General features: G+C 46.6%; 1 protein-coding gene across 1 annotated transcript; it reads left to right on the top strand.

Moving 5' to 3' along the window:
* Positions 1-23,127: 23,127 nt before the first annotated feature.
* On the top strand, positions 23,128-55,137 carry LOC125946127 (uncharacterized). Its single transcript, XM_049668618.1, has 4 exons — positions 23,128-23,182; positions 31,249-31,294; positions 38,995-39,369; positions 54,730-55,137. The coding sequence occupies exons 1-4, from the start codon at positions 23,177-23,179 to the stop codon at positions 54,849-54,851; spliced, it is 549 nt and encodes a 182-aa protein (XP_049524575.1). The 5' UTR covers positions 23,128-23,176; the 3' UTR covers positions 54,852-55,137.
* The last annotated feature ends 16,952 nt before the right edge of the window (positions 55,138-72,089 follow it).

Genomic DNA, 72,089 nt, shown 5'->3' with positions numbered 1-72,089 from the left:
AGCGGTACATAGCTATATCTGGAGAAATGAACACATAACCTATGGAGAGAGAGAGAGATAGAAGCGAGGAGAGGCAGGAACGTTAACCAGACGCACGTCCGGTTTGCTTGGTGGCAAGGGGATAAAAAGATGAACAGGGATAAAAGAAGGGAAAGAAAATAGGATTAGTTGCGCACTCATTTAAATGTGCACATCAAGTCTATAAGTGTCACAGAGACCCCTTGATTTCGAGTACTGTAGCTATACAACACATCCTACAAGAGCGCCCTCACAAACTGGTCATATTTTGCCTCTTTGAAGCAGCACTTCAGACTTTACAGTTTGCCCTGTGCGACAGGACTCGCGATCAATTGGTACAGGAGATCAAAATATTGTCGGGCATCGCCATAGTGCGTTTGAGAAAGGACACGAAATAGTATTAACAGCGGAGCTGTTTAAGCCGACCGTCAGTCCGTGGAGCGTGCAGAAACACCTCGCTGAACGATGACGTCACCGCGCGTTGCCAAGCAACCACCTCGCGGAGCGGCGTGTGCTTCGCCTCCTCTCCGTGCCGTGCACATGTTGCCTTGACATGGGAGGTTAAGGAGAGGAGAGCATGCGCGCGGAGCGTGCTATGCTAGGGAGAGAGAAAGAGAAAATGAGAGCGAGAGAGAGAGAAACAAATTGTAGCAGCACCAACGAGGCAACGCGCAGAGCTGCTGCCGACGCTGTTCCCGTTTCCGTGTTTCCCGGCGTTCGCACCGAACACGCGCGGTGTCCGTGACTGCAGCAGCCGCCTCTGCCGGTGGCTCGGCAGGTTTCTACCAGCCACGCCCCGGCAAGTGTGGAGGCGCAGCTTGGCCCTGACGTCACCGGGGTGATAAAGCTCGGAGCCGCCGCGACGGCGGCAGAACTTTCGTGGATTCTTTGGTGAGTACATGTAGCCTTGACATGGGACGACCAAAGAAGACCCGGACACCCGATCAAGAAGCCGCTCATCTTGAAGTGCGAGAATCTGCTATTCGGCGGCGAGCCGATTCGGAATACCGTGCCTAGCAGCGCTTAGCATTTCCTAGCAAAACTTAGCCAAGCCTAGTAAAACCTGGAAGAAGCTAGGTCAATCCCCACCTAAGCTGTTTACTCCAGCCTTGCCCCACTAGTGCAAGCTGCCCGCGTTTTTTAAACAGCGGAGCTGTTTAAGCCGGCCGTTATTCCGTTAGTCGTCCGCAAGAAATGTGGGCCAATCCTGGCGGTAGTGCAGAAAGGGTCGAAGCGCAATGGCACATACCCCTGTAATCTAGCGAAGCTGAGCCTGGCTAAGTCTAGCTAAGCATGGTTGGGACTATACTTCAGCTAGCCAGTCATCAATGCCAATCAATAGCTAATCGACAATCAATCAATAAATTCCGGAAAATGCTGGGGATGACTTGGTAGTACTTAGCCTAGCCAAAATGCGTAGCCAATACCTTGCCATAGCCAATCAATAGCTAATAGAAAATCAATCAATAATTTCCGGAAAATTCTGGGGATAGCTTGGTAGTGCTTTGCCTAGCCCAATACGTGGCCAATACCTTGCAATAGCCAATCAATAGCCAATCAACAGCTAATCAATAATCAACCAATAATCAATAAGTTCCGGAAAATGCTGGGGATAACTTGGTAGTGCTTAGCCTAGCCCAAATACGGTGCCAATACCGTGCGATAGCCAATCGAAAGCCACTCAACAGCTACTCGATAATCGATCAATAATCAATAAATTCCGGAAAATGCTGATGATGACTTGGTAGTGCTTCGCCTATCCCAAAAGCCAGGACTAGTTAGGTGCCCATCAGCTTCGCTGTGTCTATCATTGCGCCTCCAGTGCAAGCTACGATAGTTTTTTTTTTTTAATTTTTAGAAGCGTCCCGGCGTTACTGGTAATGATGTTGCCGACAAGGCTAAGGCTGCTCGATACGCCCATGAAGGAACATAAGCGGTTCCGATTCCACTATCGCTGCAAGGAAACAGTCTTTTCCTGGCTTGGATTATACCACAGACTAGTTCCTTGAAGAGCCGCATACGTAAACTTGATCCTTTTTTAAAGTCGCAAATGCCGTCATTAATTTCCCGCTCCAACGCAACGCAGACTCTGGATCGGATGCAGACTCTGGATCGGGGTGGCATTCACGAAAGCTTACGTGTGACCTCTGCGGAACTGAATAAACTGCTGAACACGTCCTGTGCTTTTGTTCCCGCTATGGCGCCCAGCACCGCCCTCTTCGTAGAGCATTAAACCGACTGGAGTCGAATACCGTTTTCAGAAGCCAAGATCCATGGACCATGTCCGTGTGCACCGCTGGGGCACAAATAAGCCTAGCTATGGAGACTGGGCATATTCCTGTGGCACACAATTAAAGGTACAATAATGACATGCCATGATTTATTATATTATTACGCAGAAGAAAAGTGAGTTCCCTGGTTCTCAGTATTGTAGGTCAGAATTAAACCATACTACCCGGCCCACCGTACTCGAATTGTGGATATATCCGAATCATGAACCGCAATTAAGGAGGGGAGAGCCTCGCTAAACATGTGCAATTATGATTTTCCTATAATTATAACTCCTTATGAGTCCATAAAAAGCGCGTCACGAGAAAAAGTCACGTACCTGAACGGCACACCCGGCACAGCCAGAGTGTAAGCTGGAGGAGCGGCTCCACAGGAGCTCCATTTTCGGCAGCAGGCACTAGGGGGTCTTCGCGGCGAAGTCTCTTTGCTTCGTTTTCACGAGAACCATCTGAACTGTCCGCCCGGAGGCGACGGGCGAGCTACGATTTGTGCTGCTCTCGGCACAGCGGTGTTCTTAGTCCGACGTTGCCTGGTTGTAGCCGCGCGCGTAGCTACACGATTCGATTCCCGAGGAGCAACGCGCCTACAAAGAGCGCCGGCAGGATCAAGAACGAGAATGTAATCGTCGCCGGTGGGCGGCAATCACCTTCGATGGAGATCGTGCACTTAACGCCTAGTGCATACGGGATGTTGCTCTTCTTACGGGCGTTGCTCTTCTTACGGGCGTTGCTCCTCGGAATTTTGGACTATACGCGGCCTCTAAATTTCGAAGACAGAAGAGATGTGAAATTCAAAATGGAGAACGGCAACTTGTCTTTATTGTTTGTAAAGCGAAACTTTGTATGTCTAGGCGAAATCGTATATGACTAGGCGAAATCCTGTGTGTAGAGTAAACTATCATCATCAGCATTGGCTCGAGCGTCGTCGTCTTCTTCTGCAGCTGGCTGGTTGGCGCCCCTCGTGTGGCGCTCGTGCTCGTGCTCGGGACGGGCTCGTGCCACTGCTCCCGCGTTCATCTTTTTCCACAGCTGGCTGCGTTGCGGCTCATCATTCCAGCGTAGAATTTCACTTCTCTTATTTCGTCGTAATGGGGAGGCCGCGTTTACGGGGGTATGAGCCATTGCTTGAGGGGGTAGGAGCCATTCATTGTCTTGCGCAACGGACAGATTTAATTTTGAAGCAATTTAATTTCGAAAAATGGCAAACTGCAATGGGCGGTCGAATGCTGCTTACCACGCCCCCGAACAAACTCGAGACATCGAACGCAAACGACAACGGCGAACTGCGGGCATACCGTCAGTGACGTCTTTCTCTCCGTCACAGCCGAACGTGTGTGTAACTTCATAATTGAGAAATACTTTAATGAACTCTCGGGATTAACCCAGTGATAAACATCGGGGCCGCACGTTTCAGCTTCGCTGGTTACCATCTTCACGGAGTGGAAGGGACGACGAATTGTTTTTATATACATTCGCGTGGACGACGGGACCACCGTCTGTTTGCGGAGGTCTTTCTGCGGCGACTGCTGTGAATCACGCCCACGCGTCAGGCACGCGCTCCTTCTCGCAATCTCCCGATTAGCTAGGCGCTCGCGCCACACTGTTTGCAACGTGCAGGACGAGACAGATTGTTCGCGTCAGTCAATTTATCGCGAAATGAATGCACGTATAGAGCTGCGCTCAAGGTTCGTATTAGGGAGTATGATAATCATCGGTGAATATTTTCTTACTCAACACAATCCATCCATTTCTTGGCCAATCCCCCATAGTCCATGGGTATGAGCCTGGCGATAGTGCGACGGACACCGACGGCGGCGGCCGAAAACCTCGCCAAACGAAACGGCTATTTGAATATAAGAGCTTACGCTGTAATAATAAGTCTATCGAACCCTTGGTTCGTGATTATTCTCGTTCATAACGTTGCTTTAATACAAACCTATACTGGGCCGTGTGCAGACACACCGCACTTTCGTGAAGACGACTGCAAAGCGAGAACGCTCTTTAGCAATTGACTATTTCTTCGGTGTTGTGGCAGTCACGCCGGGTAAATTGTGCTGAAATTAACAGACAGTTCTCAGCGCTGTTGGTGGCGTGGGGATGTATAAACAGGCTCGGTAGAGAGAGTATAAAAATATAATGTAATTCACTAAAGCAATACGACCCTATCACAAGTCCCAGATGCGACATACTTTCAAGGTCTGAGCATACCTTATCAGCCCTTCAGGTGCAACGATGTGCGCATTAAGGTACCGCAAGGTCCCTGCGATTTATATTGGAATCATTCAATAAAATCACATTCGTAAAGGTATGAGCCAATTGAGAACAAGGTGAAAGCAGGAGCCAACGTTTCGACAAGTGGACTTGTCTTTTTGAGGGCGACATATGCTCTTCTCGGCACAGTATGTATATAGGTACGATTCTTCTAAAGGGGAGACAGGGTAAGGCAGGTAGGCGAGGTAGCGACTGAGGCTGTGTTAACGGCCAGGGGGTACAATTGAAAAGAACGTTGTGCTACTTAATGTCGGTGGAGGAATGTCAGGTATAGCGAGGTGTAGCAGCCGCGATACCTAGCAATCTATTCGCTATATGCTAAATTTCAAGCAAGGTATAGACAACAGCACTTAGTTATTTTTCATTGGGTGGCGTTGCTTCCTTTCTTAGTATTGTTTTTTTTTCTTATTTTGGGCTGTCAATAATAGTGGCACCTCCCCACCTCCCTTTTCTTTCTTTCATTCCTTTCGTTCGTTTATTTATGTACACATGTATATATTTTGTACACGAGCACCATTTTCTGCCGCTACTTTTATTGTCTCGTTCAAAGAGACATTAGTTCATGGACCTCCAGCGGAGAGCAGACAACTCCCCCCTTCCCCTCCCCCCGCGTTGTCCAGGCCCCTTCCACAAAAAGAGGAACCTACAGGGACACGTCGACCAGCTGACACATCGCGCTATCTCACAATCCTCCATCGACGTTGAGTAGCACAGCTTTCTTTTGAATTCTACACCCTCGCCGCTAACACAACCTCGGTCGTTACCTCGCCCACCTGCCTTGCCCTCTTTCCCCTTTAGAAAAACCAAATATATATAAATGGTGCCGAGGAGAGCATATATCGCCTTGAAAAAGACAAGTCCACTTGTCGAAACGCTGGCTCCTGCTCTCGTCTTGTGCTCATGTTTTTTTTTGTTGTTGTTGTTGCCTCAAAACATGGCTCGTACCCACGAGGGCGATTGGCCACACTGGATAAAAAAAAACATACACCCAACATCGTACAAAAGCGATAAAGGCGCATTTTGCTCATTGTCTTGATTTTCCCTCCCTCGCCTTCCCTGCGTGTTTGCCATGGATTCGAAAAGGTATGTAACATATGGTCGCTATTTTATGTATTAAACTCAAGACAAATTCATAACAGAAGAAATACTTATTCCAGGCGTGAACTCATAATTAGGCACTGAAAAAACGCCTGAACTGTAGTGTTCAAGAAAGCGCGAATGCATTGCACTCTTATATACGTACTCTGTGTTTCGGCGACTACTTCTAATAATCCTTTGCAACACTGCTTGAAAAACAGACAGCCTATTCTTCCGCTGAATCATTACGTGCGCCTGCGGATGTCAGAAGCTGCGTCATGTACACTGTTTGACACATTAAATAACTAAATGCTACAAATCAGGACAGCGCACGTTGCGCGTAATTTTCTGATGGCTCTGACGTCAGTCGACAGCCTCCAATGAACGCCGTATTTTCGGGACCTTAAATAAAGGTTCCGTGCATTTGGGAGATTTATAAGCAAACGTACGTTCGGTTGATGTTGCAATTCTGCCTGACTGAAAGGTTGTATATCCAGAAATATAAAACACTTCTTGTTCACTCGAACATTTACGAGCTGACGCTAGAAGCCGGCGTGGGATCCTGGCTTATATTACAATAGGTAGAACGGTCAGAGAATCTATGGTGACATCCGAACCCCTGCCGTAGGTGCTGTGTCCCTGGATATAAGGTTTAATTTTGCGACAATTCTTCAATCCTTATCTGGTTTGTTTATCTTATATTGCTCTGTATGGCAAAAAAAATAGATGCAAGCTAAAGATCAGCACCTGATAACGCCTGTGCAAAATTCGTAAGCGAGCATCTCAAAATTTTATATACAACACCTTTTTGAAGCCATATTGAATACAATCAGCCTGTCAGCTGATTATATTTGCATAAGCGTATTTACAATTACTGTTCATTTTGCTTACTTTTTGTTTTACCGTTTGCGTAAACATCATTGAAACTTTCGCTTTACGTTGATTTCCATCTATCCCTGGGATCCGCCATTTTTTAAAATTAAATAAATGTGCTTCGTGCATACAGACAGCATAACTCAGCGTGCTCCTTCAAATGCAAAAAAAAAAAAAAAAATGAATTCAAATCGGTTCAGCGGTCGACTAACGAGCGCACCTGTGCACTTTACATGTATCTGAATAGCAAGATGAGAATTGGCGTTTAGGTAAACCTTCCTTTTAAAGCCGCTAAGAAGAAAGCCGTTTGTCCGAACATTGCCTCATTAAAGGGCACGCGAACAACATGACCGGGGAGGGGTGGATGCTAGGATACAATACACAGTAATCTCACGCAGAAACTCTAACATTAAAATTGCTGGCCCTCCCGTAATCGAGGGTAGAGGTGAGCATGAAATGGCTGCCGGCAAAGCAGATTGGTTGGAGATGATACTAGCGACAATCTTAAAGTGGGTGTGGTGCGCGTTCGCAACGGAACACCGCACCACACCGCAGCACGCCATTCTGTGCAGGGTCATTCCACGCGAAACGTCCCAGCCCAAAAACCGACCATCGTTGATTTTCTTGAAAAGAATTGGGCTAGATAGCTATTGTGTGAATAAGGTTTCACCAAAGTATTTTGGTCGACAAAAATTTTTTGATCACGTGAGCGCTATTTGAAGTTTCCGCAAAGAAGCAATAGTTGGTTGGAGGTAATTTTTTTATTCAAGTCTGAAATTAGGTGTAATAACAAAGTTTATTTTAGAGCATTCTAGGGGCATTCTTCTTTCATATAATGTGATAACTGAATGCATTTTATAATTTACCGCGTTTATTTGGCTCAGTAAAAAAGCAATAAATGTTGCGTTTTCAGAATTTTTTTTCGCATAAGCTTCGCAAAATTTTCAACTACAATATTCTTTCTTCCTTTTTGCATGTTATTATAGTGTATGCTAAAAATAATTGGAAACTGTTAAGGCATATATTTTTTCAGAAAAACACCTCCAAAGTTGGCAAAAAGTGGATTTTTTTGCGAGATTCATGCCACATTTATGCCTTAAGGCCCTCCAGATAAAAATATTTCAGATAGCTCAATGTGCGCACCGGCGTCTTAGCTTGTGATTTAGAAATTTTTATTCGAGTAAATTTTGTTTGAAGCGAGAAAAAAGTTTTGGAAATCAACAACCAATATCACCAGTAGTCATTGCGTACGTGCCGCCGCTCCCCTCGTCGTCTGCTCGTTGTCTGCTGGGCGGCAGACGGCGACGCGCTAGCATATGAGGGATCATTTTTAAGATTTACGGAATTTTTTAAAATCGCCTGTAGCAGATATAATTCTAGTCATTGAGGTGCATTGTTCAGAGGCGGACAGTACTTGCACGAGAAATCGAAACACATATTGAACTAATTAACAAACAACTGCTAATTAACTTCCTAATTAATTACTTTATGGCGCATATTGCAATTTACGAATTGTAGCCGCCGAGTTTGAAAAAGGCGTCCACTTCAAATTAATTTCCAGGATGACAACAATTTTGAGATATTATTTCCTAAAGTGTGGGACGAAATAGGTGCGCGGTTACTTTTGTGCTTCAGTGCATAGATGAGCTTTTTGTTAAATAAATCGCATTTTCGCTTGGTGTGGTTCGTCAGCTCTTGCAGAATGCTAGCGAACCACACCAAGATCGCCTAAGCACAATAAAGATATTTATACTGGGAACTTATTGATAGCACTTGGTAATACTTAAATTTCTGAAATATACACTTTTTGAGGCATAACCTGTTCATATTACACTTTCCTGAACATTGAAAATTATATAGGCCATTTCTAAACACAATGGAAAAGCCGAAGCGCACGCTACGGTTCATGTATGCTAGTGACATTAATCACGCGATGCAAACAAAATCTGCTGGGTCACACATACTCCACTGCTGCAAAAATCAAACTTCCTTAAAGGGATACGTACAGAAAAGTTGGTGGGTGGTTTTTTGCGTCAGAACAAAAATTGAACTGCTGCAAATAACGAATACAACAAGCTGCTTTAAAAAAAGAACGAGAAACATCCTTTTCTTTTGCGATTTTCTGTTGCACCGTGCCTCCGAGCGGCCGCCGGCGGATACTGAAACTTGGCGTCATAACACCCACCCTAGAACACTGCATGGGCTCGGGCTTACCCGAAAGCCCGGGCCCGGCCCGGGTAGTGCAGTTTACTCACGGGCTCGGACCGGGCTCGGACCGGGCTTGGACACGGCATGTGCTTTTTGACCCGGGCCCGGGCCGGGCTCGGGTATTTTGACGCGGGCCCGGGCCGGGCTCGGGCTTTCTGGAGGTGTGCATGTAACGTGCAGCGGGTTATCCTCGCGCGTCTCGACTCTGAAAAACCTGTTGCCCCGGCGCATCTCGAAGCTAGCAGTGCTACTCCTGTGTACTTCGCTTTTCTTCTTCCGTCGTATTTTGCGCTGTTTGAACAGAATGCAAAAGTCCAGAAAGACCGAAGTGGCCTCAACCCAAAGGATGCCATTGTATTACATACCTAAATCAATATAATTAATGCTTTCAGCGCGGTGCAAGCGAGTTCGCAACTTGCTGATTCTTCAAAGGCGAATTGGTAAAACGATGACTGATAAGATAAGATAATTCGTCTCGCGGCTGAAATATGGCACTACGTCCATCCATGATTGCATGCATGTTCTTAACCGGGCGCCTAGCAGCAGCGCATTACGCTGCACCATCGAGGAACGACAAGCTTTCTTTCTCCATTTACTCCATTCACGCGCTGCGCTCATGACCAGTCGTGGCTGCGCTTCGGCTATAGTTTACTAGAATACGGTTGAGTGGGACGAGCGGCTGGGGCGGCGCATGCTTTGCAGTTAGGCGCCCGATGTGTAAATATACTGTGGCGGCGCTGCGATAGAAGTGGATTGGGCCGCATCAAGGTCGCGCCGTTGGGAACTGCTGGCTATACTGCTTGGCAGACCTTGCCGAGCAGTACAGCCAGCACTACTTCGCGCGCTGGTGTTTGCGTTCAGACCATTCAAATGGTGTTCATAATTGCATATGACATGTACTTATGCCTTAAGAATAAATTCCTTTCATTTTCTTCTTTATTTAATTTTTTTAATGCCACTCGGTGATCTTTTTCGGTCTCGGGCCGGGTTCCGGCCGGTTTCGAGCCGGGCTCGGGCCGGGTTCGGGCCGGTTTCGAGCCGGGCTCGGGCCGGGCTCGGGCCTAAGGTAAAGGGGTGGCGGGATGGGCAGGGCCGGTAACGTAGATTACTTCCGGGCCCGCGCCGGGCCCGGGTCTAGCCACAAAACTTTTGGTGGGGCTCGGGCGGGCAGCCCAACGTAAAAACGGGCCCGGACCGGGCCTGGGCAGAAAAAATCGGCCCGTGCAGTGCTCTAACCTACCCGCGTGCTAAAGGTCGGCCACAGCCGTCGCAGTGTTTCCGGGGGTGACGGTCCTTTGCAGAGTTTGTTCGGGAGTGTTTTAGGAACCATCTACTTTAGCAGCTTTCAACTTTCTGCCTGACACATGCTCATTTTTTGTGCGTCCTAAAGAAAGCCCGCTAAATATAAAAAAAGCAATGCGTAATTGTGAATTGACCCATTGAGCGAAACGCAGCTCCACTAACGTGAAATCTGGAGATGTGCGAATCATGCAGTGATGCACCGCTAAGGGGGCCAACTGCCTTAAGCAATGGCTCATAACCCCGTAAACGCGGCCTCGCCATTACGACGACAGAAGAGAAGTGAAATTCTACGCTGGAATGATGGGCGGCAACGCAGCCAGCTGTGGAAGACGATAACGAACGCGAGAGCAGTGGCAGGAGCGAGCGCGAGCACGAATCGCTTGCTTACCGTAGTTACGACGACGACGACGATTACAACAGGAGAGGCCGACAGCCCGAGCGCATAAGGTGCTTCGTGCCTAATATAAAAAAATGTCGCAGTTTCACCCGAAAGGCGAAGCATCGATTGCGATAGCAAATTAGTAGACATCTATTCGGAGTAGGGATAGTGGTTTTATCGGCTGCATAAACTTGGACACATTTGCTTACTAATTGAATTAACAATCGTGGTGTCAGCGTGCACAAGCAAACATGAATAGATCACACTGAATGACCGCAGACAACGACTGTGAAAACGCCGCAGCGGGCGAAGGCTCGTGCGGTCTATCGCTTCAACGGAAACTGAGTGGCGAATGCACAGCGCATACAAAGGTCAGAGCCCTGTGGACATACGAGACGGTGCGGGCGACCGCTAACGTCGGGGAAAGTGCAAAGGAGTTGTGCAGAGGAGAAGTTGTTGACAGAGGAGAAGCTGCCCCTCCTCCTACCCGGGCTGCCTTCCCGCTTTCTTACTTTCGCGTGGGAGATTGAGTGGTAAGATACGCCTTTGGTGCCGGAGCACAGAGCGGCCCCGCCTCCCCCCCTCTTATACCCTCACGGCCTTTCGCGCGACGGTCGCGTTTGCTTTCCGCCTTGCGTTCGCTCTCCGTGATAGCGCCCGGAGGAGTTCACCCTCCGTGATAGCGCACGTTCCCCGCGCACTTTCGCTCGCGCATACGGCACGCGGCGATTTTATCGCCCTTGGAATCTATAATCTATGCGGAATCTATACGGAACCTCACGGCGACGCCGACGGCAGAAATCCGGTTGAAGTGTCCATATAATTGCTATCGCAATAGAAAATCAGGTGGCATACCCACTTGAGCGCCGCTATTGCAGAGGTCTCGACGTGCCACGTACCAACGAGCAGCACATTCAGCCTCGTGTGCCTTCTGGTGTGCTTATCCCTATCGTAAACCTAGCTGACGTAAATCGCGCAGCCAATGCCTGCGTCGCTTCCCTGTAACATATTAAGCTGCAGCACACCAGCTTAAATGCGCTATTCGTTCACACGTTCATCGTTTGACAGCACTGCAATCAGGGTGTGCGTACGAGCACGGCACGTGTGTCTTCTTTTTTTTATACTTCGTGGGCTTTCTTTAGCACGCCAAAAAATTGATTATGTAACAAGTATTAAGTTAAAAGCTGTTGAATTAGACGTTCCGATAATGGCTCTACAACTTTCTTTTTGAAAGTTTAGCACTAAAGTAACTACTAGCGATGTGGGTTAATTATTCTTGACTAACAATTCAATAAGGCAGAGCACCAAACATAGGTTCACGTGCTGCGTACAATAGCCAACAACGTACATCTAGTCGCGTTCTTCTAGAATACTACGGCATATTTTAAAACCGTGGCTGAAGTTAGCTGGGACACTATAATTTAACACAAACTTTTATTGTCAGCAAATATTAAATTCGCAAATACCGGATTTAATAAAGAATGGCCAATAACCTTGCTGTTCTCGCATCAATCATCTTCTTCACGAAAACTAAAATAACTTGCTTAAGGAAGTTTAATTTTTGCAGCAGTTGAATATGTGCGATCCAGCAGATTTTGTTTGCATCGCGAGATTAGTGTCACTAGCATACCGTAGCGTTCGCTTTGGCTTTTTGTTTGTGTTTAGAAATGACCTATATAATTTTCAATGTTCAGGAAAGTATAATATGAACAGGTTTTGCCTCAAAAAGTGTATATTTCTGAAATTAAGTATTACCAAGTGCTAGCAGTAAGTTCCCAGTATAAATATCTTTATTGTGCTTAGGCGATCTTGGTGTGGTTCGCTAACATTCTGCAAGAGCGTGTATTCTGAAACACGCATATTTCTAATGCTGGAAGACACTTTTGAAATTAAAGTTTTAGTATCGTTCTGTGTGATCTTATGTAGGCTAATGTTTTGTATTGTCACTAAGCCTTCGAAGGTGGCATGGCCTTGTCATGCGACCTTGTGGTTTTATCGAGGTCCAACGAGGTGGCTCTCCAACTTGTCTTCAATAAATAATAAACAACGCAATATTTTACCAGCGCCTCCTCAAGAAGATAAGCAATGTTCCCCGGATTACATAAAATTTTCGTGTATTAACACATTTAGCTGCCTTCACATCTATGCGGACTGCGTTCTTGCACGCGCATTTTTCGCATGTTTTAACCGGTCTCGAATAGTGAAATTGGCATGGTGGCGATAAATACTTGCCAAATAATCATGGCGAAATTGAAATGAACAGAAGTTTGATGGTGGTACTGATAAAGAGTGAATTTTTTAAATGCTACGCACGAAAAGGAATTAATTTGATCCTGATGATTACCATGTTTGATTCAACTTTACCAGTGCTGCAAGCCATACATTGCGCCATCGAGTTTGTGAGCGCGTTACCAAACGCGGTACACCGACTTACTCGGAGCACTGAAGCAACTGAAGAAAGTTACCGAGACATGCCCAATCTGTCAATACATAGGCTAAACATGTCCTCACCTTTCAGCGTTACAGAGCATTGGATTCAGGGACATAGTCGCAGTCCGTTCAACAACTTAGCCGACCAAATGACTCACTCACCATCTATCTGACGACTCACCAGCGTCGCTTCCTTCTGCGAGCCTTTCCCCTGAGGTCTTCTCCAAGGGGACATGTCCCTTCTAGGATGGAACGCATGCGCACTAATACCCCCATGTGTCCTCTTCTTCCCGGAACTTTTCCCGGATAAAGAAAGTTTGTGTAGAAGTTGGGCTTGGTTGGTTATTCAGGATTGTGGGTATACAGTCCGAAGCAAACAGGGCGGACAGGACGGCAAATATGTGTGCCTACTACTGTCTGTCCTGACTACTTCGTGCTGTACCCACAGTCAGGAAATTTGTCCTTTTATGCTTTGGACTGGGGTGATCCTGACACCTGCCGTCACCTGGCCCTGAATGTCTGCAGCTGCCAACCCTGAAACGTGGCCATATGCCGCGTTCTTGCGTATAAGGCGGACGTTCATCACCTTCCGTGACCGTGCCCTCGTACCCAGGATATTAGGCACAAGACTGACAGAGCCCAAACTCAAACCTAATGTTTCAGAGGACTATACACAATGGATAACGAACAACAAATGCTCTCACTGCTGCAGTACCTGCATTACACAGGGTGCTTGATGTTATTTGATGCTTCTTTTTGTTCATGTTCAAAACATGTGCCTTCTGGCAAGTCCCCGAATCAAAGAAATGACTTCCCCTTATTCATTCAAACTCATGCCAGCATTAACACACGTCTGTGTGCACACGTGCACTAAAGAGACATGCCACACGTTGAAGTTTCTTGGGAAACCAACGATTTTTTTTATTGAAAACATCAGTAATCCTATCCAAGTGTGTCGTGCGTCAGTTACTAGTATGGATGACGCACGCGGCCATTGTGGTCAGAAACAAAGGCGGTTTTGCAGCTACCACGGAAGGTCATGCATGTGTGAACAGCTTGAGGGCTGCCAACTGCGATGTCGGTACAGGAGTTCGAACACCTCGCAGCTTGAGGAAGCTTGAAGGTCGAATAATTTCAAGGCTGTGGAAGAAAACATCTTTTAAAGAAATATATAGGGTTATTCCGCAGCGCGTCTCGTACAGGCGTTTTACGTACCAAATTATAACTTGCCATACACCATTATAGAACATAAACGAAACCAGATATGGCATGAACTATTTTCTCAGCGTTGCGCACGCTTTCCAGGCACACAGAGTCCAACGTAGCGTTCTGACCTCTTATGTTACCTCTCTGGTAGAAATGGACAAGAATTATCTTCATTACTGGATATGAAACCTTCGAAGCAGGTGAACTTGTAAGGTAAAGAAAACGTTCCTTCGGTTGTAAATCCTCCTAGTCCTACACATATATCTGTGACACGAATCTGGAATTGTTATACAGCTTTTCGGATTGCTGCCAGCTTAAAAAACAAAAATAATGCTCAATTTTTAATGCGTGAGCATTTGGCGTGCCAAAGTGGGAAAAATTGTATGATGTGTGTGTGATGTTTGAGAAGCGGCCACATGGTATATATATATATATATATATATATATATATATATATATATATATATATATATATATATATTCTTCCCTCCTAGAGGCAGGACCTGTGTCGAGTGTGCTTCTGAACAACCCTTGTGAATGTGGTGAATGCGTTTTGAATCATGGATCGAGGGCCTGAAGGAAGTGCGACGCCGTTCTCTCGCATTTACCGCTAAATAGACAACGAACTTTTGTTTGCGCAAATCAATTTTGACATCACACTCCGCGATCTTGCATGAATTGGACATGGCCGTGATGCAGGTTCTTTTGTTTAATGGTTTAGATGGTTCTCTGAGGCGGAGCTTCCCAGAAACCAATCGAGGACACAGATGTTTGTTGTAAAACGCACACAAACGTTTAATAAAACTAAAACGAAAAGCAACCCATAAAATAAACATTCAAAGAAATATCATGGCAAGAAACACACTCAGCGCTAGAATGGTATCAATAGCCCGTGAGTTGGGGCATTTCACCCGTGTGCGTATGCACAACAGTCTCGACGCAGAGAAGCGGAGATGAGACGATGCAAGAAGCGGCCCCCAACCCCCGGTCCGGTGGCCGGCCTTTTCCTGGCGTCGCTTCCTGGAACTCCCCTCCTTCTGCCAGCGCGCCTCGCTTTCCATGGGGCTCTGGCCGATTCATTTTTTGCTGATTGGCCGCTCAAATCTCCGTGTATTCTTCTGAGTGGATGCCTTTTCCTTTTATTTTCTCTCCTTGCGCCGCATGTTCATGTGCCGGACGCTCTTCGACGTTGTAGTCTTCCACCTGACACGGAATTCGCCTCCGCGCGCGCATTGCTTGTCGTCCACTTCTTGTTTGTCTCCTTACACCGCACCCTGTCGCGCACTCCACACATCACAAAGGCCACATAAGCATGCCCTCTAGGAACATTTCGCTCCAGTGCACACTGCCGTTTTTTTTTTCAGCATAAACGCCTGCTCAGTGCAGCTCTCTATATACAACGTTTCCGTCGACAGCCTTGAGGTCATGCCTCTGACGATATGTTAAGCATGAAATGCTTTTTGCTTCCGTTGTTGGCGACCGTCAGCTGCCCTTGAGGCAAAAGCCAGAACCATTATCCGGCCACTGAAACAAGGACATCCAGGCATCGTTGCGAGAAAAAAAAAATTACCCGGGCAACTAGTCAAAAGTTAAGAAATGCGGTCTCTGGCCCCCAATCCTTTGTACAGGACCGCATTACGTACGCTAGTTACTGCCCAAAAAAGTTACAAAAAATATTGAGTCCGAGTTCATCCTAATGTTTGTTTACAATATCACTCAAACTGTAACATCTAGTATGATGAAGTTTTATTTGTCATTTTCAATAGCAACGTTCAAAAGGCAGGTACAGGGCACAATACACTTGATTGTCACCTTTTGACGCTGAGACAGGGTTGCCTGTCCTTATTTCTGAACAGCAGTGGTCCGAGAGTTCCGCGGCGCGGGTTTTGCATCGCTTCGAGAGATAGCGCTACGCTCTGTGGCGCCTCCTTCAGGCGCTTTTCTTGTTATAGCTGGGCAGTGTGCTGTGTCTCCCTGGCGTCTTTCGCTGGCTGTCGTGCCGCCTTCAGTCGGTTTTCTTCTTCTAGCTGGGCAGCGTGCTTACCAGTGCACAGACCAATACACAGAATGGCGTGCTGCGGTGTGGTGCGGTGTGTCGTTGCGAACATGCACCACACCCACTTTAAGATTGTCGCTAGTATCATCTCCAACCAATCTGCTTTGCCGGTAGCCATTTCATGCTTACGTCTACCTTTCGATTACAGGAGGGCCAGCAATCTTAATGATAGAGTTTTTGCGTGAGATTCTGTGTATTGTGTCCTAGCATCCACCCCTCCCCTGTCATGTTGTTCGCGTGCCCTTTATTGAGGCAATGTTCGGACAAACGGCTTTCTTCCTAGCGGCTTTAAAAGGAAGGTTTACCTAAACGCCAATTCTCATCTTGCTATTCAGATACATGTAAAGCGCACACGTGCGCTCGTTAGTCGACCGCTGAACCGATTTGAATTCAATTTTTTTTTTGCATTTGAAGGAGCACGCTGAGTTACGCTGTCTGTATGCACGAAGCACATTTATTTAACTTTAAAAAATGGCGGATCCCACGGATAGATGGAAATCAACGTAAAGCCAAAGTTTCAATGATGTTTACGCAAACGGTAAAACAAAAAGTAGGCAAAATGAACAGTAATTGTAAATACGATTATGCAAATATAATCAGCTGATAGGCTGATTGTATTCAATATGACTTCAAAAAGGTGTTGTATATAAAATTTTGAGATGCTCGCTTATGAATTTTGCACAGGCGTTCTCAGGTGCTGATCTTTAGTTTGCATCTATATTTTGCCATACAGAGCAATATAAGATAAACAAACAAGATAAGGATTGAAGAATTGTCACACAATTAAACCTTATATCCAGGGACACACCACCTACCGCCGGGGTTCGGATGTCACCGTAGATTCTCTCATCGTTGTACCTATTGTAAAATAAGCAAGGATCCAACGCCGGCTTCCAGCGTCAGCTCGTAGGTTCGAATGAACAAGAAGTGTTTTATATTACTGGATATACCACCTTTCGGTCAGGCAGAATTGTAACGTCAAACGAACATACGTTTGCTTATAAATCTCCCAAATGCACAGAACCTTTATTTAAGGAGCCGAATCTGTAACAGATACGGCGTTCATTGGAGGCTGTCGACTGACGTCAGAGGCATCAGAAAATTACGCGCAACATATGTTTGAGTTGACTTACACAACACACACAACATGACTGACAACTTATGTAAGCCATGTTTAACAACATGCTCCGTGACCTTTCTCCAAACGGGCATTCATTTCAAAGGCGAGTTTTAACAACACATAATAGTGCCTTATGGAAACACGCCGCTCCAATGAATGAATGAATGAATGAATGAATGAATGAATGAATGAATGAATGAAGCTTTTGTTTTAAGGAAGGGGACGGCTCTAATGAATAATCCCCCTTTCAGCATAAACGATGTCTCTGTAGTCTGCGTTGACGTGAATCTGTTATATAACGTGTTATGGTTAACCTGCTGCCTGCCATGACTGTGTCAGCAGGTGACGCAAGCTGTTTACCCCCCCCCCCCCCCCCCCCCATCCCCGGTATTTGCCGAAAAAAAAAATAGATGAACGTGAGCTCTCAGTAAGCAGACCAAAAGAATAGTGTCAGCAGACAACGAGCTCTAAACATCGGCAAGAATTCCTAAATGCCAAATATATTTTATGCTGGAGTCTTCACAGATGTCATTGCCAGTCAGCAGAAGTCTACCTGAAGACCGTTAGATATTTAAAGAAGGCTTCCCGCGTAAGAAGCATCCCGCACTCCCCCCTCGCTTTACAAATTATCATCGCGAGTTCAGTCATTCAATACTTGCTGGCCCTTAGATTTCACCAAATGGTCTTTCGGGCTTTCATCAGCATCTTGGCAGGGTATACTAGCTTCCGGGAATTAGCAAGGATAATGGGACCTGAGCGGTTCTCGTGTTGGTTATTAAAAGGCCTTATTTAGGCATTGTAATAAGACACTGAGAAATACCATTGCGTTTTCTTGTAGATTTCAGAGTCGAATGTTTCAATATCCCTGCCACTGGAACTCGTATGATTTGTAGTATTTGTATGAAGTCAAATTGACATGAGCACGAGCCACCCGTAGTCGCATGAGAGCAACATGTGTCAAATGCAATTATGTAAGACGATAAATAGTTATCTTTAATATTGTGGCGAGCAACAAAAGCATTAGGCAGCAGGCAGTGTTTCGACAAAAGGATTTATCTTCTTCAGGTCTAGTATTTGCCCTGACGAAGACAACAAGTCTGCTTGCTGAAACGCCGGTTCCAACCTGCATGAGGCTTCCCTTTTTTGGCTACTGTTAAAAGCCCCCGTTTTCCTGCGAACCCTATGTCCTGATTTGTAGCATTTAGTTATTTAATGTGTCAAACAGTGATCATGACACATCTTCTGACATCCGCAGGCGCACGTAATGATTCAGCGGAAGAATACGCTGTCTGTTTTTCAAGCACTGTTGCAAAGGATTATTAGAAGTAGTCGCCGAAACACAGAGTACGTAGATTAGAGTGCAATACATTCGCGCTTTCTTGAACACTACAGTTCAGACGTTTTTTTCAATGCCTAATTATGAGTTCATGGCTTAAATAAGTATTTCGTCTGTTATTAATTTGTATTGAGTTTAATAGATAAAATAGCGACCATATGTTACATACCTTTACGAATCCATGGCAAACACGCGGAAGGCTGGAGAAGGAAAATCAAGACAATGAGCAAAATGAGCTCTAGGTGAGAGCAGGAGCCAGGCAGACTCATAACCTATAATTGCAGCAAAATCCTATTGGCACATCTTTAGCGACGCTCTCCCTTCTTCTGCATGATACGGATATATGCAAAATTCGAGTACGGTGGGTCGGGTAGTATAATTTAATTGATGTCCGCACAGCATACCTCTCGTTGACGGCAGCCAAGGACCTCTCAAAAAGCTTAACCTCATCGTCTGGCTTCAGGTGGCCATGGAGAGTAGCCGTCTTCATGATGATGTAACCCTTGGAGGTACTTTTCGATCATCTTTTGTCGCTCAGGAGGCTTGCTCATGGTTGCATTCTGCGCTTTCACAAGCGAAACAAAACAACGCATGCCGCGAATATGCATAATACGCGCGGTAACTTCTCGCTCACGTGGAATGAGCTCATCCGAACTGAGGCGCCGCACACCAACCGCGCCGCCAAACAGAGAGGGAAAAAAAGTGATGAAACGTCATCGAGGCGAGGCCCCACCCCTAGACGGGTTTGTTGTGAAAACAGTCGCACCCCTCAGTAGCGCGCAGCTGGTGGGAGCTCGGCCGAGCCGCCGCCAGAGTCGCCTGCTGCAGTCACGGACACCGCGAGCGTTCGGCGCTAATGCGGGGAAACGGAGAAGCGCGGTTGCCGTCGGCAGCACCTCTGCGCGTTGCCTCGTTGGTGCTGCTACAATTTGTTTCTCTTTCTCTCTCGCTCTCATTTTCTCTTTCTCTCCCCAGAACATAGCGCGCGCCGCCCGCACTGTCTCTCTCGCTCTCATTTTCTCTTTCTCTCTCCCTAGCATAGCGCGCGACGCGCGCACTTTTGACTCGCTCTCATTTCTCTTTCTCTCTGCCTAGCATAGCGCGTCATGGTCCGCGAGGTGGTTGCTAGGCAACGCAGTGGCAGGCAGTTGTGGCGAAGCTGGTTGCCATGGCTAAGACGCGGCTGGCTTTTCGTGAAACGCGCACGTTTTATGGCTAGCGTAAACAGCTTCGCTGTTAAAAATCGTTGCCTTTCCCCTACTGTGAAGATAGAACCCAGTGAAGCCGTGACTATGGTGGGTCTGCTATAGTGAATATTGCTATAGTGCATTTATATATTGTCATTATTGAATACATTGAGCGTCTGGCATGTTCGTCAAAGAGCAAGGACACCGGCGTCTTGTTTTCGCCCTTCGCGATGGCCAAGTAGTGCGCTTGCTGCGCCAAGTCTGCCCCGTCGTCATAGACTATAGCGTGTGAGCCAGAGCATTCATAGCCGGTGCACACTGCATGACATCGTCAGGATCGTGACGTCCTGATTCTGGAAGATGTGGTTAAATGAACGTCCTTCCCTAGAGAGTCCAAAGGGCAATTGCTGATAACAGCGCAAGCGCGATCTCTACGTCACGAGACAAACAACGATTGGTGGGACGTGGCGCCGCTGAGTATCACGACACTTGTGAACGAGGCATCGACGGAAAGAGGCGCAGGCCTGGGTGTCCTCGACGCTGAGGGCACGCTTTGAAGAAACTTTGATGGTGCGTGTTTACGCGCTCATTTTGCATACGTGGCCAGCACGCTGTTGAGACGCCAGCTCCAAGCGCTCTAAGCGCTCTATGGACGATTGTAATGTTTACGCTATCACAGCCCAGCAGGCGACTTCCACCGCCCAGCACCTGCGTTTTTGTCGCATAGGAAAGCTAGCACAGCACGTGCCATACGCCCAAACTGGGAAACGCTGCCGCGGTTGCGGCGGTCCTGAGACGCGGTGGCAAGCGCCATCTGGTGGCGTTGCAAGAAACCCAGCAGCGCGCGTGAGCAAGACCACAACAGTAACAGCAGCGCTCGGAAAGTCGGTAGAACAGGCAACCATAGAGTTTCTCACTATAACACCTAGAGGGTAAACTGGCGCCACCGTCTATGCGAGTTTATTAAACGGCGCCGTGCCTTCATGGGCATGTCGGGATACGTGTATGCGAGGCTTGTGTTGGCTGGTGTTGAACGAGGCTTCGTCTAGAACGTGAATATGGCTACACAAATAATGCGTTCTTAAAGTAAAATCGACATAAAAGACTTTCATTCACCCATATTACATCTCTCAGTAAAGTTTACTCGCCTAAAATGCAGAATAAAGCGAAGAAAAGCAAGAACAGACGACAAGTTGTGCCAAAGCGAGCGATAAGCTTGTCGTCTGCCCTCCAACTTTAGCGAACAGCTGATACTTTTTGCGTTTCATATAATTGTGCATCCAATAGTAAGTCCTCAAAATTAAACAATTCAGCTAGAGGCGCGTCTTCAAGGCGTTCTGGCTCTCCAAGAACGATGCCAATCCCAATCCACAATATACCGGCATTCCCATGCATACCACAGCGCAGCAGCGCCACATTTCCCTCTAGGTTTTATAGTGTGAAACCCTATGCAGGCAACGAAAGCTTCGCTTTAAAAAAGCGTAGTGCGGCGACGATGGCTACGAGATGGCGCCAGAGTAGTGCGCGTCGTCTGCTAGATTTGTCGGCGGCGGCTGCTGTAAATCGCACTCACGCGTCACCCACGCGCTCGCTCTCGCGATCTCCACATTAGCGAGGCAGCCGCACCACACTTCGCTCCGTTTGCAACGTGCCGCACGAGATAGATTGTTCACACAAGCGAATATATGGCGAAATGAAAACACGTATAAGTATTATTAATGGATTTTTGAGAGAGAGAGAAATGGTTCTATCGCACGCGAAGACCGCTGTATTGCCCGTCACTCGGAGGCAGTTAAAAAATTTCACTCTTAATCTGGAAGGATATAACCTCTAATGATAGTGAAACAGCATCGATTTCTTGGAATAATACTTGATCGGCAACTATCCTGGGCACCCCACATAAATAAAACTCGAAAACGAGGTCAATGCGATAGTGACTGTACTTCGCAGACTTGCTGGCACGTCATGGGGTGGTTCATTTCGACCATGCTGACTGTTTACAGTGCATTAATACGACAAAAAATTGCGTATTCCGCGCCCATCTTACACGGACTTTCACACACGTCAGAAGAGCGACTTCAAAGAATTTTAGCTAGAGGACTACACATATATCTAGGAGTTCCACGAGTGACTTCTAGCCGTCTTGTAATAGCTGAGGCTCGCCAATCACCGTTTCCAGTTATGGGAACTACAGAAACATGCCGGCATTATTTTCGTCTTCAAACACCGCATAAAAACCACCCATTGGCTTTAGACATAATGAAACGAGATAGAAGTTATTTTCATAAAGACATTCAAGAAAATCTTCATATATTGCCAAGAAATGAATTTTGGAACTCAGATGTCGAATATCTTCCATGGCTGCTTACTCTTCCAATAATCGAAGTGTCAGTAGATGGCATATTCAGAAAAAAGAGACATGTGCATTCAAGCTGATCAACAACTAGCACTTTACCAGAAATATGTATGCGGTATTCAGGATACATGCACTTCTATACAGATGGCTCCAGCGCAGCAACCTCGTCAACTTCAGCATTATATATACCGAACCTCAATAAACAAGAATCAATTAAGTTATCTCGTGCGACTTCGTCCACAACGGCTGAACTATTAGCAAATCCTATGTGCGGTAAAATTTATAACTTCAGTACGAGATGCGCAAAAAAGGGTAATTTTCAGTGATTCACAGGCAGCACTAATATCACTCTGCAGCACAAAAGCAAAAACAATCAGCGATAGTATAATATATGAAACACTTAGAGACCTCACAAAGGCAAGCCAAGAGAAGCATGAAATACGATTCCAGTGGATACCTGGACATTGTAACATTCCTGGCAACACAGCAGCCGATGAATCAGCACGACAAGCACACCTCAAAGATGATGCGGTTTCGCTCCCAATATCAAAAAAAAAAAAAAATGAATTACGCTGCATTATAAGGGCAACATCTTTCAAAAGGTGTAGAAATACGGGGTTTGACCAGAATTCTAAGAGCTCTGATTTATACCATATCGATTCGCTCATTGAATTCAAAGTTCCAGTTGTCATTAGACAGAAATATGAAAACCCTTATTGATCGATTGAGGCTAGGCACTGCCTACACAAAACATTTCTTACATAGAATTGGCCGTGCCGAAACCCCCGAATGTGGTTGTGAATTTGTAGATGAAGATATATTCCACCTCCTTTTAGATTGCACACATCACGACACACCAAGACGCCGACTTAAATCAACTCTAATGACATTAGACCGCACTTTAAAAGAGCAAGACACACATCTGCATCTGTTTTTAACCTTCGACCTTTCGTAAGCTATTACTGCGTACGATATATAAAGAAGAACTGGAGAGTAAAGCAAAAGTTCTTCAGCGTCCTACCCAGCATCACTAAAGGAATTTTGTCCGTATATTTCAAGCCTAATAGCAATGGAGGTAAGTACTAAGCATTTACCTTATTGGAGCTAAGGCTACAGCTGTTCACTTACTGGCCGGAGCCATGGGAACTTTTTCAAGCTGTGAAAGGTATACATGACAATAAGCAATAGAATGTTGGCGGCTACTGACGTTGTGTATATATAGACCGTTTTATCGGCGAGGAGGACCTGTAGCCACAAACTAGCGCGCCGTATCGCTCTCCTTCTCGCACAGGTATGTGCGGATTGCCGTTTCTCCCAGCGGCAGCTCGGAACGGTCTCGGAGTCATTGTGAATTATTGGATTATAACGTGTTCCGTCGGTCATTACTGCGATGGCAGATGACTCACGGTCAACGGGCTACCATTGTGCTGTAGTCGGCTGCAAAAATAACTTTAGAAAGTGAACTTGAAGTGCATCTGCAGCCACGGCTGACTCCATGGACTTCGCAGCTGCAGTTGCAGACAAGCGTCTGCTTTTCATTGCCAGCATGAACAGAAAGGATTTGCTGCCATCAGCTTCGTCACCTGTGTGCTCAGAAGATTTTGTTTGCAATGAGCGCACGGCGACAATCTCGGCACCCAGGATGAAAAGGGGGTATGAACGAAAGGTCAGTATTCGAGTCGGTCAACTGTTGCGAATGGACGAAGTCAACCATTTCTTCGTGCCCGCGCATTAAAGTTATTTTGTTCAAATGTGTTCTAAGATTATCATGCTTGGCAACCAACGTGCTGGTGGAAGTCACTGATACCGGGGATGATGACGAAAACCGGGGACGTATGATCAAAGCAGTACGCGTCGACGAAGAAAACAAAATGACGGTGTGTTCTTTTTCTTTCTGCAAACAAAGGCATACGTATACCATGTGCCAGCCGCCCCTAGTTCACGTGGTCCTCCCCTGCTTCCAAATCTCGCTGGTAAGCTGTCTGACGGACTCCGCACATCGCACGCTGTGTTACTTCAGAAAACCAAGTTACTGCTGCAGAGATTAGTTCGTTTTCCCGCGCTCTAGAGTCGACGAGATGCTTTAGCATAAGCATCACTAGAGACCTAAGAGTGCGCATACTCTTCCAACGCGTCGCCTGCGTCTGGTTGATCGTGGCGTATTGGCGGCCACTGTCTTAATGTCGTTTTATCCCTGCTAAAAGGGCGTTCCGGTATAGTTATCTCGCAGTTGTTTATTTTGCAAAGCTTAATGCCCGGGCGCTAGGTAAAGAATGCTATGGAAATCGTACCGAGAAAATTTCAGGAGCACGAAAGCTAGCAAATGCAAAGCGTGTTTCCTCTAAACTTCGCTAGTTATCTGAATTGGAATGTAGGCTGGTGCGTCAGACCGCATGGCACCTCTGACTGTTGTCACCTGATTTATACCTTAATAGAATTCTAGCAAGGCCAGACAGACAATAATAACACGTTGCACGTAGGGTGAGGTATCGACTATGTTCAGCCTTGACTTGCCTCGTATTTCGATCGTGGCCAGAGTTGTGGCAGCGCCTCTAGGCTCGTCGCAGTTCGATATTGCGGCGATATCGAAGCGCACAGCTTATCAGCGACAAGCTAAGAAGTTTCCCAATCGCAAAAAAGAACTTGGTGAGACCTCTCAGAGAAACGCGAAAAACTTGCCCCCCGTCGTCAACAGCGCGTTCACCGTGAACCCTCCAGCGTAATCGCACATACCTGCATGGCGCTTGACGATAGACGGCGCTGTGATGGCAAATTGGCGGCGCCCTAGAGAAAACTGTCTATACATGTACTAAAGTAGGCAGGTTTAAATATACGTGTAGTGCACATGTATCGTGCATGCTTACGAAGTTGGTAGAAGACAACTACGACCAAGAGCTTTTACTGCGGTTGCTTGTCCCACATTATCTTGCTGCAATTATGAACGCCATTAACCCTTGCCACATCGTCAATTGTTGTTCTTGCACTGCTTTCCATGTTTCGATATTACGGATGTCGACGGCGCTTTCTTCATTTTATTGCTATTGAAATTATGCGGACACTCGAGGTGCGTTTTAGCCATCGGCGTCACCGTGTTTTGGCGTTATCGACGGAACAATTGTGACCCGCATGCAGAGGGTTAGAAGGACCCTAGATGCACGAACGACGCGCAATGTGTTTCCGTGCAAAAACGACTTAGGCAAGTGCGCGCTCTGGCTTGGTACACACGCTCCGACTCAATCGGCTCTGCAAGGGAGACATGGCAACGCTCGGCCTTTTGCTGCTATAGTATAATCGCTGTGCTCGCACACACCAGCGTTCCTCCTGATCAGCTGTGTGTACACGATACCATGACGTGGAACATAATGCAAAAGCGAAGCTAAATCTACCCAATCCTTCTATTGGGGGCTGAATAAGACCTGTAATTTTCCATCGATCTTGTTCCAAGCGCCATCTAGATGCGACTGCACTAACTCCACTCGTGGCTCTCCTCGTAACCCTAGTGCTTCGAGACGCCTGAATGGTAGTAGTCAGGGCGCTGCTGCTGCTGCGCGCACATGCATTAGAGTTTCTTCTTGACAGCTATGTGCATATACGTCACCGTGGTACATGTAGTGATCTGAGCTGAACCAGACTTTCGAGGAATTGACAGCAAACTTAAAGCTACCAATGTCGACAGCTTTCCTTCGATGCCATGTCGTGCACCATAGAGGTGAGAAAGTGAGACGCCTGCAACGCCCTTGCGGCACTCTTCCCCACGCCAGCGTTGTGCCGGTTCGGGAGCTGTTTCAAATGCTGTGGACGATCAGTTGCCTCGCGTGCCGCGTGGCATCAACATGTCGGCCCCGCATGTTGTTCTAGAACACTGTCTGAGGAGCTCGAGCTCAACGCTATACCAGAGTCCGTCTACACTTTCTTTCGGGTCACGAAAATTCCGCTAAAGTTTCATATAGGGACAGTCTGTCTCAGTACTGCAATTTTAGCTTTATTTTGGTGTTACAAGGAAGCGTTAACAATGTTCAAGAACGCGCCAACCGCCATTATAGGGCAAATATGTTTCAAATCGTCGCATATTAGGTACTACGGATTTTTACAGTGCCAGCAGTGAAGTGCTATAAACTGGGTTGCTTAGTTCGTGCGTTTTTTTACGCCGACGGCGACCATTGTCGTCAACGACGTTATTTTGCAGTCGTCAGGCCACTTCCTCGTTCCTAGATTTACCATCGCAGTAGGACGAAGAATAAAAACAAACTTCGTCCAGCATAAACCTTATAATGCTTACGCAATTGTTAGCGCAGAAAACTCTGCTTCGAGGTTTTAAGTGCTGTAAAATTAAAATATTCTCCAGATAACGTAGAACATAGCTTAAATAAAACTTGAATTTTGCTGTCAATGGCCAGAATCGACCTTCTCAGTCGTCGCCAGTGACGTCAAGCGCGACTTACTGGCCTGATTTGAAAAATGTCAACATGACAAGCCTGAAAGGACAATGACTTTATCAGGCAATGCAGAAAGCCAAAGCAGCGCTTGTTCCTTGAAAAAAAAGTCGCAGTTTCATCCGAAAGGCGAAGTATCGCCTGCGATAGAAAATTAGTAGACATCTGTATAGCGAAGTAAGGATATTGGTTTTATTAGCCGTATAAATTTGCCACAATGGGGATGAACTACAACAAACGATTGTGGACCTTAACCGAGAAAGTGGGGTCGAAGATAGACATGCAGAAGACAAAGATAATGTCCAATTTCCTGGCAAGGGAACAGCATTTCAGGATCGCCAGTCAGCCTCTAGAGTCTGTAAAGGAGTACGTTTATGTAGGTCAATTATTCACAGGGTACCCTGACCATGAGAAGGAAATTTACAGAAGAATAAAACGTGGTTGGAGTGCATACGGCAGGCATCGCCAAATCTTGACTCGGAGCTTACCACTGTCGTTGAAAAGAAAAGTGTACAATCATTGCATTCTACCGGTGATAACGTATGGGGCAGAAACTCGGAGGTTAACAAAGACGCTCGATAACAAGTTAAAGACCGCACAAAGAGCAATAGAACGAAAAATTTTATGCCTAACGTTAGGGGACAGTAAGAGAGTGGTGTGGCCGATCAGATAGCAAACTCTGATAGCCAATATTCTAGTCGACACAAAGAGAAAAAGTGGAGCTGGAAACGCCTTGTAATGCGCAGGATGGATAACCAATGGACCATAAGTTAGAGAATCGGTACCAAGAGAAGGGAAGCGCACGAAGACAGCAGAAAACTAGGCGGGGTGATGAAGTTAGGAAATTTGCAGGCGCAAGTTGGAATCAGCTAGTGCAAGACAGGGGTAATTGGAGGTCGCAGGTGAGGCCTTTGTCCTGCAGTGGATATAAAAATAGGCTGATGATGCTCATGAAACTTGCAAACAATTGATTACTAACTAAATTAACAAGCTTTAATTAACTAACAAGCGCGCGTGACATGTTAACTAAATTAACATGACATGCGCGCACAGCTTGAACACATCTCGCTCGATGACCGCGGAAGCTCGCTGTCAAAACGCTGGAGTGAGGAAGCGCAGGCGGCAGCAGCTGCAAGCGAATTGACCTTCGTGCTGTCTCTCGCTTCAACGCGAACTAAACGTCGAAAGCACAGCGCATACGAAGATACTGGCAATTGGCGTGGCGTACTTTATGCCCATCGCATATCGCTTTGAAGATGAGGCTGATGAGGCCCGCGTGGACGCGCACTTTGACCACGTCGCAGATCGCTTTCAGGATACGGCGCCCGTACGGCCGCGCCGTAAGCAGCAGCCTGCTCTTAAATGCTTACGCATTTAAAACCGTTGGCGGTGATGAGTTTCGAACTGAACTACCTCACGCTCAGAAGCCCAATGTCTTACCCACTGGGCTACATACCAACTCTTGTCGTAGGTGAATATATCTGAACCATGAGAATGTGTTGTAGCAAAACAATTGTCAAAGCAGAACTGTTTTTATGAAGGCTTTGTTGAAAGATTTGGTGACGGCGGAATAAAAGGCATCTATAGGATCACAAGTAGAGCCGAACTTGCAGCAGTGTAGATATCAGGAAAATTCCAATTTTGCGAAAATTTAGTGACAAACATGGCCACATCGCCGATGCGTTTCGATGGTCGCGGGATGCACCTTCCGTTGGGGCGTTCCTTCACCACTGAAAATTCCACAGATCTGTGAGGGCTGATGCGCTTCTCGTCGCGCAACGCAGACAAGCAGTCAATTAGATGATAAGGAGTGATGGATTATATAGGTCTCATCATGGTTGATAATAGTTCGACGCGGAGGGATAACGTGCTGAAAAGCGATGAGAGCTTATAATAGGTCGGAGCAGTTCTGATAAGTTTATTAAGCAGCGCTAAGCAGTGATAAGGGTTCGGTTCAAGTCCTGATAAGGTTGATAAGGACAGATAAGGATTGATAAGAATCATATATAGGTCTCATCATATACCGGTTGCGTATCGGTTGCGATAAGGTTGATACTGACGGATAAGGGCTGAAAAGCTTGGTTGGAGTCCTGATGAGTTTGATAACAACCTATAAGGGTTGATAAGGGTCGGATCTAGTCCGATAAGGGTTTATACTGGTCGTATCGAGCTTCATAACATTGATGACACCAGGCTGTGTGATGATGAGGGAGTGGCACAATGCTTACGCATACTTACACAAGTCCCTAGAGGAGTTTCTGCATAATTTTCTTTTGCTTCCTGAAAACGAAAGATTATTGCAGCACCAATTAAGGCTGAAATCTTTGGCTTTAACAGAACGCGAATTGGCTAAATTCGTTTTCAATCTTCATCGAGCTATCACTAACCGCCACCTCCTCATGGTGACGACTTAAAAGAAGTCACAGTTTTGGAACTAGCAAAAGTAGCAAGCCGGCTGCCTCCTTCAGCGCCAGGTCCTGATGACATCACTACGTCAGTAATAAAAGCATTAAAAAAGCATCACCTCAAGTTCTTCTTACCAATGTAAACCATTCAACTCGAAATTCATGGATTCCGCCTGAATGGAGGTTGGCAAAACAAATGTTCTATCAAAAAAGCAAGGCATGTGTTACTCTTCAGACAATGTTACGTTATTAACTCTTACATCTAATCTTGTAAAACTAATTGAAAGAATCTTACATGGTCGCATAGATAATTTGTGGCAAAAAATATGATTTTCAGCCCGCGCCAAGTTGGATTCAGACCCTGGTGCTTCATGTGGTGTGCGTATGTTGAACTAGAAAGCCGAATACAGCTTTATCGATGCAGGGAACAATATGTCACCTTAGTTGCCATAAGCTTATGAGAGTAAAGAACATGTAATTCTAATAAGAGCACTTTAGAACGCAGGTCTTCAAAAGTGTTCTGTGAAATGGATCTTGTATGCCTTCCTAAACGGCAGGAAATTGAACTGCTCAATGCAAATTGCCCTACTGAAAGTATAAACAAACTACAGGCCTTCCACCAAGTTGATTCCTGTCGCCATTGCTGGTTATTGTTTTACTCAGCTTGGTCACATCGCAAAAGGATATGCAGATGTGTGTTTACGACGACCACATAGCGTTTTTTTTTTTTTTGCTGCATCAGTAGACATACAATACACTATACCAAACCCTGAAATCCTATACGGGTAGTCTTGAAATGTGACTCGATGGCATTAACCTCTCTCTCAATGTCAGCAAAAGTGCGATCTCAGTTCTTTCTCAAACCCTTTTCGTACGCGCACATTAAGCTGGTCTACTGTCAAAAGGTTATCCCACAATTTCAGTCGTCTCAACTTGCTATGTGCAACGAAAACCTTAACTGGAGTCTACACGTAGAGCACATTGCACTTAAGGGAGCACGCGCAGTGGGCACGCGGCGTGGACTTAGCAACAATCGCCACGGGTTGTACAAAGAAGTCCTAATCATTTATTGCATGTATATTGCGCCGATATTAGTGTTCAGCTGGGTTTTGTTCTCTGGCCTATACCAGAGAACAAATATCCAGCGTACAAAATACCCCTTGTTCTCGTAAACCAGAATCACTGCGCCTATTTCTTGGTCGCCCTAAATTTGTCACGAACAATATCGTTTATCAAAAAGCGCGTCTGCCTTCTCTCCTCATTCGGTTCTATATCCTATTACAAACTTTTCCAAAATATCTATGCACTCTACAATCTATACATTCTACATTATATCTAAACATTTCCAACTCAGTCATTTCATTGCGGTATGTGGGGCTCCAGCGGTATTATCGATGAATTAAACGAGTTACGTGGTTATGATTTGCAGAAATGAGGGTCAAGTTATGTGTAATGTACTGGCAAAGTTAAAGTTGCATGAGTTAACTACAGCATTTGCAATAAATTACACACGTAAGTGCCCCGGAGCGTTGTAAGTTTTGTTTTTACACGGACAATGCGCTGAATACTTGCCACCAAGATTACATTTAGTGAACATGGAGGGAACATTCTGACTGATTTGCTTGCGAAGGTAAATATGTGCGTGGGAAGTGCGGCCATTACTAATCATTCCTTAATGAAGTGCAAGAAAGCGTTATACTCGCGCAATGTTTCAAACAGCTGAGCCATTTGCCTGGATAGTTTTAAAATGTGCTGTTTAATTAAGCGAAGTGATATTACTAACACAACTAACAGTTGCTTTGGAAATTGGGGTGTGGTTCGGCAAACTCGCATGAATATTCGGTATTCTTCATTCATATTCATTTCCTTATTTTTCCGTATCATTGTCTTTGCTTTCCCCCTCTCCTTTTGTTATCGTTTTGTCCTTACACCGCCACTTGATAGCAGGCTAGAACACAGTAGTTCAAGCCGACCTCTCCGCTTTTCTCTTAACATAAGTCTACCTATCTCTCTTTAAAGAATATAGAAACGGCAGCCTGTAAGCCTTCTATAATGTTATGACCTGTACAGACGGTTGTGCCAGGCTCACATTTCTTTTTCCATCATCACGTTTTCTGAAGATAGCCAAAACTGACCTGTAAATTGTTAGGTCATCTGCAGATTTACCTTAATATTGTGGTGCTCAAGCTGTCCTTAAATTGTACATTATTTCTCAATAGAGCATTTGTTCCACTAAACTTCGGGGTTTTTCTTTCTTTTATAAGTTAGCACTTAACTAAAATGATAACTTCAATTCTTTGCAGATGAAAGCGAACCTGCTCTGCATGGTCACTTTTTCCTTCCTATTAGGTAAACAAGTTTTATTTTTTTTTACCAAAAAATGTCGTCTTGGTCTGGGTGCAACATTATTATTTTGCAATCTCACACAAATAAAAATAATTTAAAGAATTCCTATTCAATAATTAACGTGGATGCATTATAATTCAACAATTTAAAGTTTTTATAACGCAGGTCATAAATGCCGAGACGTATGTAGGATTTGTGTTACGAGGCTATGCTATCGTGGTGCGTTGCTCTTCCTGCTTATGAAAACCGGACGCAACGCTAGAACCTACGTCTCCTGACATTTAGATTTCTGTGCAGCCTGTGGCCTTGTAAGCTGAGCTGTTCTGAGAAAACGTCTGTATTTATCACGTGCGGTCCTTTTGTCTGTTGCTTCTGAAGGAACAATTATGTCTACCCCAACTAATACCATGCTGCGTTACCGCTTGCACGCAAAGCAGCTGAATTTGATCAAAACCAGAAGATACATGGGGTGACACGACATCCGATACGACGTGCGACGCTTCTGAGGGATGCTGTTGGGCCCTAATGAAACCTGTTGGACACGTCGTATCATGGATCGTGTGCGCAATCCTACTTTGTGGTTTCATCAGTATGGATTATACTATATGTCATCGATAACGTCTCGAGAACGATCGTACCGAATTCCCGAGTGCAAGTGGCCCAATTTAGTATGGTGCAAAGAAATTCGCGAACTGTCACCTGCAGCTCCACTGAATTCCAATGGCGCTCAATCAGATTGACGCGCAACGACTTAATTTGCCGGCTTTATAACCAGGTTATACAAAAGACACGCTGCTTCTGAGTAGGAAGCATCGTTCCATTTGTGGGCTCCTGTAACAATCCTTACCTGATCACAGAAGAATGAAAACATTGTTCAACTGACAACGGCTCTCCTCGCAGAGGGCTATAATTGATTTACGGGAAGCTACGAAAAAAAATTAAAAATGTAGAAATGGAGAGCGTCACGTGCACTCAAGTTTTATTTCATGCCAATTGTCACAAGAAACGTAAGAAAAGAAGAGAGTAATTTACAAGCAACTGACATTTACAAACTTGTCACAAAGGAACAGGCACACTATAAAGATAAATAGAAAACAAGAAGATAAATAAGAAATAAGAAAATAAGAAAACGTTTGAGGTAAGTGACAAGAGCGAAGTAGATTTGGTATAAATTAACGCTCGCTGTCTTGTTGAGTTAGCTCAAAGATCAACCGCAATGGGGTTTTAACGCCATTATTTCTTTCCTAAAATACACTTGGCTTCAAATTAGCGCCGAATTCATTATTTATGCCAAAGCATTATATGCCCCATTACGCGAAAATCCGTCGGCATAGTCGGCGTGACTGAAAGGTGGTACCAAAAATGGTCGACGGCGCAAAAAGGCTCGGATGGACATCAAATTTCTCAAGGAGGTTCCTGTAAGCAAAGTAAATCACCTTCATATGAAAATTTCGTAAATATTGGTCTGGGTGGGAATCGAACCTGGGCCTCCGTGGTGCACGCTTCCCCGACACCACGGCGGCTCCACGGTTCTGGCTGACTAAAGGTGTGCCATCTGCGTGCGTCACTCTATCTGGCTGACTAAATGTGTATCCTAGTGCGTGCGTCATTGGGCACGTGACGGCGCAGCCAACGGGGAGGAGGTGGCGCCACGTCATGAGTGTATAAAATGGGTGTATAAAAGAAAAAAAAAACATTATTGGCCAATTATGAATCTCGCGGGCACCAGTTATGAAATCCTCGCGGGCAAATGAGCGCGTTGGGACGCTTGGCGCGTTGTTTTTTTTTTTTTTTTGCCTTTCCGAGGCGCAGTTAGAACTTAGGCGAGAGCTTGCGCGGGGAAGAAACGCGCGGAAAAAGCCTTTCATAAAAGGAACTCTAATGCTTTGGCAATGCCACACGTAAAAAATTGAGCGCCTCTGCCATTGGATGCACTTTGTTTTTTAACCCGCAAGTGTTTTATGCCGGGTTCCACCGAAAATATGTCCCATGTATGGTGTGCGTACGTCACGCAATTATCAGCACGCAAAGCTGTGAGATGGTGACACTTTGCCGTTTTCTGCCTAGCTAATGGTCAGGAAAGCAGGCAAAGAAAGCTTAGAAAACTTTGCTTTACTAAAGGAATTGTGCTCTTGATGATGTGTTTTTGTTGCAATCAGGATATTGAAATAGCATTTTTTTATCAGACTAATTTCATAGGCAACATGACCGGCAGCTTGGACACCTGGAAGAGTATTAGCGATCGTAGCGCTCGTCAAGCCTTCAATGCCCTGCAGTTGCAAATCATCGGTGCCACATTGACTCCAGTTCATTAAACCGCTCCGTCAGGTGAAGAAGTTAGTGTTGAAGAAGGACAATTACCTCGCAACGTCCAAAGCGCCGCCCTCCGCCATCTCTTGAGGAGTGATTACGTCGTCGGCGCAACTGAACACTTTTGATGGAGCGATCACATGCGTGTCTACGTTCTTGCACGCCGGTGGCAAGACACATCAGACGCTGGACACTTGCGCCTCAAGATAAGCGGTGATAAGCTGACGCAAACTGCAAGCACATCCTACTAAAAAAAAAATCCGCCTCCATTCCACCCTGTGAAAGTGGATGTACAGCGAAGCTGTTGCCGACGTTAGACAAGCACGACCGACATTAGACGATGTTAGACAAGCACCACCACCACAACCGACGTACGTCATGCGCGCACGCACGGGTGCTGAAATACAGCATACACGCTTATTCCTCTAGGCCCTCCGGCAAGCGCCCAAGTGCGTTATTGAACTAATTAAATCTTTCAGAGTGAATTGCGTCAGAGAATTCGTGAAGTACGACTTACAGACAAGCTGCAGAGAGGATAGCTTCGGTTTGTAATTGTACAATAGAAACGGCATCCTCGCGTGACGATATCGTCTGATGATGTAATCTGTCGACGTCCTCCCGTCAAACTTGACGTCACGCAATGATGATGTGATGATGTCATCTGATGACAACCCGCCGTGGTTGCTCAGTGGCTATGGTGTTGGGCTGCTGAGCACGAGGTAGCGGTATCGAGTCCCGGCCACCGCGGCCGCATTTCGATGGGGGCGAAATGCGAAAACACCCGTGTACTTAGATTTACGTGCACGTTAAAGAACCCCAGGTGGTACAAAGTTCCGGAGTCCACCACTACGGCGTGCCTCATAATCAGATCGTGCTTTTGGCACGTAAAACCCCATAATTTAATTTTTTGTGTCATCTGATGGCATCATGTGATGCCTATTGGAGAAGCAGCACACAGCGCTTCCCGTTTCCTTGCACTGACTCCGGGATCCGCCAACATTTTTGTGTAAGCGAGAGTGGCGCACGCGGACACTAAAATTCCCAACCAACTACAGGATAACAGTTTCGCTGTAAAACTGCTTTCCGCGCCCCCTAGGCTATTTGCTACGGCGCTGCTGTTGGCAGGCGAAGTATCAGCGCTGGTTGCCTATACACCCTACGTTAGGCACTACGGTGTCATGTAGCTGCGTCTACTGCGTAGCGTCGATACGGCGGCCACCGCGGGGTGTCACGAAGAGCCCTCTCGCCGTCGAAACGCTCGGACTACCACATTATCTGATCCGTGTGTGTAGTTGACATGGCTCAGGGGCGTGGGAACGTGAGCCAGCCCGAGCATCCACATCTGGTTGGAATAGGTCGTCTACTTCCCGAGTTGCACACCTTCCAGGTGCGTCGCCATCGTGGTCGAAACTCGTTTTATTTTGACTACTTTCAACGCGATTCCGCAGTGCGGCATCCATGCTGAGCCAACGTGCGCGCGTCCGACATACTCGCGCGAGTGAACATAAAGATCATGTTTCGTTCGAGACTCGGAAACTGGGATTGTCGTAGCGATAAGCGCGAAAAGAAATGTGCTACTCGTGTATTCGGCAGGAGAGAACTCAGCCACGTACAGCTATCTAGTATACTGCAGGTTATAGCACAGCGAAGGGATGAGATCAACATTACCATAGTAATAGCAACCGGAAGTCTTGGGTTGCCAAAAGCTCCCGTCAATTTTGGCTGAAAGAAGAAACAGAACATTGAGGCCAGGCGACGTAACACCGTACACAGCCGAGGCACCACCACCGATGCCACTCCTCTCATTCGGAATGGAAGGCGTTGAGGGGTAATGTGAAAGGGTAATATTGCGCTCGTATTCTCTACGCTCGTACTAGGCCTTTTTGATAAATTATTTCGGTAATACTTTTCTAGTAGTCACCATAGTCGTTCGAAGGCATTTTTGAGGCTTCAGAGAAAGGTGGTTTAGGGCTCCTTTAAACCAGCGCGCTCAGCAAAATATTGGTTGCACAATTGAAGCGCTAATTACGCATAAGAATATTTGCGCGAGGAATTGTAATCCTAACCGGTCTTTGTTTCTTGTCTGCTCCTTAAATCGTGCAGCTTACCCACTAAGAGCAATCGGCCAATATGCCGGCATTTGAAGGGAGGAGGGCCGCTATAACTTAAAAGGGAAAGTAAGGCGAATTATGGTGGAAGTTTGACAAGTTATATGGAAACGGACTAAATTTAAACAAGTAATAATAATTAGTAAAATGTGTTACTTGCATAAAGAGAGCAAATGTATGTCTAAAATGGTTTTATAAACAATCGACAATATTCGGAATGATCAGATTGTTATTTAAGGAAATTAACATGGCATTCTTCTTGTGTGGCGAAGGTATTCGCAAATGGCCACGGGGACACTCCCGTGGCATTCATTTCTGCCTCGCAGAAACGAATGTTCTATTTGCTAATTTCTTGAATACAATATAGAAATACATTCTTCTCTGATTTGTAAATCGACGGCAGCTTGTAAAGAATTGGTTAATGGTTTCAGCTTCCTGATACACATGATATGAAGAAGATAGCACTACACCGTACCTTTGGAAATAACAATTTATATATATAATATGGAAGCCCACTTTTCTAAAAGATTGCCTACATACGTGCGGTGCGCTATTTATTGTTCCAAGAGAATATCAAGTGGTTAAAGCCTGATATTGTAAGTGTTAGTCTTGTCGAAACTTGAAATAAAAACTGCATGCATATATTGCATTTACCAACCTAATGTGAGGTTGAGCAACATCAAATACCCAGCTCCCGCCAGCATCGACCCCGGGCCCGCTGCGCGGGAGTTAGATATATATACTCTATCACTGAGCCGCGCCAGCACTTGCTAGCATGCAACGGTCCTAGCTAGTGCGAGAGGGGACACGCGATGGGACATGCGAGCTGCGCAGCGTCGACACGTACACCTTTTGCCTTGCAGTTTCATATTATTACACCAGGTAGAACGGCCATGTAGGAGTTAAAGAAGGTTTGAGGAAGAAAAATTTGGCCATTATGGACGCCTTTCTTACTGTTTTAGTTTTTATTAGTTATTACAGTTACCACGAGTTAAGTCGTAGGCTCAGTTTGAGCGGTGAATTAAATTTTATGCATAAGTGTCAAATGTCCCATAGAGCGAAACGCAGCTCCACTAACGTGAAACCTGGGGACGTGCGAAGCATGCAGCGATGCACCGCTAATGGGCTCATACTGCCATAAGCAACATCTCATAACCCCGTAAACGCGGCCTCTCCATTACGACGACAGAAGAGAAGTGAAATTCTACGCTGGAATGATGAGCGGCAACGCAGCCAGCTGTCGAAGACGACGACGACGACGACGAACGCGGGAGCGCGTGGCGAGCGCGTGCCGCCTGCTTACCGTGACGACGCCGACAGCCCGAGCGCATAAGGTGCTTTGCACCTAAAAGTGAGAATTTCCTAGTCCGAGCCATGTTGCCGTAAGCTAAAGTCGACCGAAAGGTCATTCAGCCATCAAAGGCTGTACGTGAAAGTGTGTCAGCCATTTTCTTGAAAAACAAAAAGAAACAGTGTCCTGGTGACCTTTGTTTCCTTTTGACCTAGTCACAGCAAACGCACCATATGTCAGTTCGGAGGGATTATGAATTCAAATGTATTTATAAGGGAAGTATCCGTAGCGGTAAGATGATTTAAGCAAGACATGCAGTTAATCTGTCACTGTAACGATTGTCAAAGGAAGAGTCGCAATAATCTCTAATAATTCTGCCAGAAATAAGGGCGTAATATAGAAAGACGTAATGAATGTAACAAGGATAGTCTCAGATAATGTGCTCATTCACACAATTTCTTTACTGACTGATGCAACAGTCAAAATTACAGTATCGAATCCCAACTGTGCTAATTGACTTTCTGAGAGGTAGTTAATTATTTTAGCAGATAGTTTAGCATTAAAGAAATCTGTCATCAAATTCCATTTTATGGTCCCTGAAGGCTTCGCAGAAGTGATTTAAGGGTTCTAGCTGCCCTTGTGCAAAGTGAACCGGAGGCATATAAAGCTGGCACAATGCCTCTTGAAAAAAATGCAGTCATTTCATTGTTAAAACTGAACTAAGATTTGTCCAGCATATGTTCATATGTTTTTAAAAATGTGTTCACCAAGATGATGTAGAATCTGTGGGCAAGAGCAGGCAATCTTGCTTCTTAATATAAGAATGTTTTCGCAATGAATTTTGGGTAACCAAGACAAATGCACAGAGCATTTCACTTTAAAAGAAGGTGGTTATGTGATTAAATCCCGGCCAGCTACCAGAACAAGACGCACAAAATATACTATATAGGTTGAACGCTGATGGCTTAACTTACAATGACAGTGTCCCTGCGTCTACCTTACAGCTTACGAAAAGATCAGTTCATCACCGCCTTCGTTGTGACAAGTGCGTTCAACATTTAAGACGCACGTAGCTATGTAAACCAATTCGCGATAATAAACTCACATGTCAACTTCATGAGAATTCATATCTGGTCACAAGTAAGGCCACTTGGCTGTGGACTTTTAAAAAGATTGTATCAAGTTTCTATAAAAGAAAAACAGCTCGCAGCAACTATGTGCTCCATAGAGTTTCTCACTATATTACCTAGAGGGAAAATTGGCGCTGCTGCGCTGTGATATCCATGGGAATGCCGGTATATTGTGACTTCGGATTGGCATCGTTCTTGGAGAGCCAGAACGCCTTGAAGACGCGCCTGGCTAGCACCGTTCCGTCTGTCACAATGATTCATTTCCTGCTAAAACAGCACGTAAAAAACTGCTTTAGCTTTATTATTACACAAAAACATGTTTTGTTTAATTTTGAGGACTTGCTATTGGATGCACAATTATATGAAACGCAAAAAGTATCAGCGGTTCGCTAAAGTTGGAGGGCAGACGACAAGCTTATCGCTCGCTTTGGAACAACTTGTCGTCTGTTCTTGCTTTTCTTCGCTTTAATCTGTATTGTAGGCGAGTAAACTTTTTTGAAAGATGTAAATGGGCGAATGAAAGCCTTTTATGTAGATTTTACTTTAAGAACGCATTCATTTGTGTAGCCATATCCACGTTTTAGACGAAGCCTCGTTCTACACCAGCCAACACAAGCCTCGCATACACGTATCCCGACATGCCCATGAGGGCACGGCGCCGTTTAAGAAACTCGCATAGACGGTGGCGCCAGTTTACCCTCTAGGTGTTATAGTGAGAAACTCTATGATGTGCTCCCCACAAACAATAAAAAAATTGAAGCAACATACAGAGGGATCATTCGCTTATCAGTGCGCAATCATTGGTATTATTTAATAAAAAGAAGTAGTAGAACTGCATCACCTCTTCTTTTTCACGCTACGCAGGGCAAGGACTCACAGATGCCAGTGACGACAATGAACTACAGAGATTGTTTAGCGACAAGTTAAATCGATCCATACCATTGGAAGATTTTTCATTATATTTCAAATACGGAGTAATTCCCTATCGTTATGACTTTACAAGCGCTTCCTTCTTTCTTTATGACATCGGCGGGAAACTAGATGGAAACTGCAGCACCAAGCGTACGGAGGGCAAATACGTGGCGCTCTCTTGCGACTTTAATCTTTCAAGAAGTTTTGCGCTCTACAGCGTTGAGAAGAAGAATACGTTCTGGAAGTCACAGTACTTTGTTGCCAATGCCTCAATCGTGAAAGGCAGTTTAAATGTGCTAGTGCAGCTGGACTCGGATAGTGACACTAGTAAGTACGAAGTTTCTGATTGAATTTATAACAAATTGTATGAGAATTTCTGCAATCTCCTTTACATTTGCAGCTGTTAAAAGAATACAGTCATTTTGTGGAAATGATTGTAAAAATCGTTGTATATTTCCATAAATTGTTAATAGTCTGAAAAAATATTTTCTGTGGGCCTTTGCTATTATGTAGTGTAATTATATTGCTGAAGATAAATCAAAGAAGGGCTAGATTAACTCCTAACCATGGCCATAATCTTCTCGCTCTCTTTCTCGCTACAGACTATCGTGCTGAAAATATACCATATTCCTCTGCCTAGGTAAAGCGTGGACAATAATTGTTTAGAAGTTCGAAATCTTTTCACCACGTCTTTATGATTTAGAGATTAGGAACGCCGGTATTTATTGAGTCTTGTTCTCTCGTTTCTTGAGGATTACCACAATAGGACGACACATTCTAGCAGTAAATATAGTCGTTCACAGGGTAATAAACGGAGGGGCCACAATGAGTAGTCACAGATCCTGCTCCATTTCCAGGGGAAAAAAATCTCATTTTATGAAGCCTTATTAGCAGTTTCTTATTAAACACGTTGATTATTTTGGTCGCATTATCACCGCCACGCAAAGCGCGTCATTTCAGCCCGAGTTTGTTCTATGCCGGGTTACACTGAACCAATATAGACGAGAAAAGAAAACTTACCCATCTTACGATGAATGTCTTCGTTAATGCGATTAGCATTGAAGGAATGTAGCGACACGCTGCATTGCCAACGCCGAAACGTGTCTGCAGCCAGGATCTTCTTTCGCGCTTCCTACTGCACAGGCCGCGCCATCTAGCGGGTCACCGCAGTAACCGCGCGTGGCGCTGATGCAATGCCGCCAAGCATCAGATAAACTTAAAGGATCATTTTCGTTATTGTTGAGCGGCACATACCCCGTGCCACATACCTAGCTACCAAAATTGGCGTCAAAGAGGTTCACTGAAAAGCTGCCACACACCTCTAGTTCCCCCAGAGTGGGTATGTACCACGAAGATGATTATGATGATGAAGTGATTCGCGGCTGTATTTTCTGTCTCCTGTTTTGTTTAATGTGGCATTGCTTGCGCGTGTTTAAGTGCCCATGTTGTTGTACTTATTTATATATAAAAACATAGGAAGCCAGGCTACGTCAGAGCCGGCTGTACCAAAATAATAAATTTGTTATCTCAAGCAGCAATAAAAAAAGAAAATGATAATATATTGAAAATCACGATACACAAATAAATGAACACGGGAACACAAGCGCACAAAGGATGTGCTCTACCGGCACCAGCACCGAAAGCTCTGTTCAATAACTGTAGGATAAGTTACCCGTAACACAGGAGTGAAATAATCGCCACAAGTCTCTTCATACATATATGGACAACACGACCACGAGATCAGCTTGTTAAAAAATAAGCATTATGTAAAGAAAACAAAATAGAAATGCCACCTATTAGTGTACCCTAAGATTCGCGAAGAGCACTCACTGCACGCCCCTGCTTATCAGGGCATGACCACGGCCAAAGCACTTTGCTCACTGTGAGAGGACGCCTATCAAGGATGATCAAACGGGAACGCAGGCAAACCCGCTCATGTCCAGGACATTCTATTATAACATGCTTCATTGTAGCGTCGGAGTTGTGAACGTAACTACAATGTGGGGACGTTCGCCTTTTGATGTTACGAAGGAAGTGAGACGTGCATATGGGCTACGTATAAGCGCAGTTAATGGAGGAGCATTTTGAACGTGTAGTTTGCCTTTGGTTCGGTGAAAATCACAGGAATGGGGTTAATTCTGTACGGGATTGAAGACATAGCGCGGTGGTCGGACAACGTGTCTTTTCAAAGCTTGCCTTGCTTGATGCAAAGAACATTTTTCGGTTCCTGATACAGAAAATGTCACCGTTGTCCGGGAACCTAATGTGTGTGCTGCAGTTACTGATTGCTGTGCCACCTCATTTCCCTAAGATTTGTTGGTAGTGTAGTTGTTGGCTGTATTTAGATGTAGAAACTTGCGAAGTATAGACTACCTCAGAGGCGGCTGCCCAAAATCTCCAAAATTGTTGTTATTGTTGTTAAATAATAATATTAGTAATAAAAGGTTTAATTTCAGTTATTTCTTTGTACAAATTTGTATTTTCCATGTTAAAGGAAGTAGCCAGAGACGTACTGCTTCTAACCACAGCAATTATACCTCATTTAACCCTACGTACCTAAACCTAGAAACTTTATAAGCGATAAGCTGCGGCTACAGCCATAGCATTGTTAGATGAGAGCGAGTTTTTAGGAAGGGGGGGGGGGGGTGAAAGGAAAGTATAGATAGGAAAGGCAGTGACGCTAACTAAACTAGCGTGCGGTTTGCTACCCTTCATAAGGGCTAAGGCAAAAGGGAATATAAAGTGAGAGAAAGAGACAGAGAGAGTGAACACTCAGCGCACGCAACGTATGACACGCGGGATCCAAACGGTGGAGGAGGCAGGTGTATTTCGAAAACTGCACTCTTGCGCAAATAGTTACATTCACCCACGACACTATGTGGCCATGGTCTAAATTTTTTTCATCTCAGGAGATGGTCCAGATCTCAGATGGTTTAACACGGTTTATAGAGAGACGTCCTGTACGTCATATACTGAGAACATGTGCAGAACAGGTACTCCACGGGTTTCTCACATCTACAAGAGTCGCACGATGTTCTATCGGCCATTCTAATACGGGAACAATTGTGCGTTCGGAAATGTTACTCTCAGCAATAGATCTCATTAAAACTTGAGTTTCTAGTATAGACGCCATGTTAACTTTCATTTCTTGCAACACTAACAAGTGTTAAATATATGGCACGGTTCTGACTGTTCAAATGAGAAACAAAGCTATGGCTTTCCAGAAAGAGCCCCCAATACGTGGTCAAAAAATAAAAATAAAGCAATGGTGCAAACATTGTCTCACCAGTATTTGGTGTTCCACTGCCAGTGTGGGCTCCCTAAGCCACATATCGAAGCGTCCTGCAACCTAGCTTTGATATGGGATTACTCGAAGTCCTTATAAATTAGAAAAAAAGGGATTCCTCTTGTTCGCGTTCATAATAATTAGCAAGTACTTGATTTTGAGGACATTTGCATCGTTGGTTGGGTACTAGCATCATGAGATCAGGGGGGGGGGGGGGTTATTCTGCAAATTCCCACCTAGTGACTGTTGAATCTGTACCGGTTAAAATGAGGCTGCATGGCCGGGGGCGCCTGTCTCCTTCTCACTGGTACCCCAGCACAGCTAATAAGCACTTCAGCAGCAGCTGGCATGGCACTAAGCCTGCACTTTCAGAACAACCTAATCCCCGCCCTTCCTCCGCAGGGTAGCGTTGTACAAAAGAAAAAAAGAATGATACCGTTCGGATGCAAGAGATGGGGACGATGCTGGTAGCTTTCAGTTATAGTATGCGAATGTAGCAATTCTCGCTTTGGCGAAGTAAAGCAATGGTGTAATGTAGATGGTCCTTTAGAAGTTTTTTTTTTTCATACCAATTGATTGAGCGCTCCATTCTTCCCTTACGGAGTACTGATTGTTCTCGCGAAGACTAGATATTCCTATAAAAATGCTCTGATACGTATCTGTTTGAGTGAAATATTGGCATTCGAAATACGTTACGTTTGCATGCCAAACACAATCTTATATGATAACTCATATCTTCCAAATGGAAAAAAATGTATCGCGCAATTTCACATAAGCAAAAGCTTCCTCTCTCTGAAACCGTTTTACACGAAAACGTAGAAAACTCACAAGAATATTACGCTGCGTTAACTGATTCCTGAAGTCGTATTGCTTAAGTTGTTCCTCAAAGGCACAATTTGTTACTGACGGAGGAAACGGACTATTGACTACTTCAGAGAATGTGGTGCCATGTTTTATTTCATGAAGGTTCGTTACAGCAGCCAGTTTTTCTTACAGTAAACAGTGAAACGTATTGCCCTTTCCATTTCATGTTCTTTAGTAGAAGGAACATGAAGGCATATTGTTTTGCTCGTAGTCAATATAAAAAGTGCTGTTATTAGTGTGGCTTCAGCTTAATAAATTACTTTCGACCGAATAGGACCAAATTACTTTCGACCCATTATTTTTTGGGAATTTACAATCAGAAATAAAAAACACTCTTTAAGAAGTAGTATATAGATCATACAGACTACTTACAGACTTCTTATATACTGCTTATGTCTATCACTACTTACCCGCCATGGTGGCGAAGTAGCTTTGGTGTTGCGCTGCTAAGGTCGAGGACGCGGGATCAAATGCCGGCCACCGCTGCCGCATTTCGATGAGGGCGAAATGCAAAAACGCCCGTGCACCGCGCATTCGGTGCACGGTAATGTACCGAACGTGATCAAAACAATGCCGGAGTCCCCGCTACGGCGTAGCTCTTAATCATATTTTGGCACGTACAACACCAGAATTTAGTTAATATTTATTACTACTTTATATATATTCTAATGGGAACACAGGACAAGAGAGCAGCAGGCAGCGTTGGCAGCGTGTCTCAACCACAGCAGCTCAGGCAATCTCGAGCTCGCGCCTTCCGGACGACTGGCGATGTGTCTGCAGCACCGGGCGTTACTCTTCACTCCAATTACCCCCCCCCCCCCCCCCCCCCAGTTGAAAAAGGAGCCATCCTGGTGACTCAAGGGGAACTTCAAATCATTGGGTCGTAATACCGCTTCAGGTGTTGTACGTGGACGGTTTCACGACCACGACAGCCTTGGTCCGTAGGTGGCGTGACAGGCTCGACAATATAGTTCACAGGCGATCTCAGCGCTACAACATGATAGGGTCCTCGATATTTGGAGACAAGCTTGGGTGAGAGGCCAGCAGGAACGGCAGGAACCCAAAGCCACACAAGGGAGTCCGGAAGATGCGGATGATCATCGTCACGTCGAGATTTTTGTTTTGCTCGACGGCTGTTAAGGAACGGGCGAGCTGATGGTATTCCTCGGCCCGGTGGGCAGCTTCAGAGATGGGCGTACATTCGGATGAGTCGGGTCTGTACGGAAGAATGGTGTCGAGGGTATTCGAAGGTTCGCGGCCATACAAGAGGAAGAATGGGGAGAAGTTTGTGGTCGCCTGTGGTGCAGTGTTGTAGGCGAACGTGATGAATGGCAGAATGAGGTCCCAGTCAGTGTGATCAGAGGCGACGTATTTGTAGAGCATGTCGCCAAGGGTGTGGTTAAATCTTTCCGACAGACCATTATTTTGAAGATGGTAGGCGGTGGTGGTGCGATTAACGATGCGACATTAAGCAAGCAGCGCGTTTACAACTTCGGAGAAGTACACACGTCCTCTATCGGTCAAAAGTTCGCGAGGTGCACCGTGACGGACAATAAAGTTTTTCAGGAGGACGGATGCTATATCACGAGCGGTGGCATAAGGCAGAGCGGTTGTTTCTGCGTATCGCGTCAAATGGTCGATGGGGACAACTATCCAGCGGTTTCCGGAAGCCGTGCTCGGAAGGTGTCCATGCAGGCCAATGCCAATGCAATCAAAGGGCCTGGCAGGACGAAGGATTGGCTGGAGTGGACCAGAGACATGCTGAGCAGGAACCTTACGGCGTTGGCACTGAGGGCACAACCGAATGTACTTGCACAGAAAGGTGAACATGCCACGCCAATAAAACCTGGAGCGAAGCCGGGTGTACATCTTGAAGACACCCGCATGTGCACACTGCGGGTCAGTGTGGAAGGTATGGACATATTTCAACACGAAGATGTCGAGGTATGACCAGCAACCACTTGCGGACGTCAGAGACGCGATTCCGGCGATAGAGAAGTCCATCCCGCATTTAGAAGTGAGAAGCTTGCCGGCGCAAAGCTCGAGAAGGTGGAGGAACAGTCGATGAGTTTGAAAGAAAGCGGATAAGAGCACTAATCCAGGATTCCTTGCGTTGCTCCGAAGCAATGCCGCAGCCTGCTGGGAACGAAAGTACTTTGTCAACGGCAGAGAGGCAGGCATCGCTTTCGGTTGACTCGGGCGAAAGCGAAATGGCGTCGGCATCGGTGTGGCGACGGCCAGACCTGTAGACAACGCGCACGTCGAAATCTTGCAAGCGCAAAGCCCAGCGAGCTAATCGACCTGAGGGGACCTTCAACGTGGACAGCCAACAAAGTGCATGGTGGTCTGTAATTACGTCGAAGGGGTGGCCATAGAGGTAGGGTCGAAATTTACCGGTGCCAAAATTATGGCCAAACATTCCTTCTACGTAACGGAATAATTCGTCTCGGCTTTGGTGAGGGTGCGGTTTGCGTATACAACCACGTACTCGTCGAATCCAGATTTGCGCTGCGCGAGCACAGCGCCGAGTCCAAAATTGCTGGCGTCGGTGTGTACTTTGCTCAGAGCTGTCGGGTCGAAGTTACGCAGTATAGGCGGCGATGTTAGTAGATGACGCAACTATTGGAAGGCATCGTCACGAACGCACGACCAGGAGTAATTGTTCAAGTCGCTCCGCTGATTCAAGGGTGCGGTGATGGACGCAAAGTTCCGAATGAAGCGACGAAAGTAAGAACTGAGGCCAAGGAAGCTGCGAAGTTCTCTTATGGAGGAAGGTTTGGGAAAATCAGCAACTGCACGGATCTTGGCGGTGTCAGGAAGAATACCGTGTTTTGATACTTCATGGCGAAGGATGGTGAGATGACTTGTGCCAAAGTGGCATTTCTTCAGGTTGAGCTGAAGGCCTGCGGCAGTTAGGCACTCTAACACTTCCTCCAGCCTACACAGATGGGTGGGAAAATCAGGCGAAAAAATAACCACATCAACCACTTGAGGCCACGCAAAAGGTTGTCCATCATATGCTTAACTCTTTCCCTACCAGGGTGAAAATAGGTGTTTTAAGGGCGAAGCACCTTAGGGCCGAGCCTTGTTCCTCCCTCGTCGCCCGTCGTCCGTAGCTCTGGTTTGCATGGAGTCCGCTAGGGGCGCTATGGTGCACAAGGGCGTTCGTTCCCGACGTGCGCTCTCTTTCTCTCTCGTTCCCGACGCGCTCTCTCTTTCTCTCTCGTCCGTAGCTCTGGTTTGCATGGAGTCCGCTAGGGGCGCTGCGGTGCACAAGGGCGTTCGTTCCCGACACACGCTCTCTTTCTCTCTTCAGCCATGGATGATAACGGTCGCTTCTGATAACGGCGCGCCCGCTATGGATGAAAAGGTGAGAGTGGCGGCTCAACTGCAAGCGGAGTCGAGGGCTCGCAAAGCTGCTGCAGCACGGCGACGCAGACAATAAGCGGACACGGAGTCTAGGGCGCGGTAAGCTGCAGCAAAACGGCAACGCCGGCAAGCGGACCCGGAGCTGAGGGCTCGCGAAGCTGCAGCAGCACGGCAACGCCGGCGTGCGGAACCGGAGCTGAGGGCTAGCAAAGCTGCAGCAGTACGGCGTCGCCGGCAAGCGGACCCGGAGCTGAGGGCTCGCAAAGCTCGCGCTTGAACCGAGCACCGGCGCCACAAACCTCAGGTAGAGAACGCTTCCGGCGTTTTGCCGCCGCTTCCCGCGCTCTCGCCGCCTCTGGGTCCGCTTGCCGGCGTCGCCGTGCTGCTGCACTGATCTCAAGGCAGCCTTAATGAAGGGAAAACGATGTCTGCACTTCAATACCATATACGACCAATAATAAACCATTGTATATATCGTACACATGTGTTGTGAGTGAGTGAGTGAGTGAAATAACTTTTATTACAGGTCCGGCGAGGACGCGAACTCGTCCCTCATTTGCATGTTCGAGTGGGCAATGTACGGGGGATTCACGGTTACCCGAATGATCCCCCGGTGCTTCGCCCACTCATCATCATTAACTTCGTGGATATGCGGTGTTTTTTTGTGTGTGTGTTACGGCAGATGTTTTTTTCTGAAGTAACTACTGCCCTCAATATTAAATGTAATACATAAACAGAAAGCAAAATGAATGCACTTCTTGCGCATAAAAGTTTTATTAACGAAATGTATGTCATAATAAAAAACATATATATATTGTTAAAATCAGGATTGTGCGATAAAATTGAACAAAGTTTGTAAAGACCAGCTTGTATCTACTAAGAAAAAAAATGTTACAACTATGAGATATAGAAAATGTATTGCCCTCTATTAGGCACTATCTAAAAAAAATCTGAATTTGTCATTCAACAGGTATTTCGCTGCAAAAATTTAACTGCAATCGCTACAGTTGGGCGTGCCGGGCTGTGGCCGCCGATGTTCCGGGCTGGTTGGCGTCGTCGTTGCTTTCAGATTCAAAGTCCGATGAAAAGTCAGCCTCCATTGACTCGCTGCTATTATTGCGATGGTAATTTTACTGCGATAGCAATTATATGGACACTTAAACGGGATTTTTGCCGTCGGCGTCGCCGTCACCGTGAGGTTCCGTATAAAGTCCAAGCGCGATAAAATCGTCGCCGCGTCCCGTATGCGCGAGTGAAAGCGCGCGGGGGACGCGCGCTAGCACGGAGAGCAAACGCACGGTGGAAAGCAAACACGGCCTTCGTCGCGCGAAAGGCCGTAGGCGTATGGGAGGGAGGGAGGCGGAGCGACGCTGTGCTGCGGCACCAAATGCGTATCTTGCAACCGGGCGCAGGGGGAATTGGCCACTGAATCTCCCACGCGAAAGCAAGAAAGCGGGAAGGCAGCGGTGGGAGGGAGGTGGCAGCTTCTACACTGCCAGCAACATCACTTGTACTTTGCCCGGCTGTGGCGGTCGCCCGCACCGTCTCTTAAAAGCGATCTCCACATGCATGGCTCTGACCTTTCTATGCGCTGTGTATCCGCCACTCAGTTTCCGTTGAAGCGATAGACCGCACGAACCCTCGCTCGCTGCGGCGGCTCCGCTTGATGCCAGCGTTTTGACAGTCGTTGTCTGCGGTCATTCAGTGGGATCTATTTATGTTTGCTTGTGCGCGCTGACACCACGCTTGTTAATTCAGTTAGTAAGCGAATGTGTCCAAGTTTACACAGCCGATAAAACTACTATCCCTACTCCGAATAGCTCTCCACTAATTTGCTATCGTAATTGAGACTTCGCCTTTCGGGCAAAACTGCGACATTTTTTTGTTGTGTCGATAAGATCAGCTGCAGAGGCAGCGGAATCGCGATATCTGCGATCTCCCGAAGCGCGCGCGCCGTTTCCGGAGTCGGACATTTTTGCTTTGTGCTATGACGATCGCGAAACTTCGGAGCGCGTTTAAAAATCACCGCTTGGCGGGAAAAAAGCGAACTGCTTAGAAAAAAAAATTATAGTTTCTCCTCCTTCACGTCCGATAGCGCAGTATATGTCCGTGAGCGGCGCGAAAGGTCTCGAAAGCGGCGTTTCAAACCATCGATAGGGATAATCATGCCCAATGGGCGCGGCACGGAAAGAGTTAAATGTTGCGGGGGCGTTGCAAAGCATGAAAGGCATGACTCGAAATTCATATAATCCATCTGGTGTTACAAAGGCCCTTTTAGGTTATTCTTCGGGTGCCATGGGGACTTGCCAATAGCCGCTGCGTAAGGTGACAGAAGAGAAGAACTCCGCGCCTTGGAGACAGTCAAGGGAGTCGTCAATTCTCGGAAGAGGGTAAGCATCTTAACGAGCTATTTTGTTAAGACGACGGTAATCAAGCCTGAATCGAATCGATCCATCCTTCTTCCTAACAAGAACAACGGGAGATGCCTAAGGGCTATCCGAAGGCTGAATGACGCCGCACTTGAGCATGTCTGCTACTCGGTCGTCGATAACACAGCGCTCTGTCACGGATACACGATATGGTCTTTGTCGCAGCGGCGCACTGGCACCCGTGTCAATGCGATGGCAAACAGTTGACGTGCAGCCCGAGGAAACATGCTGTCAGTCGAAAGACGAACGGAACTTGTAGGCGTAGAAGCTGGGCGCGTTGGGAAACAGTCAACGTGTCGCGATGGAGCTATGTAGAACATCGGGTGATGTCGGCTCCTGCGTGGGGTTACAGGTCACTCCGGCGACATCATGAGTGGCGATGGAACCAGTTGGCATGTCAATGATGGCGGCAGGGTCGACACACTGGACGCGGCCAACCCACTCCCCACGAAGCAACATGAGAGGACAGGACAATCACTTGGAGAAGAGCAGTCGGCTGACGCCGGCATGAATGTCCGAAAGAGCGAGAGGCAGCGGGGAACATTTGCGACGAGCGAAAATTGCAGATGGCGTAAAAAGTACGCTGGCATCAGCAACAATGTTGCATGACACTGTGGCAAGGGCAGAGGAGTGCGGTAGCATTGTAACGTCTTCGGCAACAAATACTATATCTTAAGGTTCACGAGCGTCACAGCGTTTGAAATTCCACTTCAGTACGAGAACAGTCGATGACGGCCTTATTAGCGGAAAGGAAGTCCCAGCCCAAAATAAGATCGTGGGAACAAGAACGAATCACCAAAAAATTTGACGATGGAGAGAAGGCCGTTGATCACAACGCGGAAGTATCACGCAGCTGCAGGCGTGATGCGGTCTGCGCTGGCAGTTCGAAGTGATACGTTTGACAGTGGCGTAACTTTTCTGTGAAAACGGCAAATTTTGGCACTCGTAACTGAAACTGCGGCACCAGTGTCAACGAGGGCTAGGGCAGCGATGCCGTCCACATATACATCAAAAACATTAGTCGGAGAAGGGAGAGGCCTTGGTCTGTTCATAAGTGACGCAGTTCTTGCCTCTGGAACAGCGGCGATTAGTCTTCCCGTTCCGGCGTAGATGGACGACGACGCATCGGCGAAAGCGAGCGGCGTCGAGGCGATGGCGAACGGCGGTCAACAAGAGGGCGGTGGTCCGAGTAAGAAGACATCTGGCCAGGGTTCTGAGACGTGGAGGACAACGGGTATGGTGCAACGTATGGTTCGGTGTCAAAGCTACGGCGGTAGGATGTTGCGCGGCGACGGCAAAGTCGTGCAACGTGGCCAGATAGACGACACGCAAAACATATTGGCCGGTTGTCAGCAGTGCGCCATTGTCCACTGCTGTGTGGGTACCGCGGCTGAATGAAGTGGGGAGCCGGACGCAGTTGTACGGCTGATGGGAATGGCGCAAAGGTCTGAGGTGGTGGCTATGCGAGAGCCTCGGCATAACTGAGAGGTGCAGTCACCTCGGGAAAAGCAACGGGAGCTGGCACCTGGCGGAGTCTCGCGGGCAGAAGGGAGAGCTGCGCAAACTTGCTCTTGCCCTGGCGAAGATTGGCCGGCAAAGGCGAGGGTGGTGGCGTGGCTGAGGACAACAGCGAAAGCTGACGAGCGACCTCAGCACGGACGAACTCTTTTATATGGCAAAGCCAGGAGTCCATGTCATGAGCGGCGGCCATGCTCGCGAGGGTTTCGTCGGACACAGGTGGGCGCCACGTGAGAAGATGCTGTCTGCAGAGCTCGTGGAAACTCTGGCAAAGCTCAATGACCTGAGAAACAGTGTTTGGGTTTTTTGACAGCAGCATGTGAAAGGCATCGCCGGAAATGCCCTTCATGATGTGACGTGCCTTGTCCGCCTCCGCTATTGTCGGGTTGACACACCGGCAGAGGTCGACGATGTCCTCTATGTTTGCTGGTATCGGCTTCGTAGGCGTTGTTCAGCGCGAAGTTCGCGAACACCAGGGTGGCCGAAAACTTCTGCGATGCTGGTTTTGAACCTAGCCCACGTGCGGAAATCGGCTTCGTGGTTTTTGAACCACTGATTGGCAACACCCGATAACTAGAAGGTCGCGTTGTTGAGCTTGAGGGGATTGTCCCATTTGTTGGTCCACAACGAGGGCAGACGCAAGGCGTGAGCAGAAGCAATTCTCAAACAGATCAAGCAACAAGGCAACAGAGCACGCTTTGTCGACGCCGCGGAGTACAGCGATGGAAAGACCTTTGCCATCGTCGTGGTCGACTCCAGTCGCAAGCTTTCCAATAGCACTTCAATTGGCACTTCAGACCGCGAAGTCGCCGAGCAAGCCGCCCTCGCCCTGCTGGATGGTCGTGGGTCTGAGATCTATAGCGATTCCAAAACAGCAGTTAGGGCTTTTCAGAAGGGTCGCATCAAAGAGCAAGCTGCTCGTCTTCCTAGCGTCTCCAATCCGGATGCTCTTACGCATCATTCGATTCACTGGTTTCCCGCTCGCGTAGGGTCGGTCGAAGGTGCTCCCTCGAACCTCAATGAGTCTGCTCCCGAGGCTGCGCGCGACCTCACCGACCGCGCTTTCTCTGTAAGGAGAGCCGACACCCCTCCCCCCTACGGCCACAGGGATGCTGCCGCTACTCACAACGAGGCTGCGAAATTCTTCTACATGTCTAGAAGGGTCTTTCCACCCCCTCACCCCAAATTGAATAGGGCGCAAGCTCTTTCTCTTAGACTTTTACAGACCGGCCCATATCCGTGTCTGGCTGTTCTGCACGAAGTTTACCCTGACGTATATCGCGACGACGCCTGCCCGTCCTGCGAGCAGACCTCCACTCTAGCACACATGCTCGGGGAGTGCGGGTCGAGATACCCCAAGTTCAGCAAGGAGGAGTGGGACTCGCTTCTGCGTAGCCCCGATCTAGACAAGCACATCCTGGCTGTCCGGCGTGCCCGCGACCGGGCCGGTGGGCTAGACCTGCCGGTCCCGACATGGGACTAGCCGGGTGCGAGACGAGTTCGCGTCCTCGCCGGACCTTCAATAAAAGTTATTTCACTCACCCACTGGCTCGTTCTTACGATTCCAACCAATCTTCACCGTCTTTCTCATCGGTGCCGCTGAAGATGTCAGGATCCCAGTGACGCTGGGCACCGGCACTTACGATGGCTGATGTAACCGGTGGGGATGTTCGGCTGGGGTCGTCAGGCATGACGGACGGCAGAGTTCGGGTGCGTAATTACAGGTTGGGGGAAAACCGCAACACCTCCACCAGAATCTAATCTGTACACAGGACAAAAGAGCAGCAGGCAGCGTTGGCAACGTGTCTCAACCAGAGCACCTCAGGCGATCTCGAGCTCGTGCCTCCCGGACGACTGGCGACGTGGCTGCAGTGCCGGGCATTCCTCTTCACTACAATATATCAACCAGAAGAAAGGGAACCAAGGGTGAGGTGAAATAACTTTATTGAGGTCCAGAGAAGACGCAGGGGAGACCCCGCGCCACCCGGCTAGTCCCACGTAGGGACCGCCAAGCCGAGCTTGACGGCCCGATCGTGGGTACTCTGGACGGCCATGGTTTGGTCGTTGAGTTCGGGGCTGCCCAAAAGCGCAGCACACCTACCTTCGCTGAAGGCGGAGCCGATGGCTTCACACTCCCACAACACATGGTTCAATGTGGCCGTTAGTCCACAGGCAGGACAGTCCGCACTGGGATACCTTTCAGGGTATATAGCGTGAAGAACCGCAAGGTTAGGATACGCACGAGCTTGTAAAAGTCGAAGGGTCACCGCCCGCGCTCTGCATAAGGCAGGGTGCGGGAGGGGGATACCCGTCTTGACAGATAATAATGCTTGGTGATCTCATTATACGTCATCAGTGGTTCCTCGCGGGGTAGGGGGACTGCGGAGGCGGCGCGGTCAGTGAGTCCTCGCGCGGCCTCGCGTGCGCTCTCGTTAGGGTTTGGGCAGAACCCTCAGGTGACCCAAAGTGATCGGGAAACCAAATGAGAGAATGCTGAGAGACACTTTTCAAGCTTTGGAGAATGCGAAGGGCCTGAGGGGAGACCATCCCGGTTTGGTAGGCCTTAATGGCTGCCTTAGAATCGCTATATATTGCCTCTCTGCGACCATCGAGCACAGCCAGCGCGATTGCAACCTGTTTGGCTACTAATGGCTTCGAAGTGCGTACTGTAGCGCAGCAAGTGATCCTGGAATTAGAGTCGACGATGGAGACGGCGAACGCCTCTTGTTGGACATATGTCGCGGCATCCACGAAGCTTGCCTCAATGAGGGCCCGAATTTTATTGCTCATATCAGAAGAAGCCAACAAACACAGACACCAAGGACAAAACAGGGGAAATTACTTGTACTTACTAATTGAAATAAACAAATAATAAATTAACGGAAATTAAAGTGGATGAAAAAGACAGTGTGCCGCAGGTGGGGAACGATCCCACGTCTTCGATCCCACGGGTGGTATTAAATTTATATCATAATACCACCCGGTTCGTGGCCTATCCCCCTCAGTGGGTTGTGCCAAGTATTGAGGCATCATCATCATCATCATCATTATCACGTCTTCGCCACGCCCAACCAACACGCCCAACTATCCATCCTAACACGTCTTCGCATAACCGGTGGGATGCTCTTACCAATTGAGTTACCATGGCCCCGTTTTTCCACGCACTTACTGGGCTATTTATACTTACGATTTAAGATTATATATATATATATATATATATATATATATATATATATAGCCATAAATAAGTCATACGTAGTCATAAGGCATTCTCATATATACCCCCATAGGACCCCTTGGAGCTCATCGTGTTAAAGACGGATAGACAGATTTCTGAGGGAAGCAGCCCAAAATGCTTACGTATTCAAATCAGGTCCAAAAACGAAGGACATGTCTGGTATTGTATATATAGCGTTCTAAAGTGAACATTCCTTTGCGGATTCTCTCAGACTGTGGCCGCTGCCTTGCCGAATTTATTTGTGGATATATATACAAAATTTACATGAAGGTACCCACAAAATGGCTCATATAAACGTATAAACCTATACCTTTAAACCTCGTATGCTTTTCACGTATCTGCACCTCTTTTCTACGCCACTAAAGGTAGCTTAATGCATAAATCCTGCCACAACATGTTTAAAGCACATCAATCTGTTAAAGGAATGGCGCGGTATTTAACTAATTCTTTGATTTACTTGGTTTTTTTTTTGTTCAGCCTCACAGTATGTGTCACTAGGTTCTTGGCCACTCCTCCAGAATAGGCATGTCCCACTCGGTACGATTCCTTCCTAAAACTTGAAGACATAATAGTCTCATGCTCACAGAAATAGCTCTAAAGTACAGCCATCTGTTAATAGGATATTTAGCGATATATCACGAATCGTTGGATTTACTTTCTTTTTTTGACTTGGCCATTCGGTAAGTGCCACTGGGGAAGTGCCCGTTGTTGGTCAATCCTCCAGAATGGGCATGTCCCACTGCGACACACGAGGTGCAGAATTCCTAAATGTTGCTTCATACTCGTCATTCTTTTCTGTCCACACATGCACCTGTCGTCACTAAATTGTGCGCATCGCCGTTAGATGTAAAACATTTAATTAACCGTATTTCCTAAGCTTCGCTTCGCATAAATTTCAACATGTGGGCTGGATCTGCATGAGATTTTGTGTTAGTATTGACGCTTGTTTTTATTCGCTTGCTGTTCTTTCTTTTCTTCCACAGACAAACCAAGCGTGGCCTGCTCTGTCAATGTGAGCGAACTGGGCCTAAGACTCAGTACATCACATGTGGCTTATTCCGTAGCGCTAAAGAAAAATTCGAGAAATATGCTAAGGGAAATATAACAGTCAAAATTCAGAAAGGTTTGCAGAAGTCTTGCGAGTTGTCTGCCGTCCACTTGCAGGAAATGTGGCGAAATCAGACGCAAATAAGCTCAACTGATGTGCCGAGCGTTACCATAACATACGAAGCATCGGCGAAAAATGTGACAATCAAATCACCAAGCAAAGAAACTTCGACTGATGCGCCTAGCACAACTCAAGTACGCGAGAACACAACGCCGAGCACGACTGTAACATCGAAGGATAAAACTCCATCTTCGAAAGAAATAAAACACTGCTAATGCGGCGATCATGTGGCATTTAACACTAAACTGTGTGTTCTCTGAGCACCTGTGTCATTGTTTGCGAACAAAAAAAAAAGGATTTCAGCTAATAAGATAAGAAATGGTCAATAGATTTATACTCTCACTGCATTATAGATATTGTAGTATATGGCTGTTTTGAATCGCAATTTCACTCAAGAAGCCACATAATGATAAAAAATAGGAATTCATTCGTCGCTATCAACATTTCGCTCTTACCCTTAATGGTAACGGTGTTAGCTATGAGACAAATCACCACGCTTAAAAGACATGTCAACGAAAGCGACGTGAAAGAAGGCAAGGTCGGCGTATATGGTGTATGTATTGTTTTAAGGCGACAACAACAACAACAACAACAACAACAACAACAACAACAACAACAACAACAACAACAACAACAACAACAACAACAACAACAACAACAACAACAACAACAACACAACAACAACAACAACAACAACAACAACAACAACAACAACAACAACAACAACAACAACAACAACAACAACAACAACAACAACAACAACAACAACAACAACAACAACAACAACAACAACAACAACAACAACAACAACAACAACAACAACAACAACAACAACAACAACAATTTATTAGGGGTGTGCAAATATTCAAGTATTTGATTTCTATTCGAATAGTGCACGTACACATAATTATATTCGCGAATCGAGTTTCTACTGTTCGGGTTCTAGAATATTCGGTATGTTCGGTGCAATACCCAGCCGTGGCCGGTTCTTTGCGGGAACATGAACTTTATCCAAATCAAAGCGCGAGCGTGCGTAGCTCCTCCACTGTGCAGTGGAATGACGGACCGATCGAAACGATTAACACGACCTGGACGACCTAGACAAAGGCAACAACAAAAGCAGCACGTATGGAAAGCATGAATGCATGCGCGAAGATGGGGTCGATTAGCCACCGGGAAGCACGCAGATGATAGATCGTATCTGATACGCGCATTCAATGTTCACACACGCAAATTCGCGCAGTTCAGAGGTTTCTGTCCTCATGCGAGCTTAAGCACCCAGACGAACTTGGCATCTCTTTTGCACCTTTGACCCTTTCGTAGTGCGGTATGCAATTTGTGCGGGTGCGATGAGACTCTATATAGAGCACCTTCTGTGTCACTGCCCATCCTTTGACACTCAACGACGTACTCTCCAAGGTAAACTCAATCTGTTAGATAACGGGGCTCTCGGAAGAAAAGATCCTTGGACAATGACCTATGTACTTTTGCAAGCAAAAGGCCACAAAAGTCCTTCTGCAGTTCGTGAAGGATACTGGATTATACGAACGCAGCGGAGATTCCTCTGTGACTGACTCTGCGAATGACATTTTTTTTTTCTTTTCTCTCCTTATCTATTTTTCTCCTTTCCCCCTACCCAAGTGTAGGGTAGCCAACCGGGCACGTCCTTGGTTAACCTGCCTACCTTTCCCTCTTCGTTTCTATCTCTCTCTGCTGTTCACTATGTTTAAAAAAAAACAGCTGGAGAGTGATAAAAATACTTTAACATCAATCCCAGCGCCACTAGAGAAACTTTGAGCGTCTCTCTCTCTCTGCATCAAATCGCATAGCGGTGCAAGTAAGTCATCATCATCATCATCATCATCATCATCATCATCAGCTTATATTTATGTCCACTGCAGGACGAAGGCCTCTCCCTGTGATCTCCAATTACCCCTGTCTTGCGCTAGCTGATTACGACTTGCGCCTGCAAATTTCCTAACTTCACCTCACCTAGCTTTCTGCCGTCCTCGACTGCGCTTGCCTTCTCTTGGTATCCATTCTGTAACTCTAATGGTCCACCGGTTATCCATCCAACGCACAACATGGACTGCCCAGCTTCATTTCTTCCGCTTAATGTCAACTAGAATACCGGCTATCCCCATTTGCTCTCTGATCCACACCACTCTCTTCGTATCTCTTAACGTTAGGCCTAACATTTTTCGTTCCATCGCTCTTTGTGCGGTCCTTAACTTGTTCTCGAGCTTCTTTGTAAACCTCCAAGTTTCTGCCCCATATGTTAGCACCGGTAGAATGCAATCATTTTACACTTTTCTTTTCAACGACAGTGGTAAGCTCCCAGTCATGATTTGGCAATGCCTGCCGTATGCACTCCAACCCAATTTGACTCTTCTGTAAATTTCTTTCTCGGGATCACGGTCCCCCATGGGTAACTGACCTATATAAACGTACTCATTTACGGACTCTACAGGCTGACTGGCGATCCTGAATCCTTGTTCCCTTGCCAGGGTATTGATCATCATGTTTGTCTTCTGCATTTTAATCTTCAACCCCACTCTTACACTTTCGCGATTAAGGTCCTTAATCATTAGCTGTAATTCGTCCCCATTGTTGCTGAATAGGACAATGTCATCTGCAAACCGAAGGTTGCTGAGATATTCGCCGTTGATCCTCACTCCTAAGCCTTCCCAGTCTAAGAGCTTGAATACTTCTTCTAAGCATGCAGTGAATAGCATTGGAGAGATTGTGTCTCCTTGCCTGACCCCCTTTCTTGATAGGTATCTTTCTACTTTTCTTGTGGAGAACCAAGGTTGCTGTGCAAGTAAGTACTGAGTCTTTATCACATTGGGGCTTACGTTGCTGAAGTCTGCTTGCTATTTGCAGTAGTCAGAAGAGAGTCAAACTGTGAAGAGCATTTGCAAAAAGGAAATAGCAAGTTGCCGCGCGTTTCTGGCATTGTGTAAAAAGACCGAAGTAAACTAGAATCAGAGGCAAATATGCGGCTTAATGAACTGCTTAGGGCAACCGAATTACTGCTTAATGCGGACAAAACCTACTACATATTATTCAAAACACGGACTACACCTCCCCCAAATAATTTTAATCTTTTTTTTTGTGATGAGTTACTACAGCCCATGAGTAGCATTACATTTTTAGGTGTAGTCTTGTATGAGAACTTGTCATCAAATGCGCGCGTCAATCATGTCAATCTGAAGGTGTCAAGGGTTAAAGGGGTATTGTGGAAGTTATGTAACCAAATTCCTAGCAGGTTTAAGACCAACCTCTGCTTTGCGATAATCCAGTCTCATTTGCTGTATTGTTTGCTTGACTGGGCACCACGTCACAGTCGAATCTACAAAAGGTGTTCTTACTAGAAAAAAGGGTTATTAGAGCTTTAGAAGGTCTTAGTTATACTGATAGAACCTGAGACTATTGGACTAAATACTGTATACAATGAATGTATGAGCTGTACAAGAAGAAACATGCCGTATAAATTTCCGCCAAATACCCAGCTCTCTAAACAAACACAAATGTATTAATAATGAATTACTCAAGTCACCGTCACTACCATTATGAAGATTTTTCATTTCACTGTAAGTGAAAAAGGCCTACCAAAGCTATTTGTTTTTCACTGTATGTGTGGCAAACGTACGTTTTGATATGACTTTTCTTCTGATTATTGGGGATTAAGCTTCTTTATGTATATTTATGCACTTGCTAAGTGTTGTTGGTATTGTAACCTTGAGTGCATGTGTGTGCGGTGCCCATGCGTTTCGATGACTGATTTTTTTATTTCTTATCAATTGCTTAAGCCTTGATTACATTTTATAGGCTACACATCGGCGCTTCAATGTATTGATAAGTTCCCTAATTTGTCTCCTGTTGAATCTAAAGGAATTCTGAGTGTGTCATGTATAGTGGATAGGCAATAATTTCTGCACACGTGCTGTTTGTTACTGTACTCAATGTGTTGAACGCCTGAGGTCGGGGACCTAGTGAGATGCAGTGAGTGCCTTTTGTTCGTGGCCTTTTCGTTTCTTGGAAACAGGAAGCTGATAACGTTGAACAAACAAGCAAACAAAGCAAGGTATGTCGGCTTTAATATACGTAACTCACACGCATGGCTGAAGGTTATGGGAGCAGAAGTTTATATGGAAGAAAGAAAAAATATGCGGATCCCGTGCACAGTGAGAAATAGCGGCCGTGAATATTCTCGACTGCTTTCGTCACACTTTCAGTACCGATGCACTGTTAGTCTCGTGAGGAAGGTTGATTTGCAAGTAAGGTTGTATGCACTGAGAAGTACGAAACGTAACGCTTGACTTTCAAAGAAGTGTTCACACAGGGAGAAATATACCTCCTCGCTGCAAAGAGAGCGCACCATGTAACGAGGCCGTCTCGCCTTCGTCAGGCGGCGTTTCCCTGCGCATCTTCCTGCCCGGTTGGGGGAGCGTTTTTTCCCAAGCTACAAACACTCCCTGAAGGCAGGGAAGTATTAGTTGCCCAGCCTTAGTACGTGCATCTGCTCGGCGTCGGCGCGCGACCTTGATCCTCGCGGAGGAAAGAAATTGGGCACGCCGGAAACTACGTCGAAGATGATCCTAGACCTTATCCCTTGGAGATGTCCCCCGCTTAAGTACCTCTTAATGCGCCTACACCCTTTGCAAAGTTAATGCTTTATAGCAGCCCTCAATCGGGACGTTCGGCATTTAGGATCGCACTAAACTACATGACCATTGTTTTTTTTTGCGTATAAACTAGGACCATAATGCCCCAAAGTGATTACTATCGAAATTTCTTCACGTTAACGTAACAGCACTTGTTCGTGGTTTCCACCTCCGCACCTCAGCTGTGTGAGAGACCAATAGCAGCATCTACTCGGCAAGACAACGATGCCAAACCCGGAGAAGCAGACGAAGAAGCTAGGTCAACATGATGTAGCTACGCGACTATAATGCGATAACATTATGAGAACCGTCCCACTCACGCCTTTGATTGTACTGCGTCCAGAATCGGTCGGCCTTACAAACCACATTATAATGCTGCAATTGTGTTAGCATCGGCCCACAGAATCATTGCCGTTGATTTGCAGTCTCCGGGAGTCAGCCCTGTCTTTTTTTTTTTTTTTTTTGCGCCATGAAAACTTGGGAGCGGCCCAAGTTAGAATTACGCTGTCACCGAGCACAGCGAGCTGATCTCGGTGAGGCAGCATACCATGACTAAACGCCACACCCTGAAAAAGTAGGCCAACAATGCTTCGTTATAAAACAATGACCAAGAGCTTCTACTGTGGTATACTTGTCTACTTCTGCAGCAGTTACTTGTAGTGCACTGTCTTGCTGTAGTTATAAGCGCCGCTATCGTTTGCCGCCACATCATGTGTACTTACAACGGTGTTATGCATGTTTCGGAAATTCGGACGTCCAAGATTTTTTTCAAGAGTTTTCTATTTAAAGAACCTATTCGTTTAACCTAAGTAAATTTTTTGCACGTGACAAAGGAATGTACTAGAAAACGTCCTCTACAAGCTCGGTGTATTGCGTCCTGTCATTCTAGCAGCATCTTATATCTTTTGTAGAAACACGACCACTTGATCAAAATCGAGTGGCCGTGGTAGGAGTAAAAAGGGTGGGTGGCGTTCCTAGCGGACAGCGCTTTATATAAAGGGTCGTGGCGTCAATCTACTTGAGTGCGATTTCATCATTTTCAGCTTTACTTTCGCGTGTCAAGAGGAAATATCAAGAAAATGCAATAACGTGCCACTGGCGTTCTAAGGCAAATATCTTCCACATTGGTAGTATATGTTTAGTGCCTCGGCTTTTTACTGCGAAAGCATTTAAGCGCTTGAAACTGGTTTCGCTTCGTCTGTCCGCCCGTCCGTTCATTCCGTTACGCTGACCCCGACCGTTGTCATTGTCATAATATATTGCCCGCGGGAGTGGCAAACACAAACATAGGAAGACAGTGTGCCGTGCGGTGGCGAAGAGGACGACGACTCTTGGCCAATACCCATGAGTGGGTATGTACTTTAAGGTCGTCATCATCATCATCGACACCGATTGGTGAACGTCGACAGTGGCGCCTCAAAAAAGCGTGGCTCGAGGGAGCGTGGCCCGTGGCGTGAGCGGTGCGCGAGGTTCGGCGTTCGACGGCACAGGGGCTTCCTCGCTGGGCGTCCGGCCCATAGGAGCTATCGCCGCCCGCGTCCCTACGTCTGCACCCCAATCAAAGCTAGCACCAGCTGAGAGGCCACCTCGTCAAGGTCTTCCGCTGGGCAACTGGTCCAGGAGGGCTGGCGGTCCTGAGCCTGGCTGTTCGAGCGTTCGGGTGAGCGGCCACAGGGTTACCTCGTCCAGTTCTTCCGCTGGGCAACTGGTCCAGAAGGGCTGGCGGTCCTGAGCCTGGCTGATCGAGCGTTCGGGTGAGCGGCCACGGGGCTACCTCGCCAGCTGTGGACGTGACTTGGTGGGCTGCCGCAGTGTTCTCCGGAACACAAACCCCGCCATCGGGTAACCGGGCACGCGGAGGCTCCGGTACATCGACTGTGGTGCAGGGCCACCTGAGCTTCACGAGGCGATCCAACCCTGTTGTCCGACACCGGTTTCTCGACGTCTCCGACATGGTGACACCTGTTTCTACATGAACTGTAGGCAGACTGCATTTAACTAGCCTATATATATCTGCATGTCTTCTAGAGCGTAGTTTAGGGAACTGTTACGTGTGTGCCGTTCATTGTATTACGTGTCCAATACAAGTCTGATGTGTGTTTGTGCTTCGGCGTGCTGCTTCTATCTCTTTCTGGAGTGATCCTGCACCCAATAACATCACAAACTGGCGAGCCTGCCAGGATTCACTCGTAAAATCAGTGAAAGAGGGCAGTTTCGCTTGAGCGCAGACACACATTAGTAAACGGCACCATGGATTTAGAGAAACTCGCCGCCATAGGACTCCAACTAGGATTGTCAGGCGCAGAACTTCAGAGATGGATTGAGGCCGAACAGGCAAAACAAAGAGCGAGAGAGCTGCGGAGCGAGAGGCAATTAAGGAAGCTGCTGAATTAGCGCGCTTAGCTGACGAGAGGCAACGTGAGATCCTCCAGCTAAAGCTACAGCTTCAGGAAGGAGCTCGGAATGTGCCGGCAACAGCTTCTGAAATTTTGCCTGCGCCCAGCACTTCCTCATCATCCCTCAATCCGCAGAAGCTACTTCCTTTGTTTGACGAGAAACGCGATGACTTGCACGCGTATTTACAGCGATTTGAGCGTGTAGCAACAGGGCAGAACTGGCCACAAGAAAAATGGGCTCTTGCTGTGAGCATGTGTCTAAGTGGCGAAGATTTAACTGTGATCGGTCGGATGACTGCTGCCGATTCATTGGACTACCCGAAGGTAAAGAAAGCTCTACTACAGAGATTCCAGTTCACGGCTCAAGGCTACCAAGAGAAGTTTCGGAAAGCACGAGCAGTAGATGGTGAAACTGGAAGACAGCTAGCAGCAAGAATTTCGGCCTATTTTGATCATTGGATTGAGATGGCTAACGTGCCTAAAACGTATGAAGGTCTACGAGATAACATGATCTCTGAACAGTTTCTGCGTTGTTGTCAACCAAAGCTAGTGATTTTCTTGAAGGAGCGAGAGTGCAAATCCCTTGACGAACTTGCTAGCCTAACAGATCGTTTTCTCGAAGCCCAGAATTTGTCAAACCCAGCAAAAGGTCTCGATAGCACAGAGGATTCCAGTGGGAAAACCATTGAAGCTCCCAGGAAACCGCAACTCAAGTGCATACTCTGCCAAAGGTTTGGACATTTGGCACCTGACTGCCGTAACCCACCTAAGCATACGGAAAAGTGTAAGTTATGTGACCGAACGGGACATACAGCTGACAATTGCCGAAATCAGTACGGGGAAAACAAACCGAGTTCTTCCTGTGCACTTACCGAATCTCAACCAGTTCGGACTCGTCCAGTGAAAGCATCAAAGCGTCCAGGAAAGAAGACTCGCCGATCAAGTGACAGCGACGACGAGAACCCTGGGAATACTGTACCTTTCCTCGTCGACGGGATGCCAGTGGTTGAAGGCCGACTGCTAGGAAGAAATGTTCGAGTATTACGAGATACCGGCTGTAATACCGCAATTGTCAGACAAGAACTCGTTCCAGAGGTCTATATGACGGGAAAAACGAGCAACGTTGTTCTTTTGGACGGCTCAACAAACTACTTGCCTGAAGCTGTCATACAAGTGAACACGCCCTACTTTACAGGCAAGTTAACAGCAGCATGTATGGATGAGCCCCTCTACGACCTTGTTCTGGGAAATCTTCCAGGCGTCAGAGGACCATACGATCCGGATGCTGACTGGAAGCACCCCGTTGTTCCCAACGAGGAGTCGGCGTCGATAGGAATGAAGCCGACTAAGGCGCCCATGAAGCCTCAGCATGTGTCGAGCGTGGCTAAGGCCAAAAGTGAAGAGCCAGAACAAGGCAAGGTTCGTCCCTTGTGCGTTCCGACAATTGTCTTTCGTGACGTAACTAAAGGGCAACTCATTGAAGAACAACGGAAAGACCCGTCGCTGAAACATATTTTTGCCAAAGTGAGCAAGTTGTTTAACTCCGGAAAGGGTCACAGCTACGAATTCATCGAAGAAGGTTTGCTGTATCGCCTTTACCGCCTAGCTACTGGCAGAACATTTAAGCAGGTGGTCATCCCGAAAGCATTTCGACATGGCATATTAGAAGTGGCACATGAAAGCATCATGGCAGGACATCAAGGTATAAGGAGAACAACCGATCGTGTCCTACAAGAATTTTATTGGCCAGATGTACACGGAGACGTAAAACGCTTCGTGAAGTCGTGCGACAAGTGCCAAAGGACAACCCCTAAAGGGAAAATAGGAGTCGCCCCACTGGGTAACATGCCTGTGATCCGTACACCTTTTGAAAGGGTGGCTGTCGATTTAATCGGGCCCTTTTCACCAAAGTCGGACCGTGGGAACCGATATGTTCTTACGTTGATCGACTTTGCCACTCGTTATCCCGATGCTGTGGCACTCCCCGCAATCGACGCAGTTCATGTTGCAGAAGCACTGATCGAGATTTTTTCTCGCGTCGGTTTGCCAAAAGAAATAGTCACTGACCAAGGAGCAAGTTTTACCTCAGAATTGATGAAAGAGGTTAGTCGACTGCTCTCAGTGAAGCTTCTCAAGACGACACCCTACCATGCGACGGCAAATGGTCTCGTCGAGAAGTTTAACGTCACCCTGAAGATGATGTTGAAGAGAATGTGCCAAGAGAGACCGCGATCTTGGGACAGATACCTTGCCCCTTTGCTTTTTGCATATGGAGAAGTCCCACAGGCAAGCCTCGGGTTCTCTCCCTTTCAGCTTATTTACGGCCGGCACGTCCGAGGACCATTGACTGTATTGAGGGAACTATGGACGAACGAGGAACTAGATCCAGAGACGCGAATGACATACAATTATGTCTTTGATTTGCGCAATCGCCTTGAGGAGACATGCAAGATCGCACATGCACAGCTGGAGAAAGCGCATGGCAAACAAAAAACCAACTATGACAGGAAACGTTGCCCTAGGAAATTACGTCCAGGCGACAAAGTACTCATTTTGTTGCCAACTGACGCAAACAAACTTCTAATGCAATGGAAAGGGCCATTCCAAGTCATTGAACGAAAAAATGACGTTGATTACGTTATTGAAGTCTCTGGAAAGAACAATATCTTTCATATAAATATGCTAAAAAAGTACGAAGCACGTGAACCTACACAAACGATTGTTCGCCTGCCTGAGGAGAGCCACAAGTCAAATTGTAAGGCTTCCCGTGGTTTCCAACCTCAGCGTAGTCCTCCAAGGAAACCAGGAAGGATCGTGGGAGCCAGCGACATGGTCGGGTGTAGGCCCGACTATTAACATACCTGGTGAGAGCCACGTGTCGGAGCGTAAGGCTTCGCGTGACCCCAAGCCCCGCGTCTACCTTCTTTAACTGACAGCGAAGCAACATTGTTCCAGAGCCTGACCATTTCTCGCCGAGCTGCTGCAGCGACGGAGCCGGCATCCCATTGATAGTGAGCTGTGCAAACCAATCGTACTCACCTGTGAGACGCTTTGGTAACGGAACTGCACTTTGTGTTTTAATGCTTACTTTAACAGTGCGCAATGACCTATGAACAGTTTGAGCCTTGTGCTCCTATGAGTAATCGGGCAAACGTACAGGCCACTAGCCTTCTTTTTTTTTCATCCCGCGTCCTTGTGTTAGAATAGTTGTGAACAACTTTCTCGAAAAGGGGGGTATTGTCATAATATATTGCCCGCGGGAGTGGCAAACACAAACATAGGAAGACAGTGTGCCGTGCGGTGGCGAAGAGGACGACGACTCTTGGCCAATACCCATGAGTGGGTATGTACTTTAAGGTCGTCATCATCATCATCGACACCGATTGGTGAACGTCGACAGTGGCGCCTCAAAAAAGCGTGGCTCGAGGGAGCGTGGCCCGTGGCATGAGCGGTGCGCGAGGTTCGGCGTTCGACGGCACAGGGGCTTCCTCGCTGGGCGTCCGGCCCATAGGAGCTATCGCCGCCCGCGTCCCTACGTCTGCACCCCAATCAAAGCTAGCACCAGCTGAGAGGCCACCTCGTCAAGGTCTTCCGCTGGGCAACTGGTCCAGGAGGGCTGGCGGTCCTGAGCCTGGCTGTTCGAGCGTTCGGGTGAGCGGCCACAGGGTTACCTCGTCCAGTTCTTCCGCTGGGCAACTGGTCCAGGAGGGCTGGCGGTCCTGAGCCTGGCTGATCGAGCGTTCGGGTGAGCGGCCACGGGGCTACCTCGCCAGCTGTGGACGTGACTTGGTGGGCTGCCGCAGTGTTCTCCGGAACACAAACCCCGCCATCGGGTAACCGGGCACGCGGAGGCTCCGGTACATCGACTGTGGTGCAGGGCCACCTGAGCTTCACGAGGCGATCCAACCCTGTTGTCCGACACCGGTTTCTCGACGTCTCCGACATGGCGACACCTGTTTCTACATGAACTGTAGGCAGACTGCATTTAACTAGCCTATATATATCTGCATGTCTTCTAGAGCGTAGTTTAGGGAACTGTTACGTGTGTGCCGTTCATTGTATTACGTGTCCAATACAAGTCTGATGTGTGTTTGTGCTTCGGCGTGCTGCTTCTATCTCTTTCTGGAGTGATCCTGCACCCAATAACATCACAGTCATCGACAACGTTGTTCCATCTTCGTCAGGTCACCTCCACATTTTCAGCTTGACTATCACACTATAGGGCGAAGGAAAATATAACTTTGTCCCCAACGGCCACTACGTCGCTGACGCAAATGACTGACGCAGAAAATTGAGTTTCTAGCTCTTTAACTGCTGTCACAGTAAACATTTCTCTAAATAACTCCGAACCCAGTTTAAATAAAAGTTGGCTTCTGGTGTCAGCGGCCGCATCGACCTTGTCAGTCGTCGACAATGACGTCAAGCATTAATAATCGGACTCATTTCAACAATTTTAAGGCGTCATGATGAAGGCGACCATGGCAATATCAGGCGCTGTAGCAACTCAGACCTGCACTTTTCGGTTGAACCAAGAACGCTATTTACTATGCGGTTTACTCCACGCAATGCTATGCGGAATAACGTTCTGTTAAAATACTGAGTATAGTCTTGCCAATGTCCGTTTCAGTGTCTCTTAGGAAACCGTACCTGTTTTCACGACATTCACCTGCCTTTTTACGTCTATAAAATCAATCAAACTAGACTAATGCACATCCTCGCAAGAACAACACAATTTTTACTTAGTTTAAGGAGATCAGGGCAAACACGACAAACGCACCAAATTTGTCGTGCAAGAAACGAGTTGGTGGGAGAATAAGCACTTAGGTCAAATTATACGAAGTCTTCGAGCACACATGTGCAGTTTTACAAAAGAGTTGAAATGACACTTGAAAATCCATGGGCATCGGGTTGTCATCGGATTCTTCTGCTGAGCCCTTTAAAGCTTAGCCAAAGAAGTGATTTGACCCGAGTACCCGCAGCGTGGCCATAGTGGGGTTGTGCTCAGGACGAGTGATCAATGCACCCGACAAACACCTGTGACGCATTTTATTCGCCCGCATACTTTCGAGCAAATGCGTGGCTGCGGTATTGACGATCTCCGGCACCTTGTTGTGTCGATGAGCGGAATAAGGGCGGAAAGTAACGATGTGGACAGGACTGAAGCTCTGTCCATATATTACATATTTGCGGTATTATGTGGTGGTTTGTACTTTTATTACGCAGAACAGATATCTGTGTACTGGCACCGTTGTGTGGGCCAAAATTTGTTCTATAGAAGAGGTTTCGCCCTGGCTTGGATCGTCTGCAGCGTAGACAATGTAGTGACCGTGAGGAGCCAGCAACCACACAGACCGGCGCCATTGACAACAGTCATTGTAGCCGTAATACAATCGACGTATGGGCGGGCAAAGGAAGCCTAGTTTCCAGTAAATAACTGGCCTAACAGTTATGCTTTAAGCGCAACTGCCACTGAGAAACGAACGGATTCTTCTGAAACAATGTCCACTAGGGAGCTGATAACGCTAACCACGGAGCTATCGCACAACTTTCACACCTAGCAATGTGTGAAATGTTCCGCTCGCACGCAGACTTTAATAGTTATGCCATCCGTGCATTTAATTCGGAGACCACGTCAGCCAATACTGTAGCGGTCAAAGAAATTGTTTTTGAGAAGATGGAGATGTTCATTGTAAGAGCCCCTGCTAATGACGCAGTATATAAATTCCGCGTGGGAGGAATCGCTGAAGTTTCCCGGCTTTTTGAAAAGGATCAGGGGTTCCTGACAAGCTCCACTTTTTTCCTAACTAAAGTCTAAGTCAGGAGCAGGAGTAAAAATGGCTCCCTTGATGTAGAGTGCTACTCCGAAACATTGCATGCGTCTGTCGTTGGCCCTAAATGATGTGGTGGGGAGGGGGGGGGGGGTGCAAACGTCTTTTTGAAAGCAAAACAATGAAAAAAATTAAATAAGTTTAGGATCCGGGGTAGAGGAAGAATGTGGTGGACAACAAATTCCACACTAGCAGCTTTAACTTGAATGGGCGCCTCTTGGTCTCTTCAAGCCCTGCTATTTGACTATAATTCAGCACAGATTTGAAAGCTTTGTTTCTGTAGCCAGTAGACCCCTGCGCTAGTATCCAGTGGTCAGTGTGGTTGACGATGGCGTTCGGCAACGTAAACGTTGTTACATTCTTTGGTGGTGGGAAAATTTAAGAGCTAATTAATTAGCTAATAATTAATTGCCTAATTCGCGATGAAGATTTATACAGTCGATAATGCAGTCGGTCCGGTAACTCTAACTTCGCTTGAGCTCGAAGGATTAAAAAAGAAGTTTTGCGGCAGGCGATTCGTAAGGCGACATAATAGGGATGTTATTCTATTATTAGTTGTATTTCAGGGCCATTAGGACTATGTCCGAAAGCTGCATCAGTGGAGCAACATATGATCGACGTTGAGTGAAAACAGCGGGGACAGCCACGCTACGAAATAGTCTGCACCATATGCCAACACATCATTCTGTCGCAAATGGAACTGAACACTTCATGAGAGACATCGCGTCAGTGCTGTCAGTGAAAACACAAAATATAAAGATGCCGTACTGAGCAAGGGTATCTGATGAAAAACGGGAGTACATTGGAACATGTTTCCGAAGAGAACGATTGTGTGGCCTGTAACTCGCTTTCGCAGGGAATGTCTCTGATGAAACGTCGCGGAGCATGCTATCAAGAATCTCTTGGGCAAATAAAACTGACACTTCATTTTCTGATGGTGCTGACGTCACTTAAAAGCCTCCAGTGAACGCAATAACCGTCAGAGGTTTGTGTTTTTAAGTGAACGCTCGAAGAACTCCAATGATGTTTAAGCCAAGGTACGTTTGTTTGACGTTGCAACCTTGTGGGTTTCAAAGTTTCATGTTCAGTCATATAGTACTTGTTTGTTCTTACCTACTTGGTGGCGGGGCAAGTCGAGCTTGGAATCTGCATTTTTGGGCCAATAAGCCTAACAGTGAGAAAAGCCATGGTGACACCAGAACGCGATTGTGAACTTCCTGTTGATGGTTCAGGAAACGGTTCAAACTCAAGTTGGTTTTGTTTATCTTATTTTTCGGTGTAGGGCAAGTTATATATTTGGACATGAGAATGGCGGTACAAATACGCAAGCGGGCAATTCCAAGTTTGATGCATAATCTTTTTCTTAGCAATATCGACCGTAATCAGCCTTTAAGTTTATTCATGTACGAAGTGCAGGAGCTGTTCTGCTGACACCGGATTGGCATCGATCAAGCTGTTTTAATGAGCACGACATCCGCAACTTGAAAAGCAACCGCAGTGTCTGAAAAGAAGCAAGTGTTTTCTCCAGTCCGGTAGCTTCTATTTAGTACGTAAATGTACGGCGATGTCTGTTCTTGCCTGCCCTCACTTGAGACCATAAAAGCAAGTATTAGCAACAATGAAATGTAAGTGCGATAAATGTCGCGTGCTTCCCAAGAACGAAACACTGCTCAAGTAACATAATCGAATTTCATTTTTAAGATAAGGGGTCATGACATCAACCAAAAATGATTTAAAATTGTTGTTAACGTTTCGGCTCCCCAACGGGAGCCTTAATCGAAACTTGATCGAATTTCACCCTCTTTCACCAGCGCTTATATTAAATTGAACATTACCTTTTTCCACGATAGTAATTTCGCCTTTTCTCAACAAAATCACCTTGACATTAAATTCAACAACACATACAATTGCACACAGATTACTCTAGCGTCGCACTTATAGTTGCACTGAAATTATCTGTTCTTCTCATTGATAACTCTTATTGTGTGATGTTATACTGTTTGTGGTTATTTGAAAAGTGCAAATGGCTTAATGATTTTACAGTGACAAACGTTATTCATTGTAAATGAAAGCGAAGGTTCTGCACATGGTCACTTCTCTTTTAGTCTTAGGTAAGAAACTTCCATTTTTTTTATACGCATGACATTGGTGAGCGTGCATACGTACGTGAAAGTCAAGGTTTACTTGAGAATAGTACATAAAGATACAGTTGTCAGGAGTACAGGCAAAAAGCACCAAATAGGCTTGCTGGTGTCTGTACCCCTTACAGTCGGGGTCTGTACCTCCTATTGCAGTCACTGGGCGCCAACATTTAAAAAAAGAATTCGACCATTTCAGTGTGCTGTTGCAGATCTCTGAAGCGTGTTATCACCATGATAAGGTTTCTAAGCTATTTCTGAGAGCGAGTTCTTTGCCGGAGCTTCGTCCTCCTTTTTTTTATCTAAACTTGGGCGTTCAAGCGTAGACTTCATTTTTAATATCCAAATGTTAGCCTCCGGGCCTAGTTTGGTATTCATCCCTTAGATCAGAAAATCCAGGCCAGAGAGCATGATACAGATAAGTTTAAATAAAATGGGGACTAAGAAACATCAGATTAGGCTCGGAGGTATTCCTGGTCATCTGGGAGAAGAGCGCAGGAAAAGGGTGCGTTCTTCAAACGTCTTTCGTGGCAGTGTATTTCTAACACAGATTTCTACAGCAGACTTCTAAAGGCCACATTTTCAGTACTTGCCCATTTTAGCACATTTTCAGTACCACATTTTCAGTACCACATTTTCAGTAACACGTTTGCAGTACCACACTTTAGCACATTGGATAATGAAGCCTCTCCTCTCGTTCCTCAGAGTCTTGAGGACGCTGACGCGAGCGTTCCTGGATGGTCGGTGTAAGTGCGACCGCAAATCGAAGGCGCTGTAGCATGATTTCATCTTTAACTTTGGATTGAGCGGGATGGAATTAGGACACATGTCTGTTGTGGTTCTCGATCCCATGGTACTTGAAAGGATAGTTATAGTGGTAGATCTCGTTGTTGCTGCCATCTTGATGGAGTACCGCTTCCTCCCTTGACTGCACAGTAGCAAGTTCGTGCCCACGTTTATATCCAGGTATTCCTACGTGGCGGGCACCTATATAGTCTAGGTGAATGAACACTCCGCTCTTCGTGAATTATTCAGTGAAATTGTCTGGCTAGGGATAACGTGCTATGCACCTTTTACAGCGAAGCTGTATACCTCTCGTTGGTTGGAAAATTTTGTGGCGTAAACACAAAACGCCAGGTGAACAGTTGAAGGCAAACAGCACAGCTTTCTTTGCAATCAAACATACAGCGTATGTATGTATATACAGGGTGTTTCAGCGAACACTTTCAAAAATTCTGAAAGGTTGCCTGTGGCAGATAGCACAATTCTAGTTCATGAGCTGGTCTACTCGAAGAGGCGGACATAACTTTCAGAAGAAATTGAAATGCATAATCGAACAATTAACAGAAATTCACTAATTAGGTTTTTAACTAATTACCTGACGGCCCATATTGCAAATTACAAATTGTAGCCATTGAGTTCGCAAGGCGGATCCACTTGGAACGAATTCTCGGGATAACACCAGTTTCGAGATATTAATTCCCGAACTTTCCGGAGATATGCATTGGCGTATCTCCGGAAGGCTCGCGGAAGGCTCGCGTAAAGTTGTGCTATAGTTTGACTCTCGCCTGTTTGCCGGGAACGTGTTCATGTTCCAGATGCCTCTTCGGTTCAATGCCACCAAGCTGTGACTATAGTGTCCGCTGTGCATGTCCCGTCTATGAAGACGGCTTGGTAAGCACTAAGAGCGCATTGAGCCTCCTACAGTAACCTTCCCATGGTAGAACGTTGGTTTTATTCAATTAGGTGTTTGCGGCGCCGTGTAGATATTTGTTGCTTACTATGTCGACTCTCTCTGCCAATGGTAGCGGCTGCCACCATAAGGCATTGTCATTAGGGGTCAGGTTGCGATCCGCTCAAGTAATGTCTCCGTTGACTGTCTTGCCCAGTATGTAACCACCTATGGTGTACGTTGCGGTTCTTCCTCCTCCTTACCCCACAATGGCACTGTGGTCATCTACTTTTATGCACAAAGCGATGTATGACCACACTGTTCCGCCCTCATCAAAGACGACCCCGATGAACTGTTATGACAGTACGGCGTCCCGCTGGATAACACACTGCTTGCTGTGCATTGGACGTAGCGTAACCAAGTGGGAGAAAGAAACTTTAACACAGCCTCCTGTCCTGGTCTCGACGAGTGTTG

Source organism: Dermacentor silvarum, chromosome 6 (assembly GCF_013339745.2).
Source record: "Dermacentor silvarum isolate Dsil-2018 chromosome 6, BIME_Dsil_1.4, whole genome shotgun sequence".
Lineage (NCBI taxonomy): Eukaryota > Metazoa > Arthropoda > Arachnida > Ixodida > Ixodidae > Dermacentor > Dermacentor silvarum.
The sequence above is the reverse complement of the archived record's forward strand: the minus strand, read 5'-3'. Positions and strand labels throughout refer to the sequence as shown.

Bases quoted from the DNA above. Each gene is read 5' to 3' on its own strand.
- LOC125946127 (XM_049668618.1), top strand. The intron at 31,295-38,994 runs GTAAACAAGTTT...CACGCTACGCAG, and splicing joins CACTTTTTCCTTCCTATTAG to GGCAAGGACTCACAGATGCC. The intron at 39,370-54,729 runs GTAAGTACGAAG...TTTCTTCCACAG, and splicing joins GGACTCGGATAGTGACACTA to ACAAACCAAGCGTGGCCTGC.